This window comes from Vombatus ursinus, unplaced genomic scaffold (genome assembly GCF_900497805.2).
Source record: "Vombatus ursinus unplaced genomic scaffold, bare-nosed wombat genome assembly UNPS02014821.1, whole genome shotgun sequence".
Taxonomy (NCBI): Eukaryota; Metazoa; Chordata; class Mammalia; order Diprotodontia; family Vombatidae; genus Vombatus; species Vombatus ursinus.
Genome location: NW_020954599.1, coordinates 39,403,577 through 39,475,665, shown reverse-complemented (window position 1 = coordinate 39,475,665; position 72,089 = coordinate 39,403,577). Strand labels below are relative to the sequence as shown.

Genomic DNA, 72,089 nt, shown 5'->3' with positions numbered 1-72,089 from the left:
CCACCAAGCCTTTTTCAATCTAAAGAACTTCAGCACTTGAAACATCTCTTCTGTTAGTGTTGAAGCTGCTAATGAAAACCTGGCTCAAAAATCTGTAACACACTCAAAAGTCAGAAAGATGGGGAGAATCACTCGGTCCTCTTTCCTAGCATCCAAAGCCTTCTTCTGTGTGTGAAGTGTATTATAAGTAGAAAATGTACCAAATTTGGAGTCAGAAGATGAGGGTTTGATGCCTAACTCTGCTATTTCTAACTATATTATCTAGGACAAGACCTTCCTAAATGTCCTGGCTCTCATCAGAGATGTGGTGGAGGATTGGTAACTGACCAGGCATTTGCTTGTTGGACATAGATAATATGTTAATTTATTTTACTTAACTAAACTTCATTGTTGTAAGGGAGGATTCTTTTGGTGGTGGTGGTGGTGGTGGTGGTGGGAGAAGATAAGGATTCATTGAGAAATGATGCTGATATATTTTAAAGACCAATAAAACCTGTTTAAAAGGCAAATCTCTCTGTGCCTCCATTTCCTTGTCTGTAAAATAAGTGGGTTGAGCTATATGATTTCCAAATGCCATCTCAGACAGATAGTTTTTCTTCCAAAACTCATAGCAGTATAAAACTGGAAGGCATCTCATAAATCATCTATTCAACTCCCACATTTTCATAGATGAAGAAAGAGAGGCACAGATTGACACCCAATGCCTCACAGCTTTTTCATTTAAAGTTGTGCCCTAGAATGTAGATTTTGTGACTTCTAGTCAAGAGTTCTTCATAGGATTATAGATTTAGGGCAGGAAGGGACCTTAGGGAGCTTCTGGTTCTCCTCTTCCACTGAACCCACATTTTTTAAATAGATGAAGAAACTGAGGCCTAGAGATGAATTACATTTTTTTTTTTTTAAATCATGTAGGTAGAAAGTGGCAAAGTCTGGATATCATCTCAGGGCCTATACTCCCAAACTATTGCCACTATTCCCACTGTACAATTTGCCTCATCCCTGTTAAGATTATGAGAGAAGTATTAAATACATATGACTATAGGGGATTTTGTATGCAAACGTATATCTCTTTAAAATAAATGATAAGAAGACAGTGATTAACAGTATTCCAATGGATCTATGAGTCAATTGATGTAGGTATTTCATCCAATGAAGTATATCACAATTTTCTTTATGCTTTCTCTTCTCATGTAACTTTTGTCTAGCTTTCCACATTAATTTCCCTATCTAATATCCTGAGAAGGTTCTTCACATTTTCTGTTTTACCGATGATGTCGAGGACACCCACGTAGCACTCACTACTTTTTTTCCAAGACTTTCTCTATAATGTCTCTTTGTACGTTCATTCCTGTGCCCCCCAGTTTCCTTTTTATATATCATCCCCTGTTAGTATGTAGGCTTCTTGAGAACAGTGATTATCTTTCCTTTTTCTTGGATTTGTCTTCAAAGTACTTGAATAGTACCTGACCCACAGTAAGTGCTTAATAAAGGTTGTTGAGTTGAGTTGCCTCTTGGCATGGTGAGGATAACAGTGAAACCCATGGGACCTCTACTGGTCATCCCTCACTCTCACCATGTTGTTGGTACATTTTCCTCAGTAACATATTGCTCCCATGATATTATTTTCACCATTCCTTGCATATAATTCCAGGTTATGTTATAGCCTGTTCATATCCACCATGTGCTTCCATTGCCCTTTTTTGGAGAATTTAATTCACCAAAGACATCATTATAGTGAGAACAAATTATAACTATGGTGCATAACTGACATACTGCGTTGGCTCTCTTTTTCACTGTGACACTGAATGCCTGTACTCTAGATTCTATCCATGCCTCTTGACATGAGCATCAGAAGGATGATCTTTTGTGTTTCAAATTACCTACCTACATTTAGTTCTCAGCATGGTCTCTTGAACAGTAGTAATATACCTGCATAGAAGACTATTTACAACATTTTATACAGTTTTAGCCACTAGCTGCTTGATTGAAATATCTACCACTTTTAGGATATCCATTCCTTACTGGTCCCTCTTTGTGAGCCCTATTTCTAGACATGTGATATATTGGGCCTCCGGTATTATGCTGCTGAACACAGTTCCCTGAGGCCCCAGGAGGTTTCCTTAGAGCACATTTATCTCTCTTTTGGAATCAACTTTCAATATTATGATGACAGGTGACCCAAGAAACTTGAGCTTCTGCCAACATACTCTTAATTCCAACTTGTCGCATCATATAGGTATTTTACGCCTGATGCAGGATCTCTGCTGTGACCTTCTCTGTAATTTGCTGACTTTATTGCAAGTAGTATCTTCCTAGCAGTGGTGAAAGCTTCATACATTTTAATGATTCCTATGGAAAATAATAGGCCTTTGTCACCAGGTTCAACAAAGAGTTTACATCTGGAAGGAATGTTTCACTTTCCCAACAATGCGAACTCCTATTTAGGTCAGTGTTCCACCCCCCCCACCCCCAGCTTTTCATAGTAATATAGCAACAACCACATTTCATGCGTTAATGGTGCTTGTTTTGTGACCAGCCTATATATCTCCAGGTCATGATTCCTGTGAGTATTGATTTGCTCCCCCACTCTGATTATTTATTTATTTCCAGCTTCAACAATAGTTCTGAGTGTTCTACTTATGCCTACAGATATTTTTGCCAACAAAATTACTGAAGTGCTACAGTCCCGTTCTTTTGATTCAGTCACCTTGCCTAAGAGGCTTTTGGAGGCATTATACAAACGTCAGTTGGCTATTCCAGAGGAAACAGGCCTGGTTTAAAGGACATTAGTGTTGCAGGTGTTTACCACAGATGTCAGATACCTTCATAACTGTATTATAATACTGAGGCAGTTGATGTTCATAACTGTCATTTTCAGCAGTAGGGATCCAGATATTTAATTATATCTTCCACAAAGTTCTAAGATATAAGATACACAAAATCAATATGGGCTAGAGGATTTAAAAGTCATTTTCTTGGCATCAGGATGAATTTTAAACCATATATATATTACACCTCTGTGACCTTGGGTTGGTCACTTAGCCTTTGTAGGCCTAAGTTTCTTAAACTGTAAGACGATGGGATTGTGCTTCATGATCTTTGAGGTTGCGTCCTCAGGCTTAGACTCTATGCCTATTACAGAGATGACTGAGGATATAGAGAGGCTAAATGCTATATAGGGAAAACATGATTGTAGCATTTTAGGCTACAGGTATCTTGAGAAATTACCACATTCAATTCTCATTTTACAGATAAGAAAACTGAGATTCAGAGAACTTAAATGACTTGTCCAGCTTCAGTAGTAAAACAGAGCTGGGAATAAAATTCAGCTTTTCTGATTTTCTATTCAGCGTTCATTCCACCACTCTTTACTACTATATTCTGGTTTCACTTATTACTCAATATGCACTAATATTTGATATTTATAATCCTGGAAGTATACCAAGTAGATGTTACATGATTAAATCCCATAATATCTATTTGATTTGATTAAGTCATACTAAGTGCATACTATATACAAGATATTGTGCCCAGTGTTTGGGAGACAAAGACAAAAGAGCACTATTTCTGCCTTCAAAGAGCTTTCATTCTATTGGAAAGGGCAACACTGAATGTTGGCCCTGTTATGGTGCAAAATACCAAGAGAGAATATAGTTACTAAGTGGAGTTTAAAATGTGAGAGTTGAAAATTCTACTGAAAGAAGGTGAGGATAAAGGAATGGAGTTAGAAACACTGTGGATTAAAGTACATTCAATTTCACACTTATCTTTCATTGCTTAGGTATAGAAATATATTTTAATGCTTTTTACTAACATACTGATATTTTCCAAGTTTACTTAGTAACTTAGATCTATCTTCCCGAAATATTATGCTTTCTGGCATTTCTATCCAGATAACCAACCCACAACTTGAGATAAGTACAGGCACACTATTCTTATATACTTTTCTCTCTTGGATATACAATTATTTCTTAAGGTTTTGTAGCCGTGCACTCTGATAATTTTTGTCATGTCCTTTTCTCTCTAGGCTATTACTGATTCCTGAATTTTGTTTTTTTCCTCCGTAGCCTCTTTCCATCTTGACTGAGTCCTACTGACTGTCACAACTTGTGAACCTGGCACCAACTGAGTCTACATATTCGAGGAGTATGGGGGTTGCCTTCACCGGGAGAAAGGAGAGCCCATTCATCTCCCCTGCCAGATTTTCTCTTAGTAAATTAATCAATAATTTAATCAATAATTAAGGGTACTCCCCAACATGCTGGAAACTCCCCCTACACTGTGTTTTACTCACATTTTGAGGACATTCGGGGCATTATGGCTGTACAATTGTCATTCTTCATTCTCATTGCATGATCAGCTCATCCTCTCTTCTTACATAATGATACAGTGGTTGGGGTACTGGACTTGGATTCAAGAAGACACGTTCAAAATCTGCCTCATATATTTACTAGCTGTCTTATCCTAGGCAAGTCACTTAAACTCTCTTAGCCTCAGTTTTCCTCATTGATAAAATGATATTGCTAATATGATTGTCTCTAAGGTTTTTTTTTTCCTACTATGTAACTATGATCCTATGAACACACATTTACTAAGTGCATACTACATATAAGATATTGTGCCCAGTGTTTGGGAGACAAAGACAAAAGAGCACTATTTCTGCCTTCAAAGAGTTTTCATTCTATTGGAAAGGACAGCACTGAATGTCGGCCCTGTTACGGTGCAATGCAAGGAATGTGATTTGAGGTGTCCTTCATTAATGAGTCCTTATATTAAGTGCTCAATAAACATTTGTAGAATCACTGTTAGACTCATTTTTCTGTCCTGTTTCTATTTACAGAATAGTCAGGCATGTGCTCTATCCTCTTTTAACACAGATCTAGATATTTTGAATAACATAATGAGTTGAAAGGAAGCACTGCTAGGCTACCACCCCTGTCCTTCCCTGGTGTTGTTGAGAAGGTCAAGGACCAGGTGGTGATATGGCCATTGGCTGCCTAGAGCTAAACTTCAGCAAATGGCAATCCTAGCCATCTTTATACCCACCACCCTGCCCCCTGGCCCCACCACCAGACTTTCACAAGGAATATTCTAGAGATGGGTAAAAGAGTCATATGGCATCCTCTGTCTATCATTCCCAGGGCTAAAGGCTTTCTTTACTGCTCAAACCTTCTCAAACATCATTACTATCAGCCCTCCCTTTAAAAAAAATTACCCATCATCCCCCTGGAAAACTACTCTCTTTAACCCTTTAATGTTTTTTTAATTTACATCATTTCAAAAATATAAAATATAGTTTAAAATGACATCTTAATTTTAATAATTTATTGTAAATTTGTGGTGTTTTTTTCCTGCATTGAAATTTTGATGATATAATATTGCATCATGTAACTGTATATTATCATATTGTAAACAAATCATTACTCGCACATCTTCCTGCCCATGCATGCTGGATTTCCCGACAATGCACAAAATGCCTGCCTGCCAAACACTTACTTGTTAAGACCTGTTGGTTTTAACAGTGGACCTCACCACTGATCAGTTACAACTTCCATTTTGTGTGTTTATTTGGAAAATAATGTAGTCACTACGACTTTAACTCCGTTATACAACAGATGAAATATGTACTAAAAGTTTTTCAAAATTTTCTTCTCTTCTCTTCCTTCCTTATGCTTTCACTGCCCCCTTATTTTTATTCAATGCCCCCAATTGCACCTGAGGTTACTAGATTGGTTCAGTACCCCTTCAAGGGGTGTTATCACCGACTTTGGGAATCTCTAGGCAACTAAGAAACCCAATTAAATGAGTCCTCTGTTTTGAGGCTGCTCCTCTCATCCTTTTCTAATCCTTTGATTGTGAGAAACTATGTGGTTGGACAAAGGCCCTTTACCATTTCTCTAATACTGCTCCCCAGCTCCCAACTCCCATTCTAGCCATCCAAGATACCTACTTCTTTGTAGTCCCTATCCTCTGATGCTCTTTGGACTCTAACTTCTATCCTTAACAAATCTATGCTAGATCTCTTCCTCACACACTCCTTCCATATTCTAGTGCTCACAGAAACAAAACTTTTTGCAGGTACATCCCTCAGCCTCCTCTCAAGGGCTGATAACTTCTTCCCTGATGGCCAGAAGGAGGAATCAGTACACTTCTGTACTCCTCACTGCCACTTCTGAACTTTCCCTCTACAGCTATTTTTCATCAACCTATTTTCTTTTGAGTTTCACTCCATCTGGCCAGTTCACCCTGAAATATATCACCTTCCCTAACATTTTCTTTTTTGAATGAAATTTGTTACCTTCTTGTTCAAGGTACTATAATAGTTTCTAAAAGGAAGTTATTTTGGTGATTTCTACAGTTGAAATACAGCCAGATATTTAGTACTTGTTCCAGTTTTCTTCTTCCTCTCAACATGTCCCCACCCTAGGAGTTTTCAATATTCAGAATGATGCTATTTTAAACACTCTTTCCTTTCAATTCTTTAATTTCCTCAACTCTTGAGATCTCTATCTCCACTGTGTCTCAACTGCATACAAGCATTATCACACCTAACACCTCACCAGCATAAAAAAACTATTAGTCTTGTACTTTGAAATCCTCCTTTATAATTATACTCTCCTTCATTCTTCCCCTCACTCATTTTTCCTAAATCTATTTTCATGCCTACAGAGACTCCCATCTTTCCATCTCTTTTTGTTTTTCAAATTAATCACATCTTCCCTTTGCATTTTTGACATTTTTGCTAGACAGCCCAATAAAGAAATTTTACCTACCTTTGAATCCCTTGCAGACTAGTCCTTTCCCCAGTTATACCCTGCCAGCCTTTAATCCTGGGTAACCCCCACAACTGGCCTTTCCTTTTCCTACTCCAACCATCACATAAAATCAGGAAATTGTGTCAACTGTGTCAAAAATTGAGTCATAAAACTCATGTTATATAGACACCATTGGACCCTCAATGTTGCACAATAATATTTTCTGTGTTTTCTGTTTGACTTTCCAGCACTCCTAGTAGCAGCTATCTCAAATCTCTTGCCTCAAGCCCCAATATTCCTTCCCATCCTGTATTTTAACAGATAACTTTGCCTATTACTTTATTGAGAACATTTAGATAATCTATCAGGTGCTCCATTATCATCTATAATCCACAGCTCAAAACTTCTCTACACCTCGATGTATACTTTTCTCCTTTGCTGCATTATCAGAATATGAAGCGACCTTTCTTGTCCCCAGGTCAATCATTCTACTTGAGTCTTTAATTCCAATTCCACTTACACCATCAGCTATTCATTCTCTCAATTTCAACTTTAAGCAATCCATGTTTACTGTTTCATTACCCACTTCCTACGTTTATGCTCAGATCTCCTCTGTCCTAAAGCTAGCAAACAAACATGCAAGCAAAAAACAAACAAAACAAAACAAAAACCAAATCCAAACAAACTCTTCCCTTAATCCTGCAATATTATCAAGTTATTACTCCATAACTCTTATTCCTTTCATTACCAAACTCACAGTCATCAATACTAACTGATTCCTCTTTCAATCCAGGTCCCTACACCACTATGCTAAAATTGTTCACTCAAAAATTACTGTTTATCTGTTAACTACTAAATTTGATAATGTTTTCTTAGTCCCCATCTCCCTCAAATTTCTATAGCTTTTGTTGTACACACTCCCTTCATTGTCTCTATTTCCCTTGTCTTAAGGGACACTTGTTCTTTTCCTAGTTCTTAGTTTCCATTTTGGACCATCATTCACCTCCCATCCCTTAGATGTAGATGTCTCCCAATATTCTACCTCTTCTTTCCTTGTACTTTTCCCCTTGGCAATCTCATTTTACCCATGACTCCAATAATCTCTTTTGCACAAAGGACTTCCAAAATTTTATACCCGTAATTTTACAACCATATCTCCTAAGATGTAGTGTTTCATCACCAAAAGCCTATTAAATGTTTCTACCTTAAAAGTGCTGCTGACACTTTAAGCTCAACATGACAAAACCTGAAATGTTCTTTCTAAATAAAACTGCTCTTTCTCTAAGCTTCCCTATCTTTACTAAAGAAAAGTTCATACTCTCAATCACCTATGTTTATAGTCTGAGTCATCTTTCACTATCCCTCACCCCTATGTTCAACATGTTAGTTTTCTTTGGTCTCTTCAGTCACACAGCCAGCAGCCTATTTTAGACCCTCATCACCATTATCCTGGCCTATTTTAATCGTCTCCTAATTCTCTGTGACTTCATTTTCAACCTGTCCTTCACTCATTTGTTAAAAAAATCTTCCTACAGAATAGCACCAGTTTGAAAATGCTACTACTTTCCTCAAAAGCCTTTCACCAGACTCTTTATTGTCCCCAGGAAATAACAAAAAACTTCTTAGACTGGAATATAAGGGCCTCCATGATATGACTTCAGTCACTCTTTTCTGTTTTGTTTTGCATTCACCTTTACACATTCTATGCTCCAACAAACTAGAATACTAGCTGTTTTTTGAAATAATTATTCTATCCAATACCTCTCTGTACTTGCTTAAGCTGCATCTTCTCTCTCTCTTTCTCCTTTTCACTCCCTCCCATGTTTGGAATGACATTCTTCCTCAGCTTTTTGGAATCTTTCCCAAATGCCAAATATATGAAGATTTCCTCAGCTGTTAATATCATTTCTCTATTCAGATTTTTGGACACTGTCTAATTTTGCCCTCATTCCGTTTATACTATTGTATTTTTCCAGTATAATTTCATCTTCTGGAAGGTGAAGGTTGACTTATTTTTGTCTTTGTATCGCAATGTTTGACATTCACCTTGTGCATTCTGTGTATGAAATAAATATTTGTTGACTTTGTTAAATGGAATCTCTAAAACGATTTCTATCTGTCCCTTTGTTAGCTCATTCATTCATATGGTTAATTATGTATGGAAACTTTTGTATTTTCTTCACCAAAGTTCCATCTTCCTTCTTGCCATTATAAAATAAGTACCATCATCCATTACCAAATTATTCTGATGGGTTAAATGAAAAGTAATAACAACAGAAATCATATCTGTTGGTCTGTTCCTTATGATGATAGAAGCTTGATCCTAGTGTCATTGATTTAGATTCTAGAAAGGACTTAAGAGATCATCTATTCTAGGAAATTCTTATTATAGAGGAGAAGATGAAGCTTAGAGAGTTTAAGTGATATCTATGGACAAACAGGTTGTGAGTAATAGAATCAGAATTTGAACTCAGGTCCTCTGACTCCAAGTCCAATGCCCTTTCTAACATTCCATGCAGTCTGTAGACACAGCAAGGTCTTTTAACTTGGCCACAGACCTTCTAAAGAGCTTGAGAAAGACTACTACAACAGCAAATTTTTTTTCATTCTGTGGAGCTTTCTCTGAAAAGTGGCCTTTGTATGTTTAGGGAAGAATTTTCATCAGTTTTTAATACACCATCAGTGATTCCATTTTGCTTCTATAAAGTTTTAGTAGATTTTTTTTCTCCTTTGAAGTACTACTCCCCCCATCTCAAATTTGAAGGAATAATACAGAATTTAAAGAGTCCTCAGCAGGGAATGTGGTACTTTATGTTCCAAAACGAGGTAGAAAAAAGGAGACAGAGTGTGCAATACAAAAATCTGAAGGGTACTCAGCAGGGAATTCAACATTTTTATTCCATGGAGAGAAGAAATATAGAGGAGAATATTGCAGAATAAGTTAGTTTGGTGTTTGTCCCTGAATATTCCTGTCTGTGATGAAAGAATTAAGGAAGGAGAGAAAGATCTCATTAAAGACCAAGATTTTACTAAAATACTTGAGATAATATTAATCCAATTTGGTTTGGGAGGTAATCAGGGTACACTATTAACAATTGTGTGTCATGAAAGCATTTAACATATAGTCTAAATTGATGTTACCTATCATTGGGCAACAATAATGAATCATGTTATGATGCTCCCCTCTCAGTAGTATCTATCTAATATATATGTTGGCATGTGTGTATGTATGTATATATACATATAAATGTATATGATATATGGGAGTTAGATTATTCTGCATTTTGAAATTATGTGCATGATAGTTGCTACATAGAACTATTACCATCAATAGGTAAGGTGACTATGTCCCTAGTGAAATCTAGGTTGGTACAAATATTTCATTTTATTCTGCAGTTCCTTTCAGTCAGAATCTCCTCTCACTTTGTCACTTTGATAGTACCAGAGCTGGGACCTGTAGGGAAAATGAGATGAAAGGAAAACCTATTCTACGGGGCTTCTTTTGATTCTTTATTGTGTTATTAAAGCAAGTGCTTCAAAAAACTTTCTGTTTCCAAGCACTTGGTTCTGTTTTGGAGGTGGAAGAGGCAATGGTAGAGAATTTCATGGGATATCCATGGAGCGAACTGGGTTGGGGTGGGGTGTAACAGAGTGTCTGTTGAAATGAATGTCTATTGAAATCATATTCCCAGTTTCAATTTCATGTTTTTTTTTTTCCCCACAACTCATATTTGCATATTTCCTTTACTGCTGGAGTGTCATTGTACCATTAACTCAGATTTAGAGCTGAAAGATGACTTAGAGATCATTTCATTGAAACCCGCCCTCCTTTTTCTTCCAGATCATAATATGGAGTCACAGATAGTTTAAATGACACTAGTTCATATAGGGAATAAGTGAGGAAGTCAAGATTAAAACCTTGGTCCTCTGACTCTGAATACACCATTCTTTTCTCCCTGACACACTGCATTTGTAGTGGATGAAATCAGAGGTCTTGGAATATTGAAGCAGTTACATATTTAGTGGCATTTTCAAAATACTCTTTTGCTGACTTAAAATCTAGTGAAGTAATGCTCACCTTGGTATGCTGTAAGCTTTCTTCTTTTAAAATCGGAATGACCCTGCTTTTGATCTTCTTGCAAATATTTTGACCAAGGCTGACTGGATTAAAATCGACCACACTTTTTTCCCTTAAAAAGAAATTATGAGGGTCAAGAGGTGGCTGTGCTTGGCAAGATGCCTCTGTTGATGAACATGAATGAATGAGAAAGTATCAACCAAGCTATTCGATGTATCCAAGTAAAGAAAATGTCCTTCTTTTGTACCACTGTCAGTGTAATCCTGGTTAATTAAATCCACATGCAAAATTATCCCCCAAACAAACACATGGAACAACATTCAAAACCTGTAAGCTTCCCTCGATCCTATAAAGCTGTAAATAATGTGATTAAATAAACAAAAGGATTTTCTATTTTCTGTCAGTCCTGTAGTTTCTCTTTTGTTGCCAAAGTAGTTGAAACAATAGACATTGTTCAGTGCTGATATACAGATGGTCAGAAGAGTTTATGTGAACATATGCCACACATATAACCCTATACACCATCAAGTAACAATAAACCATTTGCTAAAGCAAGTAAAGCACTCAACTTTGAAAAGGGAAAAAAAGCAAATGAAGGAAAATAAGAGGGAAGAAAAAGGGAAGAAAGGAAAGGATAAAGGCAGAAGAGAAGAAACAGGAGAGAAGAAGAAAAAAATGAAGATGGAAAAGATGAGGAAGATCAGAATGAAGAAGCAAAAAGAGAGGAAGTAGCTTCAGAGGCCATATTTTTAAACCTTCAGTTAAAGTAAGTTTCTCCATTAATATTTCTCACAAGTCTTCACCTTGCCTGTGTTTGGCAGTTTTCTATAAATGAGAACTCAATTTAAGACAAGAAAGAAGAGAGAAAGGAGCAGAAACAGTAAGCTAGAAAGACAAAAAAAAAAAACAAGAAGGAACTTGATGAAAATTATTTGTTTAGTCTTTTTTTCAGTCACATTTGACTCTTTGTAATACCATTTGGGGTTTTCTTGGCAAAGATACTGGAGTGGTTTGATATTTCCTTCTCTAGTTCATTTTGAAAACTGAGACAAACAAGTTTAAGTGATTTGCCTGGGTCACACAACCAGTAAATTTCTGAGGTCTTATTTGAATGCAAGAAGATGAATCTTCCTGACTCCAGGCCCAACACTCTGTACCTGCTCCAAGTGTTCAATCATCTTTCTTTTTGCAGACCTGTGATTTCACTGGGGTAAAAGACTCCTAGGTACGGAAGCTCCTTCCACTAGTGCAGATGAGTGACTGATCTCTAATGTTAATCATCTGTGGGGTGATTGAGGTTTTAATTCTGAAAATAAAAATGTATATAAATTTATGCATCTAACTAACTCTCTGTCTAGCCATCTAACACATAACATTAGGGCTATGGATAGGACCTGCCCCTGTGATTTCATTGGTATAAAGAATTCTCAGCTTAGGAAATTTCTTCAATCAATGCACATTGACTCTGTCTCTGCATCTTCTAGTCTTAGGAATATGCTTAGGGCACTGAGAGGTTAAATGAATCAATAAAACTATTAATGGAAACTTATTTAGTAAATGTTCACTATGTGCCAGGTACTGTGCTCAGTGCTATGGTCATAAAGAAAGGCAAAATCAATCCCTGCCCTTAATGAATTCACATTCTAAGGGAAAAGACAATATGTAAATAATTAGGTACACCCAGTAAATGGAAGGTCATCTTAGAAGCGAAGACTAGCAGCTGGGAGAACAGTGAACATCTGAGCTATTGCTGTGTCCTGGGAAGCAGCAGGCATCCCAGCTTCCCATCTCCTAAGGAGTTTAAGTGGACTAGGGACTGGAGAAAGTGAATCTTCTGGGCAGAAACTGGCCCTGGCTGAGACACAGAGAAGTTTAAGGGACTCATACAGTCACTAATGTGTCAGGCAGGGCTTAAGTCCAGGTTTTTCTGATTTTAAGGCCAGTTTTCAATTTGCTACATCACAACACCTTAGTAGGTGGCTAGGACTCTATGACCTCATAGTAGCACTAATCCTAGTATTCCTGTTTTCTGCTTGACACCTGTAGATAATTTAGGAAACCAGTACACTCTTCTGGATTCTCATAGAGCTGGGTACTTCTCTCCGCTTAGGTAGGTACCCTTTTTAGTTAATAGCATTTAAATTACTAAACTGGGGTGTGGACTTGACCTTATCCAGTTAAACTCTTATGTCTCTAGCCCTGTACAATCTATGAAAACTTCTCTCTCTTCTCATCCTTATTGTGTTTGAACTGAAGCCACCTACCAATACAAAGATGCACAGCTGTGTAGTATTTTTAAAATAATGATATTAGACATTCCCATTAGACATTAGAATGTAAGTTCTTAGAGGGGAAATACTATTTTATTTTTCTTTTCTTTGAGTCTCTAGTTCCTAGTACATAGTAGGTAATTAGTAAATGAATACTGAATGATTGAATTGAATAAAAAAATTTTTTTAAATATAGCAAAGCATTTGGTTTGGACGTATCATTTCATCTCTAGAGTCTGTGTATATACATATGGGTAAATATAATATTCATTTGACAGAGAACAGTCTGTAACTATAAAGTCTTCTCCAAGTGATCAGAGATGAACAGATAGGCATCTACAGAAAGGAGATATTGCCCCAGTCTTCCATTCTCCTTTCCTCACATTCCTCACATTTTAATATTCTTTTATAATGCTTTCTCTTTGGCTTTTTCAATCATTCTGTGACTATGACCATAAGGCTTTTGTGGGAGGAGTCCATCATAGAATTCTTCCAGATTGCAAGTATTTTTCAAATAGAGTACATGATCTATATTTTATAGGCCACATGGAGCTTAGTATAGTGCCATAGGATTTAATAAATTCTTCTTTGACAATTCTGACACTATTTTTATAGCTCTTCTGCAATGATATCATATGCTTATTTTTTTTAAATTTGGATTTCTTCATGCTTCTAAGAAATACAAATAGATATAATACCATTTCTCTCTCTTGGGAATACATATTCTATCATAATAAATCCTTCTGGAATGTCCTTCCCGCCTTGGTTTGATAATCCAGGTTCATACCATCTTTTCAAGGCCCAACTCAAAGCAGATAGTATGCAACTTGAAAGGGACCTCAGATACATATAGTTCAGCACATACCACAATAAAAATCTACCTTTAATAATTCCCCAAAGTGATTCCACAATCTCTATTTGAAGTCCTTGAGTGCATGGAAATTGACTATAGCCTAAAACAGCATATTCCACTTAGATGAATAATAGCACTAATCATTAGAAAGTTGATTTCCCTTCATCAAGTCTAGTTTTCCTCTCTGCCAGTACCTATCACCCAATGCCTTTCATGCCATCCTCTGGGGTCAAATGAACAAGTATATTCTCTCTTCTACTTGCTCATTGAAATCATTGAAGACAATTACTATGTCCCAACAAGAGTATCTCTTTTTCAAGCTCAGCATCTCCAGTTCATTTTCCTGGTTGTCATTCAGAAATATCTCAATGCCCATAGATTTTCTGGCTGTTCTACTGTAAAGACTTTCCAACCTAGCAAGGTCTTTCCTAAACTTCGGTACCAGGAATTGAACACAACACTGTAGATATGGTCTGATAGTAGTGTCACCTCCTTGGTGCTAAACAGTGCCTCTTTTTGCCTCTCCTAGTATAACTATGATCACATTAACTTTTTCAGCCGCAATATCATCTTATTTAATTTGATGTCCGCTGAAATCATTAGATGAATTACAATATTGTCATGCTACCTTTTCATGTGCTTAAATTATTTTTAAGTTATAAGACTTTATATTTACTCAAATGATCAAATAGATATGTGATTTCATAGATTCAAGAGTTTCCCCCATTCATACAGATTGTAACTGATCCATGACTGATCGTCTTGTGCAATTCTCATTAATGTCCTCCAAAAAGGTGGCCACAGGGGTTTCCCCCAAAATGAGTTGGAAACCTTCCTCAATTTCTCCCATCATGGAGATGCCTGTCCACTTGTCATACTTCAATCTCACCATATGATTAGCCCATCTTCTCTTTCTGTTTACAAATTCTTGATGATATCTTTTACATTTGCACTTTAAAAATTTCATCTTATTAATTTCAGAGAGTAAGCATGGTGCAGTGGATAGAAAGTTGGGTTTGAAAGCTGAAAAATGAAGCAATTCTAGTCTTTAAAATACATTATAAGGGTCAAGAGGTGGCTATGCTCAGCAAGAGACATCTGTTAGTGAAAATAAATGAGTGAGACAGCATAAACCTATCTATTCAGTGTATCCAAGCAAAGAAAATGTCCTTCTTTTGTACCAGTGGCAGTGTAATCCTGCTTAATTAAAAATCCTGCAAAATTACCTTCCCAAACAACTACATAAAACGGCACCCAAAATTTGTAAGCTTTCCTTGATCATGGCCTTGCACATAGCTAACACTTAATGGATTCTTACTGGTTTCAACCAAAATCAGTTCCTCTAATTTAATCAGACTCTTTGGTATGTTAGGTACTGCGGTTCTATATTAGAGTATAGGATCCAAAGAATTAGAAGGGAATTTAGATTTTCATCCATTCCATTCTATAGATGAAGACATTGAAGCCTAGAGTAATTAAATAATTTGTCTAAGGAGCAGAAGTAGTTGATATTTAATGGTAGCTCTTCCTGCCCTAAACCTAGCGAGATTTTTCTTCCAATAAATGAAAAGAAACTTGTGCATGCATGCATGCATGCATGCACACATGCATGCACACACACATACACACACACACAACCTTTCACCTTATACAAATGTTAAGAGGCTTGAGATCATTAACATGATCAGTCTAATTTATACTCAAGGATAGAATCAAGTATCCTGAATAGATTCTCTCAATGCTTTTTCAATATAATTTAACATGAGATATGGTTTTAGTAAGAAAGAAGCATTGTAATTGTGTAATGTGAGCACTGTTTGTCTGACATCCTGCATTTCACATTACACAACAAAAATCAAACAGGGTGTTCTGCAATACAATATTCATGAATATTTGATATTGTAATGCTGAATTATAAGCAAAATAGAAAAAAAAATCCCTTTTAAAAAGTTTCATAAACATCCAAATAACTAAATCCACGAAAATGCAGGTGATAGAGCGTAATTATTTAGGTGGATTCTAATATTATCCTCCAATAATCATCATCATCATCATCATCATCATCATTTTGTTCTCTTTAATACAGCTATACATGCTACTGTATCACTGTTATTTTCCAGAAAATAAATTAAGACCAATGAGTTTATTTTATGTCATATTAATGAAACCTGAGTAGAAACATAAACCAGTAATAATTTTCAAAGGAAGATTTTTGCTGGACTTATTATAGTATGAAAATAGAAAAAAGAATTTTCAGTTAATGTGATAATTATTTATTATGACATTTCTCAGAAAGGTGTAGTTCAGTCAATCAATAAACAAAGTCAAGAAGTGTTAAATACTCAAGTGAAGGGGATTGAAAATCTACCCTAGAAGTGTTCTAATATCTGCTTACATTAGATTTGCAAAGTATAGAACCTGGAATATTCTTTTTAAAGAAATAATCATCTATTAAATTCTTATGTAAAGAAAGCTTTTTGGGAATGACCCTCTCATTCTTTCTGAAATAAAAAATAATCACTTTTACTTTACTTAGGCAAGACATTTGAACCCTGATCACAGCTGCTTGGACCCTGTTAATACTTTCATATAGACAGGTGCTTAGCTGGAATAGGGCTTTCTTTGTGTTCAAAATAGAGCTGATACACTCACTGTCCTCTGCCAGAAGGTAGACATTTTGTGCCCCAACGCAGGCATGACTGGGTGTCATTTTAAAGATGTAAGACTTTTCAAAAAATGTCTGCCAGGTGATTATCCCTCCATATATCAATGCTGAAGGAACAGACATGGCTTTTTCCCATTATGCATTTTAATATATTTGGGTATAGCCATTTTAAGCAAAAAAAAATATTGATATCAATGGGTGATGAATATGCCAATGACTGTAGTATGTAGGTCTAAAACATAAAGAGGAGTTCATGACCTTTATGGCAATGGGTGGATTCCTTTATTATTTCTTTCAAAACTATAATAGAAATATACTGCTCTCCTCTGGTAGAGTCTTTTTGACCCATTAGATAGGTTTCTTATGCTCTTGGTGAGTTATGGTCAAATTTCTGATCATTTATTTTATTTCCTTTATGTAGATCAGAAGCTAAATATGAGTTAGGAATGAAGTTGGAGAGAACCTCAGGGGCTATCTAACCTAAGCTCTTTGTTTTATAGAAAAGTCAAATAAAGCCTAGGAAGCTTCCAAGGTCATGCAGTTAACACACATAAGAGATACCTCTGATCACACAGTCAGTGTTCTTTTCCCTGTCCCATGGTGCTTCCTGGTTTGGATCCAGATGGTAGAAGGCATTGAATCAAAGCCCAATGTGACCATTCCAATATAAAACTCCTTCACAAGTGCCTCATCATGACATGGTGCTAATTCTGGATTCTTGAAAGCTGTCAAGGATGCATCCACTCTGGCCAATACTAACAAGTTGAACAGACACTGAGAAGGTGCCTATTGATGGATTGGTCATCTGTTGTCTACAGACCAACCTAATTAAGTTAGGAGAGGCTCATTGCCAGGAGGCTAGCCACCTCCATCAAAATATAGTGATTCATATTTTTTGGCCCCAGCAACTCATTGAAAGCACTTTCTAAAGCATGGACTAGATATAATATGTTTTAGTAGTGAGAAGACCACAACAATAAAACCATACATCTTTGGAAGTGTTAACATATTTGATATTAAAATAGTGATTTATACACAGAATAAACTGAAGATCCTTTTCCCCCCTCAGAATGAAATAACATCAAAAATGTAAAATTGCCTTATTATGCTTTTGCCTACCACTTAAGTCCATCTGTATATCCCCAGTATAGGAGTATAGAAGGATCATGTAATCATATTCATAAAGCTCTTGTATGAGTCCCCAAATTCTAACGTGAAGCATACTTCACCCATTCAAGCTACTTTGAAAAACTAGCCTTAGTGAGTTCATTGACTTGTGTCCAAAGGAACTTCTGTAAATAGTTAATATCAAGACAGTATAATGAATAACACCATTGAGAGAACTAGGATAATCAGCAAAGTCCTACAGTGGAATGCAATGTCAAAAGTGTTATAGTTGCAGTGATCTTTCTTTTAGCTCTCTCAAGTGTCAGGATCAATTGTGAAAAATCATGGTTTTGCAGGTGTTTCATCATTAAAGTTGACACTATGTCACTGTTTTGTTCATACATGAAACAGATATGCTGAATCTTTATTTGGGGCAATGGTTTTAAACTGACAGATCAAAGCCCTCTGCACTAAGTAAGACCATGATTTTTTGGGTCGAGGAGGGTTAGGAGGGGGTAAGGGGGATAGAATGATAAACATGAAGCAACTTTTAAATGATTGTTTATTTCTGCTGTTGGTATAAACTTTAAAATGTAAATTTAAAAAGTGCAAGGCAAGAAAAGGAGAATGTTCTTTCTAGTTAGGAGTCATATTGAGATATCGATAATAGAATTTTAATAAACATGCCTATAATAAAGTTCACAATACTGATTTTATGACCTTGAATACCATCAGCAGGGCTTAATCTAAAAAATAAACTCTGCCTCTCCGCCTGGAAAAAAAGAAATGAGAAGATCTACCTATACAAATACAACCACCGTTGTTTTGTTAAGAGTTTTAAATACAAAGAAACAATCTATCTATCTATCTATCTATCTACATATCCAAGATTGAAGAATATTTCAATATTTCAATAAATCAACAGGAATTTATTACACACTGACTCTGTGCCGCATCCTGTACTAGATGCTGAACAATGTTCTAGGCACTAGCAGAGATAGCATATATAACAAATAAAATGCTAGATTTGGAGTCAGAAAGACATGAATTCAAATTGTACCTTGTGGTCCATGAGATGTGTGACCCTAGTTAAGTCATTTAGTCATTATGTACTATAAGCAATTCCCTAGGCCTTATTTGTGAAATCATATATAGAAGAGTTGTAATTTGCTTGGGAAATTACAAAATGGGATTTCCCCACCCTGATGAAATCATAGCATAGTTGTATGACACCATGGCATTGTAAAATTCAGTATGATGAAAAAAAATGAAATTTGGGAAGACATGTCAAGTGATTGAAATTGAGATCAGATAAAACAAAATTGTGCATGTATTATTAGCTACAATAACACAAACAACACAATGAAACTTTTTATAATGGTAAGGAAATACAAAACAAACTTTTCTTGGTTAGTTTATTGAGCTCTACTTATAAAATTCCTTGGTATGACATTAGGTTCTAAGAACTGTTTTCTTCCTTGTATTTTCTTGTTTATTTGTTTTTGCTGGTAGTTCTAAGTTTATAAATTTACTTTTTTAAATTCAGTTTTATCTTATTTGCAGTTCCAAATTCTCTCCTTCACTCCACTACTCTACCACTCGCTGAGAAATAAGCAGAGCCAGAAGCACAATTTACAAGAGGAGTGGAGAACCTATGTCCTTGAGGCCACATATGGCCCTGTAGGTCCTACATGAGGCTCTTTGACTGAATCCAAACTTCGCAAAATAAATCCCTTTAATAAAAGGATTTGTTCTGTAGAACTTGGACTCATTCAAAAGTCCATACCCAATGACCTAGAAGGCCATCTGTGGCCTTGAGGTCACAGGTTCCCCACCCCTGATTTACACAGTATAATTTGAAAATAATAATAAATATGAGCATAAGTCAAACATATCAGGGCATATTTGTCTATGGATTTTTTTGTCTGCTTCTTTCATTGATCCCCAAATTAATATATTTGTGCTTTTTTTTTCTTAAAAGTGGAATGAATTAATAATGCATCTTGGACCATGTAGCATGACTTTTATAACTAGTAGAGTCTTACATACTAGATTTTTTTTTCAAATTCACAGACCCTTTTCTTTACTATCTATGGGTAGAACATCAAAATCACACATTAGCAGTTCATGTTTTATAACCATGGCTGTACATACAGTATTATTTGTATTATACTTGTAGTTTTATAGGTTGTTAAACAAATCTTCCTCCTTTTCCCTGAAACATATTTTACTAGCATTCTAGAATTTATTTCCCTTTCTTAGAACTATGTCCCTTTCAGTACTAGTTTTCATTTCACTATTGTTGACCTGATATTAAAACAACAATATTTGAGGTATGTGACATCTGTTTTATTTGTATAGTAATTCTCAAATTACTGATAACCCTTTAAAATATGCTTTGGTACAGAAAAACATGCAGTTTTTTTTTCAAACTCCAGAATGTTTGACAAGTAGGCATAAAATTGCATCTGTAAAACAAGAGGCATCTGGGCTTCACTGATAATGCAGTTGAAGGGGGCTAAATGGGGAAACATCAGATTGGCTAGGTTGAAGGTTGCACCAAAGAATAGCCTCCAAGACTATAGGGACCAGAATACACAAATCCTATGGGATGGCTTTGCCTTTGGTCCCTTGGTAACATCTTCTGCATCTCTCTGCTAAGGGAATGCTATACTTAGCTCTTTTGTTTTTCTTTCAACTTGAATGCCTATTTATGTCTAGGCCTACCTTAGCTTGAATTGTTGGCACTAACCAGATATGTCCGCTGAGTAATTCCTCCAAGGGCATTATAACTGGCTCAAAATTTTTAAGGTTATTTTTATCTCTAACACTCTAAAATTCTATCCTCAAATAATATAAAGTATCAATTGTCTATCTATCTATCTATCTATCTATCTATCCATCTATCTACCTATTGTCTACATACCTTGAGAAGCAGCATGGTGTATAGGCTAGAGAATTAACCTCAGAGTCAGGAAGACCTGTATTTAAGCACTGCCTCTAACAAACTGTGTGACCCTGGGAAAATCACTTAATCTCTCCATGCCTGAGGCAACTCTCTAAGACTATAAGATGCAGAGAAGGTACCTGCATTAATACAGTGAGTTTCCTCATGCAGGAGTTCCCAATACCAATGAAATCAGAGATATAAGATTAAATATAATTTTTCCTATATACTCCTTATAGGTAAGAAGTTGGTTTATTTCTTACCATAGCCCACAGGTATAAGATGGTTCCAGATTGTTGTTTGCCCTGAAAGGAGGCAAAAGAACAGTGATTGGTGTGAAAAGTCATCCCCCTTATATTAGCACTATTCACAACTGAGAGTAAAAGATGAAACTGCTTGCCAATTGATGTCACAATCTAGAGAAGAATGCAGACTCATGACACAACATCTCTAATCATTCTGTAAACTGGAAATTGGGAAGGACAAGAAGTCAAGTGTGGAACTAAGATCATTCTTTCTTTTTTTCTGTCCTGTTCACCTTTTTATGTCTCTCTTGAGTCTTGTATTTGAAGATCATATTTTCTGTTGAACTCTGCTCTTTTTATCAGGAAGGTTTGGAAGTCCCCTATTTCATTGAATGTCCTTCCCCTCCCCTGAAAGATTATGCTCATTTTCACGGGGTAGTTGATCCTTGATTGTAATCCAAGCTCCTTTGTCCTACGAAATATCATATTCCACGCCCTACGGTCTTTTAATGTAGAAGCTGCAAGGTCCTGTGTAATCCTGACTATGGTTCCATGATATTTAAATTGTTTCTTTCTGGCTGCTTGCAGTGTTTTCTCTTTGACCTGGTAATTTTGGAATTTGGCTACTATATTCCTTGGTGTTTTCAATTTGGGATCTCTTTCAGGAGGTGATCAGTGGATTTTTTCTATGGCTGTTTTACCCTTTGGTTCTAGAACCTCAGGCAGTTTTCCTTGATGATTTCCTGAAAGATGCTGTCCAGGCTCTTTTTTCATCATGATTTTCAGGTAGACTAATAATTTTTAAATTGTCTCTCCTGGATCTATTTTCCAGGTCAGTTGTTTCACCAATGAGGTATTTTATATTTTCATCTTTTTTTTTCATTCTTTTGTTTCTGTTTGACTGATTCTCACTCTCTCATAGAGTCAATAGCTTCTACCTCCCCAATTCTAATTTTTAACAAATTGTTTCCTTCTATTAGATTTTGTACCTCTTTTTTCATTTGGCCCATTTTTTTTTAAGTTTTTCTCCTCAGTGAGTTTTTGTGTCTCCTTTTCCATTTGGCCAATTTTGCTTTTTAAGGAGTTGTTCTCTTGAGTGTACATTTTTTTTTCATTTGGCCAATTGTATTTTTTAAGGACTTATTTTCTACAGTTAATTTTTGTCCTTCCTTTTCCAAGCTTTTGACTGTCTCTTGCATATCTCTCATCTCTTTTCCCAATTTTTCTTCTACCTCTCCTATTTGACTTTTAAAATCCTTCTTAAGTTCTTCCAAGAAGGCTTTTGGGCTTCAGATTAGTTCATATTCCCTTTTGAGGTTTCAGATGTGGGTTTGTTGACAATGTTGTCTTCTTCAGAACTTCTGCCTTGATCTTTCCTGTCCTCATAATAAGAATCTACTGTATGTTTCTTTTTGCTCATGGTGTTTGCTAATTTCCTGATCTTTAAAAAAAAATTGAGCTCTCCTGATGAGGAGCAGGGATCACTGACCCAAACTTCTTGCATTGGGAGTCTGGAGGCCCAGTCACTGGCTTTGTGTGCTGGGGCTTTCCACGCTGGCAGTTAGAGGCTGTAAGGTTCTGGCAGCTTACCTTGTTTTGGGCTGGAATCAGCAACACTAGAGCTCTAAGGGCAGGATTGGGTAGTCTGGCCCCTGAAGGTTCTGTGCTCACCAGGGCCTTTTGCTTTCTTTGGCTCCTTGCAGATGGATGTTTCACTCCTCCCTGGACTTTCCCCCTTGTAACTATGCTTCCCAGAGTTTTGCTGAAGCACGGGCAGACTGGACTGCTGGAGAACACCATGGCACATGATGGTTTTCTGAGCCAGTTTCCACTGGCTCACTGTACACACTGAGGCACTTGGGGATCCTGGCACTGGTGCTTGCCTCCTCCACTGTCCAGTGTTTAGGATCTTCCCCTGGTATGCTGAGGCAGGGCCTTTCACTAGCTTGCTGGGATATCTCCTACTCTGCACTTCTCCCCCTCCCCCAGGGCAGGAGGGGCTTTCCTGTTAATCCCTCAAGCTTCCTGGGCTACAGAACTGCTGCACCCCATCTTTCTGCTGGTTCAGCTGTTCCAGGGTTTTTCCTGGGGCAATATTTTCTGGACTTTCAGAGGACAGTGAAAGAGGGTGAAAGCAACTTACTTCTTATTCTACCATCTTGACTCCCAGAAGACTAAAGTCATTCTTAACCAGATTGTTTCCTCCTTTCTAGGGGAATGGAATTCTTTTATTTGCAAAACTACTTCTTCCCTCTACCTTTACTAGTATAACTTCCAACTCTGCTCAGAATATCATCCAATACTGATGATATACTTTTGTAAAATAATGAAATTTTACATGATTATTTTACTGTTTTTAGTTCCAGTGAAGGCCTATGCTGATGGCTCCTTATAGCATGAAGGGGATCCCACCTATAAAAAGGCTAAATACACAAACTCTGGCTAATTACACTAGGCTGAAAAGACCAAGCCTAGGCTCAGTAGCATATTAGCTTTTCCACCAAAGACTAGCATAAATAAATTTGAATAGCCTCATCACTAAAAAGCTGGATAACAGGAGGTGATTCTTTTTTTTTTTTTTTGGCCATGTGCCATCTTCTACCTAAAGCATATAGAAGTTATGATTTGTGGGGAAGTAAGTACATTAATAAAATAGTATTTCCCTGAAATATTATAATGCCTAATTGAACCATTTTTCTTTGGAATAGCTGACATTTTACTGGAATGTCATGTCCTGTGATACCCCATATTTGGACCAATATTGTAGTGTCTCATGAAATGCTGAGATTGATAGGACTGATTGGAAAAAAAAAATTCCTAAAGTATCTGCTGAGGTTATTCTGGAAAGAGTCTGAACCAAAGTTTGAGTTATTCAGTTAGCTGAACATGGAAAATGGAAGGGATATCTAATTTATTGACAAATCATCAAGAATACTTTGTTCATTTTGGGAAATATTTTCCATTCTGCTTTGTTTAGCATATTGCAATATGCAAACCACTTCCAGTAACCTACAAGAACTAGCAAATATCAGCAAACACCACTCTGCCTTTCCTACTAGGATTAAAAATGGCATATTATAAATTGTTCAAGTTAAACAGAATTGCCTCATCCTAGGACAACTTCAACATATTGTCTTATGTTTCTTCAATTGCAGGACTAATAAGCTGCCACATTGCTTAACAATCCTTTTCGGGGAGGGGTGAAGGGGCACACATATGTGCTTTCTCTCCTAAACAGATGCCTAGTAACATCTAAGTAGATATTATCTTCATTACTAGCTATAGAACTAAGCTATTAACCTCTAGTGCATTGGGAAAATTTGTATAACAATGAGAAGCCCCATATTGGAGTTACTGACTGTAACCCTGAAAACTCATCTCATCCTACCAACTTATTCTTTCTAGTCTCTCTCTTGGAAGGATCAGAATACATTTGGCATCTTCCTTTTAATGATGTTGATTTGAAAATTAAGAGGCCATGCTAGAATGCTTCTGCCAAACAACAAAATCAATTAACTATGATAGGAATGTATAAATCTCAGCACAGAGACCTACTGGAGTGATCCAAGTGAGTTGGTTAAGTTTCAAACAAATATTTATTACCTTGTTCATTTCTCAGAACTGTAGGGACCTGGAATCCCTGGAACAACACACATCTGTGGTTACTTAGTGAACTCTTTATGCATCTCATGACACAGTGTGGATTTAACCTGGAGACCTTCATATGACCTTGAGTTGTGCATCACAGTTTAAAAAAAATACAGCTTCCTGAAGTCAATGCGATATATATATGTATACACACACACACACACACACACACAAATACTTATACATACATACACACACACATAAATAAAGAGTTAAAGGGAGGAGAGATGTTAAGCAATTGTTGAACAAGAAAATTTAAACATTCTGTTGTACAACCATATTGGCTAGAAATATACCATTTCTACTACCTATCAGAGTTAAAATTTTAAAAATCTTCATTGATCAATCAGCAAGAGTCTGTTAAGTGCCTACTTTGTATCAGACACTGTGCTAGTCTCCAATCTGTAATTTTGTTCCCAGTGTGCAGTGGTCTCTGTGCCATATTCTCTCATACTTCAACCTCCTGATATAGATCATGATTCTACTTTTCAGATACTTTTTGCTCATACATTTTTTACTTGAATCCTTTCTCCTTCCATTTAAAAAAGAACACTTCATTTTTGCTGATAACCTGAGTAAAGAAATTTCCTTGAATTCTTTTACCCTGCCTTCTAGGAGGAAGAACAACCTGTATTTTCAGTGTAAATGGCATTTATTTGGTCATGTTAATTGGAGAAATATCACAGACTCACTGCAACTCATTTCAAAATTACCTTTTTCCAAAAATATACTGAAATTCCTCTGCTCTTCTTAATAGTAGTTACTTTTGAAACTCCCATGAGGAGTCATTCTTCTAGGTGAAGAATAAAGATGGGTTCAGTTTTTGAGGAAACTCAACTCTAATGCTGGCAATGCCACCATGCTGGTCAGGCAGTCTTATGGTATCCTCAACATAAAATAGGTTGTTGTGGTTTATGAATCATTTTTCTTATGACAAAGTAGTGTGGGGTAGTTGATGAGAAGAGGTATTCAATCCTCCTTTTGGGTTCTAACCCTAAGGTAAATTGGGTCACTGCTTTTCACTCAATCTAATGGGGTGTAGTTTTGTGTTTAGTTATTCCCTTGGGAGGAATTATTTTTTCTTTTAAACAATGAAGAAAATAATGGATAGGAAATTCCTAAGGAGATGCCATCTTCGACCAGTAATATTCTTCCCCCATTTCTGCTTCTGGGAGCCAAGATGGTGGAGTAAGAGGTGAGTCTCTCTTACTCTCCCTTATTAACCCCTGAAAGCCCAGAAAATATTACCCCAGGAAAAACCCTGGAACAGCTGAACCAGAAGAAAGATGGGGTGCAGCAGTCCAGTAGCCCAGGTAGTTTGAGGGATTAACTGGAAAGGCCCCTCTTTCCCTTAGGGAAGGGGAGCAGTACAGAACGGGAGGCATCCTGGCAAGTTAGTAGAAAGTCCCACCTCAGCATACCAGGAGGAGATCCTGAAGTCTAGGTGGTGGAGCAGGCAAATGCCAACACCTGGACCCTGAGTGCTTCATTGAGGGTAGGGAAACCAGTGGGAACCAGCTCAGAAAATACCAGGTGCCTTAGCACTCTACAGCAACTGGCTCCCCCAGTGCCTCAGCAAAATTAAGGGAAGCAGCCCTTCAAGTGGCCCCAGGTGGATAAGCACCTTATAACATCCATCTGAAAAGAGCTGAAGAAAGCAAAAGGAAGGAAAGGCCTGGGTGAGCAGGAAATCTCCAGGAGCCACATTACCCAATCCTATCCCTAGAGTTCCAGTATTGCTGTTTCCAGCCCAACACCAGGTAAGCTGCCAGAATCCTACAGCCTCCAACTGCCAACATTGGAGGCGCTAGCACACAAAGCCATTGACTAGGTCTTAGGCTCCCAACACAAGAAGCTTGGATCAGTGCCCTCTGCCACCCAGCAAGAGAGCCCAATCTCTTTAAAGGCCAGGAAATAAGCAAACTCCATGAGCAAAAAGAAATGTGCGATGGATTCCTATTATGGGAAGAGTGAAGATCAATGCAGAAATTCTGAAGAGAACAACATTGTCAACAAACCCACATCTGGAACCTCAAAAGGGAATATGAACTGGTCTGAAGCCAAAAAAGCCTTCTTAGAAGAGTTCAAGAAGGATTTTAAAATTCAAATAAGAGAGGTAGAAGAAAAATTGGGAAAAGAGATGAGAGATATACAAGAGAGAGTCAACAGCTTGGAAAAGGAAGGACAAAAATTAACGGTAGAAAACAAGTCCTTAAAAAATACAATTGGCCAACTGGGAAAAAAAGTAGACTGGAGAAAAGAAATCCTTAAAAAATACAATTGGCCAAATGGGGAAGGAGGTACAAAATCTAATAGAAGAAAACAATTTGTTACAAATTAGAATTGAGCAAATGGAAGCTAATGACTCTATGAGAGAGCAAGAATCAGTCAAGGGGCAGCTAGATGGCACAGTGGATAGAGTAGTGGCCCTGAAGTCAGGAGGACCTGAGTTCAAATCTGGCCTCAGACGAAACACTTGACACTTACTAGCTGTGTGACCCTGGGCAAGTCACTTAACCCCAATTGCCTAAAAAAAACCCATAAAAAAACAAACAAACAAACAAAAAGAATCAGTCAAACAAAAACAAAGGAATGAAAAAATAGACGAAAAAGTAAAATATCTCATTGGTAAAACAACTGACCTGGAAAATAGATCTAGTAGAGAAAATTTAAAAATTATTGGTCTACCTGAAAATCACAATGAAAAAAAAAAGAGCCTGAACAGTATCTTTCAGGAAATCATAAAGGAAAACTGTCCTGAGGTCCTAGAACCAGAGGGTAAAATAGCCGTAGAAAGAATCCGCTGATCATCTCCTAAAAGAGATCCCAAATTGAAAACACCAAGGAATATAGTAGCCAAATTCCAAAATTACCAGGTCAAAGAGAAAACACTGCAAGCAGCCAGAAAGAAACAATTTAAATATCAGGGAACCATAGGATTACACAGGACCTTGCAGCTTCTACATTAAAAGACTGTAGGGCATGGAATGTGATATTCCTTAAGGCAAAGGAGCTTGGATTACAACCAATGATCAACCACCCGGAATAAATGAGTATGATCTTTCAGGGGAGGAGGTGGATATTCAACAAAATAGGAGACTTCCATACCTTCCTGATTAAAAGACCAGAGCTCAACAGAAAATTTGATCTTCAAATACAAGACTCAAGAGAGACATAAAAAGGCAAATGGGACAGAAAGTAACATGTTATTAATAAGGACAAACTTTTTACATCCCTACAAAGGAAGATGACACTTGTAACTCTTGAGAACTGTGTTGTTATTACACCTTGTAAAAGGGGTATACATAAAGGGGTATACATAAATTGACTTTGATGTAATGATGAAAAAAATCTAATCAAGTGCATTAAATGGATCCAAGTAAGTGAATTAATCCGATCTAACTATGAAAATGTACTGAGAAAAAAGGAAAGGAGAAGTCAGACAAGGGTAAAATACATCACAGGAAAAGGCACAAAAACATAATACAGCAGGGGGAAAGAAGGGAGGGAGATGAGCATTGTTTGAACCTTACTCTCACCAGATTTGGTTTAAGAAGGGAATAACATCATCAGTTAGGTATAGAAATCTAACATGCCCTATAGGCAGTAGGAGAAAAAAGGGGAAAGAAAAGGGAGGGGGCTAATAGAAGGGAGGTGGGACCATGGGAGGCAGTGGTCAAAAGCAAACATTAGTGAGGAGGGAAAAGGAGAAAGGAGAAAGAAAAGCAAAAATGGGGGGGGGAGTATGACGAGAAAGAAACAGATAATTATCATAATTGTGAATGTGATGTATGAATGTAATGGAATATTATTGTGCTGTAAAAAATGATGAACAGGAAGACTTCAGATAAACCTGGAAAGACTTGTATGGTTTGATGCTGAGTGAAGGGAGTAGAACCAGGAGAACATTGTACACAGTAACAGCCACATTAAGTGATGACTGACTTTGATAGACTTAACCCCTCTCCGCAATACAAGGATCAAAGACATCTCCAAAAGCCTTATGATGGAAAATACTATTCACATCCAAAGAAAGAACTATGGAGTTTGAATGCAGATCAAAGCATACTATTTGATATATTTTTTTTTCTTCTGTTGTGTTTGGTTTTCTCTTTCTGGTGGTTCCTCCTATTAATTCTAATTCTTACTTACAACATCACTAACTTGAAAATATGTTTAATAAGAATATATATCTATAGCCTATTCCATATTGGGGAGGAAGGGAGGAAAGGGGAGAAAAATTTAAAACTCAAAAGCTTATGGAAATGATTGTTAATAAATAAATAATTAAAAAAAACATTCTTCCCCAATCAAAGTTTTAAACTCATTGACTTGATATAGCTGGGTCCCAGTTCTATACAGTTATGACATGAGTCAAGAATATAAGAATTAAGAATCTCTCTCTCTTCTCTCTCTCTCATCTATTGCTTCTAGAATGATTGACCTTTTGTCTCATAGTAGCCCAATGGTAGTAGCTGACCTTGACTATCTACAGGGCCACATTGTCACATTTACTCTTTCTCTCTTTCTTTTGAAACTATTGATTGTTCTATATTTTTAAAAATTTATTTATTTATTTTTAGTTTTCAACATTCACTTCCACAAGATTTTGAGTTCCAAATTTTTTCCCCATCTCAACCCTCCCACCACCTCAAGATGGCATGTATTCTGAATACCCCTTCTCCTAATCTGCCTTCCCTTCTATCTCTCCCCCTCTTCTCTTATCCACTTCCCCTTTAATTTTCCTGTAGGGTAGGATAAATTTGTATACCCCATTTCCTGTATATCTTATTTCCCAGTTACATATGAAAACATTTTTTTTAACTTTTGTTTTTAAAATTTTGGGTTTCAAATTTTCTCCCTTCCTCTCCCTCCCTCATTGAGAAGGCAAGCAACTTGGGATACAGGTTATACATGTGTAGTCATGCAAAACACTTCCATAGTAGTCATGTTGTGAATAACTAACTATATTTCCCTTCTTCCTATCCCTCACCCCCATTTATTCTATTCTCTCTTCTGATCCTAGCCCTACTTAGATGTGTTTGCTTCTGATTACTTCGTCCCCCAATCTGCCCTCCCCTCTATCATCCTCCTGCTCTCTTGTCCCCTTCCCCTCTATTTTCCTGTAGGGTAAAATAGATTTCTATACTCAATGAAGTGTGTATGTTATTCTCTCTGTAAGCCAAATTCAACGAGATTAAGATTCACTCATTCCTTCTCACCTTCCCTCATTTCCCCTCCACTGTAAAAGCTTTTTCTTGTCTGTTTTATGTGAGATAATTTACCCCATTCTACCTCTCCCTTTCTCCTTCTCCCAGTATAATCCTTTCTCACCCCTTAATTTTATTCTCCAGATATCATCCCTTCATCTTCAACTCACCCTGTGCCCTCTTTCTATCTATCTATTTATCTATCTCTATATATACATATATATAATTTTTTTCCCCTCCAACTACTCTAATACTGACAAAGGATTCATGAGTTACACATATCATCTTTCCATGCAGGATTGTAAAGAGTTCAACCTTAATAAATCTCTTATGATTTCTCTTTCCTGTTTACCTCTTCATGTTTCTCTTGAGTCTTGTATCTGAAAGTCAAATTTTCTATTCAGCTCTGGTCTTTTCATCAAGAATGCTTGAAAGTCCTATATTTCACTGAATGTCCATTTTCCCCCTGAAGGATTATGCTCAGTTTTGCTGGGTAGGTGACTCTTGGTTGTAATCCTATCTCCTTTGCCCTCCGGAATATTATATTCCAAGCCTTGCAGTTCCTTAATGTAGAAGCTGCTAAATCTTGTGTTATCCTGATTGTGTTTCCACAAAACTTTTCTTTATGGCTGCTTGTAATAGTTTCTCCTTGACCTGGTAACTCTGGAATTTGGCTATAATATTCTTAAGAGTTTTCCTCTGGGGATCTCTTTCAGGAGGTGATTAGTGGATTCTTTCAATTTCTATTTTGCCCTCTAGTTCTAAAATATCAGGGCAAATTTCCTTGATAATTTCTTGAAAGATGATGTCTAGGCTCTTTTTTTGATCATGGGTTTCAGATAATCCAATAATTTTTAAATTCGCTCTCCTAGATCTATTTTCCAGGTCAGTTGTTTTTCCAATGAGATATTTCACATTGTTTTCAATTTTTTCTTTCTTTTGGATTTGTTTTACAGTGTCTTGATTTCTCATAGCTTCCAATTGCTCCATTCTAATTTTTAAGAAAGTATTTTCTTCAGTGAGCTTTTGGACTTCCTTTTCCATTTGGCCAATTTTGCTTTTTAGGGAATTCTTCTCCTCATTGGCTTTTTGGACCGCTTTTGCCATTTGGGTTAGGCTATTTTTTAAGGTGTTATTTTCTTCAGTATTTTTTGGGTCTCCTTTAGCAAGCTTTTGACTTGTTTTTCATGATTTTCTTCTATCACTCTCAGTTTTTCCTCTACTTCTCTTACTTGCTTCTCAAAATCCTTTTTAAGCTCTTCAATGGCCTGGGACCAATTCATAATTTTCTTGGAGGCTTTGAATGTAGGAGCTTTGACTTTGTTCTCTTCTTTTGCTTGTATGTTTTGATCTTCTTTGTCACCAAAGTAAGATTCTATAGTCTGACTCTTTTTGCACTGCTTGCTCATGATCCCAGCCACTTACTTGAGTTATAAACTCTTTGTTAAGGTAGGAGTCTGTTTCCAGTGTGGATAATGTACTGTCTCAAGCTTTGGGGGTTTTGTGTAGCTGTTTTCAGAGATACTTCTAGGGACCTGTAAATTTTCAGTTCTTCCAAGGTGTTATGATCAAGGGCAAGGTGTTTACATCTTTCCTGGCTTGTACTCTGGTCTATGAGTGACTACAAGCAATCTTTTCTATCTTGGAACTGTGAGGAGGATTTCCTCTCCATCACCACTACAAGCTCCATCATGCTAGCGCTACTCCTCCTTGCCCAGGACCTCTACCCAGAACTGTGAGCCACATCCAAGCATGGGGAAAGCAAGAGAATCCTGCACCAGCAGAGAGATCCCTGCAATTCCCCTCTGATCAGCCATTTGATTCCCCCTCAGTCTGTGTGCTGGAAGCTCTGGAGGCAGCCACCACCCCAGGGCCACTAGTAGGAGTGGGGGTGAAATTGCACTTCTCTCTCACCACAAATAGAGACTTTTCCTACTGACCCTCTAAGTTGTCTTTGGTGTTCATGGATTGAGAAATCTGGAAATCACCACAGCTGCCTGTGATTCAGTCCTCTGAGGCCTGCTCCAGGTTCACTGAGGCCTGTGCACCCAAGCCAAACTGCGTTCTTCTCCCAGCCTGGTGCGATATACCTTCCTGATCAACCATCCAGGTTGTCTTGGGCTGGGAATTTTGTTTCACTCTGTCTTTTTGTGCATTCTGCTGCTTTAGAATTTGTTTAGTCATTTTTTACAGGTATTTGGATGGGTTTGGGGGAGAGCGCAAGCAAGTCACATCTTGGCTCTCCCCCATATTATTTGTTTTTTGTTTTGTTTTGTTTTGTTTTGCTGGGCAATGGTGTTAAGTGACTCACCCACGGTCACACAGCTAGTAAGTGTTATGTGTCTGAGGCTGGATTTGAACCCAGGCCCTCCTAACTCCAGGTCTGGTGATCTATCCACTGCGACTATAGATTGTTGAGGCAGTCTTCAGCAGTGCTTCTTTCAGTTACAACACTCTCTCTCTTCCACACTACTCCAGGGGTACACTCTAGCCAGCATTTTACTTTAACCCCTCCTGATGAGAAGGTGCAGGCTTGTTACTCAAGTCCTGTTACAGTAGTCCAGCAGCAGGATCAAATTCCTTAATGGTTAAGGAGGAAAACACTGGGCAATTTCCAATCTTATCATCAAATGCCTGTCTCCTGTAATCTTATATGATTGTCAACATTAAGGGACATTATTCTTCTAATAATCTCAATATGTGACAGGCAATGCAAGATTATCCCCATTTTTAAATGAGAAAATTCAGGTCCAGAAGGGTAAGGTACTGGAGCCAGGGTTCTAAAGTAGCACTTACCTAATTCCAGTCCAAGTTCATTGCACCACATTGCCTTCCTTGTAATACATTTAATTCCTTTTCTTGCAATTTCTTGTCTTATTCTTTAACCCAGTTGTGTTTTGTGCTTACACAAAGTACTTACCTGAGAAAAATGCCTTTGTGATGAAATGAGTTAGTACCCAGGCTGCAACTTATCTTTGGTTGTTTTTCAGAAATAGTGAAATCTGTAGTGGACAGAAGAAAAATGTGGACTCAATAATCTCTAGCCAATGAGTTTAAAACTTTGGTTGGGAAAGAATGTGATTGGTATAGTAAGACATCTCCTTGAGCACTCGTTTTCCATTGTCTTCCTGATGGCTTTGAAGTTGAGATGCCTACTTAAATTTTAACTGGGACAATCTCAAGATAATCCCAAGACTTTAGGAAGTAGACTCCCCCGCCCCCAATTGCACTTGATCTCCAGGGGAACAGACAATGCATTATACAAATGTTAAATACACATATGCTGGAAAAAAAAAAAACAAATTAAACACATGAAACCATCATTAAGTGGGGCATGCCTTGTGGAGGAGGAACTCACTGGTGTCAACCAACCTTAATGTCAATCACCAACTGATTTCCACTTGTGGGCAAACAGTCTCAAGGGTATCATTAATACTAATTAATTAATTAATTAATTTATAAAAATTTCAGATGAAGGTGTCTTGTGCTGGAAGCAGGATTCATATACAGGGTTATCCTGACTCCATGTCCAGTACTATTTCTTTCTTTAAAACAAAATCTTATAGTAGCATAGATATAAATCTAGGAAAAACTCAGAGATGATGTATTTCAACCCTGTCATTTTAAAGATAAACAAAACAAACCCTGAGGCCCAAGGATGTTAATTGACTTATCCAAGATCATATAAATAGTGTCAGAAGCAGGATTTACATTTAATTTCTTTGACCCAAATGGTATTATTCTTTCTATGGTACCATGCAGAAGAAAAAAGGAAGGAAATTAATGAGCCCAGAAGAATTATCAGAGTACATTATCATAGTCTAGAATGATTAATTGAACTTTTATTATATACAGATCAGTGTTTGCAAAATTATCATTTTCCTCATTTATTTTAATAACTATATTTTAAGAATTACAGTACTACTTACTAGAGTACTACATCCATGCCTTATAAACATGTTTTTTTTCAAATATAATACTCCTATTATTCTACATTGCCTAAAATTCTTTTATTGAGAGGTATTATGTACAAGCTCAAGTGAATTCCTTTTCAAAATGGTGGAGTGAATGGGAAGTAGAGTGCCCATTTCCCACATACCTACTCCAATAAAGTCATGAAGTTAACACCAACCTGAATAATTACCAAAATGTCTATTGCAAAACTGCAGTAAGTCACTCTTTTCACATTACAGCTGCACAAAAGTCAAACAGAAACCCATGGACAATAGAAAAGGTGGCTTATCCAGTAAAACAGGTGCCAGCATGACTAGGGACAAGTGGGGCCAGCAGGGCTGTGTGTCTGGAGAGAGCAAGTGGAGGACTTTTCTGAAGAAGCCCCAGTTTGGTCCTAGGGAAATTCTAGGGAAGGCAGAGACAGCAAATAGCAAGTACCAGTGGTCAGACTGAGTCAGTCCATGTTCAGTAGTTCTGAGATCCTTGATACTCAGTTCTGAGATGCCTGAGATGTCCCTGATGATCCTTCACTCTAAAGCTCAGAGATCCAGATGTGTTAACCCAGAGTAGTAAAGTCTACACAAGAACTCAAATGACTCATAGCAAGACCAAGGACAGCAGACTCTTCCTCCCAAAAATGCAGGAAAGGATAGACGTTACCACTGGAACCAAGTCTCAATTCTGAAACTAAAGCTGGACATGAATAAATCAAAGAAAATCCCTTCATTAAAGCTAATTGATATTAATTAGTTAAATGGAACTAGAGAACTGGCTAACAGTGGGAGATCAACCATAAAATAAGACTTGAACCAATGGCGTTAGAGAAAGACACAGATTCCTTAGGTGCCCCTGGAACTCCAAAATAAGACTTAGGGGCAGCGAGGTGGAGCAGTAGATAGAGCATCGACCTTGGAGTCAGGAGGACCTGAGTTTAAATTCGGTCTCAGCCCAAACACTTGACACTTACTAGCTGTGTGACCCTGGGCAAGTCACTTAACCCCAATAGCCTTGCCAAACCAAAAAAATAAAAGTAATACTTAGCAGACTAGCTTTGAGAAAGTGGGCTCAGAGTGTTATAGATATACAGGTCTAGTGTTTAATTTTCTATATACATGTTGCTTCCTTGACTTTAATTAAATTCCATATGAATTTAAATATCTCTATTAAGGACCTATTTAAAATACAAAGCACTGTGCTAGGCACTTTGGCTATTCTAACTAATCCAGATACTTTTTGATCTCTTTAGTGGCGGAACTCCTTCAAGCTCTATTATAAGGCATTCATATATGCCCATCCTCTGTGACTTTTGTCATTGCCTTCCCTTAAGAGTACCCCAGAAGAACCAGTTAATATTGTCACGGCCTTCCTCAGTTTCTCTTGACATAGAAAGCTTAGCAATGAAACATACAGAATGTTTGTTATCTCTTGCTCTCATTACTAATCCATCTTTTTCATTCATATATTTATTTGATGACATCCTATCTACCCACACCTACCATGTACCTTTACATTACCTTTTAGGTACTATTAATTTTCATTGCATTGGAGATTGGAGTATCCTATGTTTCCTAGCCATGCATTTAGGAAACAAAGAGTGAAAATGAAACAGAAACTGGGAATTTGATGGAGAATGAGCACTAGCATTTAGGGAGATCAGGGAAGGTGTCACAGTGCAATTGAAGGGGAGTAATGTCAATGACTGCTGGGAAAGTAAATTGGAGCCCTATTATGGAATGCCTTATATTCTAGTCTAAAGAGCCTATATTTTATCATAGAGTCAACAAAGAGCCATTAAAGAATTGGAGCTGAGCAAGGACATAATAGGGCTTGTGTCTTAGGGAGAAAATTTTAGATACTATGTGGAAGATAAACTATTTCAGATGAATGTATAGAGGATTACAAACTCATCAGACAAGCAATAGATATGAATGCATGTATATATGTATACATGTTTGTATGTATGCATGTATATTTGCCAGGGCAAAAGTAGGTACAGAAGGGGTCAAATCTAAATAGGAGCAAGATTTTATTTTTGCTCAAAAGCAGGCAAGTAGAATCATAAATTCTATGCCAGCAAATATGTCCATAGACAATATTTAAAGTTTGTGAAGAAAATCTGAATTCTGCCCAGATAGTATTTTATTTCCAACTGCTACCTCAATCCACCATTTTAAATGTTTTTAGCCTAAGGGTTTTTGTTTCATTTGCAGGGGTATCTGGTTTTTGTTGTTTTGTTTCTGTCTGGTCTCTGTTGTCACAGATTCACCTCACCCCCGAGGGTACTTACACTTCATGACAAGAAACTATATGGAACATTCTAACTTTTTTCTTTTAGCGTTGGAAAAGGCACTGCCTTTCAACTAAGACAATATTTGACATGTCTTTTGACCTGGTCAAAAAAGTTGAGAATTGAACTTGGTTTTCTTTTGTGGAATGAGAGAGCCTTAAGAAAGTAAAATTTAGTTTAGTGTTTAGTTTAGAGTTTAGTGTACCTTATAGCTAGGGAAAAAATTTCCAATTGAATTGGCATTTATGAAATGCCCACTATAATATGCAAAGCACAGAGATGGGGGTTGGGGTGGTGGTGGAAATTAATGGCTGGTTCATTTTGTGTTGTTCTATCAACTCTCTTTGGGATATTTATAGTTACGTAGTCTGTCAGCAGGATTATTTTTTATTTGTATTTTGGTTATTTTAGCTATGATCTAAGAACTCCCAATGAAAAAAGTCCCTCTTCTGTTGCTGCTCAGTAAGTGCTACCCAACTTAAAAATGTAGAGAATTGCCCAGGGCTCTCAGAGTTTAAGTGAATACTCAAGATTACACAACCAATATGCGTTAGAGATGGAATGTGAACCCAAGTATTATTGACACTAAAGTGATTATGACTCTATCCACTATGTCATGCTATCTTTCATTAGCACTGACAAATTTAATAAAGTACTTTAAACTAAGTATATAGTGATGTTCCATACTATTCTGAATGTCTTAATACTTCAAACATCTATGATTTTGTCAATGTGGGTATTTCTTCCACTGACCTATATTACAACTCCTTTGTATTTTTTTAAGCTGGTGGAGCACTTTAATTCTTGAGAGTTTCTTCCTAGGAAGGCAGTATACAGAAGTTAAGTCAACTCCTGTAAAGGGAAAATCAACAGTCAGACATCACTACTAGTAGGGTTTGATGCTAGTGACACATTTAAAAAATGTTGGACCACAAATGATTCTGAAACAGCATTAATCTGCTAATATGACATAGTAGTAGGAATAGGGGATAGGCAGTAGGAATTGACCCCATTCAGTTACTAGTTTTGCTCCAAAGAGCTAAAACCACTTTAAAAGGTCAGCACAACAAGCATCACACACATTCCTGTAAAGTGAGAAGCAAAGCAACATCTTCATTTTACAGGCAGGTAAGCAAAGGCAGGGGAAAAAATGTGACGACTAAAGGGACACGGTAGTCATTTTATAGAGAACAGAACCCAGGTGATGTAACTCACCATGTATATCAAGTGGAAGAGATATGAAAAACTTTACTTCCTCCTTTCCTACTTGTTTACCTGTATGGGAAGGGAGGAATTGTAGACCAAGGTAAGGCAGCTCACCAAGTAAAGCATTACAGTAGCAACCCTGTTCCCCTTATTCTGAACACCACTCCCTTCATCATGCTTTCCTCCAATCTATTCATAGAATGAGCCTTCTCAACTGAAGCCCAGAGTAATTTGCCCAAGATCACACAACTGCTTAGTAGCAAAGCTAGACTAAACTTAGGCCTCCTGACTCCTGGTCCTGGGGTCCTTCCTTTACACCGCCTATTCTAATTATTCCTTACCTAAGTTGAGACCATCTTCTATTGGCATGTGACGTGATTTGTAGGTTGGGAAAAGTTAGAGTGGGAGGGAAAAGTTAGGGGAAGTGGCTTATATAGAAAATGAGTCTGCCCATTTTCAAGTCAAGATATGGAGAGACTATGGGGAGAGGGGCAATAGAAGTGGAAAATTTAGTGGATACCAAATTAAATAAGAAACCACCTCCAACTTAACCATTTTAAAATGTTTGCCTTTAATTTTTAAAGGTTAGGTCCACAAGGTGGTCTCTAAGGAGGAATGAAAACTTTCCTTTGATTTTTCCCTCTAGATTTGTAATGTTTCTTAGGGTCCCTATTTCTTTCTTCCCTAGCTAAAGTCTTTGTGGCAATGGAATGACAGCTAAGTTTGCCTCCTGCACTCTTCTTTTCACCCTCCTGGTCACTCATATGCTGAATTGCTTTGCATGGTAATTTCTCAGAATGGGCAATCCATTTTTTCATTAAGTCCAGTAGTATAGGGATAAGACTCATAACTCCTCCATTGTGATTCCTTGCCTCATCATAGCTCGAGTGGTTTACCACATCATGAGGGTATCTTGCTCACAGGCTGGTCAGGTCATTGCTTTGGCTAACAAGGATTTTGCATTTCTCCAAGATATTGTTGGTGACTAGGGTGCCAGGATTCAGGGACTCATATTGTTGGCAGAGCTTGCTCAACTCAGTGCAGAGTTTCAGGAACATGTGAAGGATCCGACTGTCAGTGCTATCATTACAATAGTGGTCTATGTAGTTCTGCACCTGACTGATGCTTGAGATGGGTCTGATCTTGCCGTGAGCATGCTCTGTATTTTTAGTAAAGGTATTCTTAACCTGGAGTTCATGGACTCCAGGGAACTTGGATGGGGGAAAACACATCTACATTTTCACAAACCTCAAACTGAACTTTATCATTTTCTTCAATTATGAATGTAGGTAACAAACTTTTTTTTTTCCTACGTAGGGGTCTGATTGCTTTACCAAAATGCCAAAGGGTCCAGAATATACAAAAAAGGTTAAGAAATCTTGCTTTATTAGAATTTCTGAGTGTTATAAGACTTATCATTCACTGTCAATCTTATAATGAGTCTCTCTCCAAACCAGATATACAGAGTATGAACAGAACTATATTTGAAGTCTTTCTAGATTAGTAAAAGTGGCTAGAATTTCTCCTCTGTTAGAATAGCTTTTGAGACCCTAGGGTTACCTTTATGTCATAATGAAGCATTTGGATATAAATTTAGAGGACAGTTTTCCTTTATTATTTTTTTGCTAATATGAGAAAAAATAGAAGTTTTTTAAGGATATAAAATATAAAATTAATGACATATTAAAATATGAACTTGTGATTAAATATAAGAATGAAAAAAATTATTGAACACATACTCTGTGCCAAGAACTGTGTTAAGAAGTAAAGACATAAATCCCAAAGTGGAGAAGGTCCCTTCATTCAAGGAGTTTGCATTTTAATGGAGCATTCACATATAGGTGAGTGGTGGCTGGGGAGGGGCAGCATTTTGGTTCAGAAAGCCATAGAAATATAGAGTTAAACCATACATGAATAGATTGGCACTTCCTTTCTAGTATCAATGGAAATATTGATGCAGTATATTTTATAAAACATGTTCACAGCTATTTTCTTATCTACATCCTCATCTGATTGGAACATATTCATTTGCCCTTTTTCATAAGGGCCATCTCCTTTAGCAACTTAGAATCTAGCTGGAGAGGATAAAATAAAACCATGTGAATGGACAATTAAAGAATCATTAATTATTAAATGTTGTAACATCATCTATAAATGTAACAGCAGTTTAAAAAAAAGAAGAGATTAATGTAGGCTAGATGAGTTAGAGAAGCAATTTGGAACTTGACTATGATCTTTTTGGACAGCTAGTATTATAATTTGTTTTGCTTAATTACTCATATTTGTTACAAGAACTTTTCTTTCTTTTCTTTTTCTTTAATTCTCTCCTCTCCTCTCTTCTCCATTTCAATAAAAAAGAATCATTGAGACTTCTTTTATTTTAAATGTAGAGACAATAGGAAGAACGGGAAGGACTGCAGACATGCAGAGCAGCTTTGGACTTCATATATACTTAAAAGAAAAGTAAGTTGAAGAGACTAGAAATCTGCAGTTTCATGTACAATTTTCCTTTTTTTTTCTATTTTATCATGTATATGGAAATGTTCATTTTATTTGTTCAGTGTATAATATTTTTTTTTCAAATCAATAAGCATGATTTTATTTTACTCATCTATAAGGTTGAGAAAAGCAATGTGGATAGATACTGGTCCCAAATAAGGAAGACCTGGGTTGAGTTTTTGTCTCTGACAGTAGTTATTCACTATGGATAAGTCACTTAAAATCTCAATGCCCTAAGCAACCTCTAAGGGACTATAAAATGAAGTGCAGATGCTATTACACAGTGCTAGAGGTGTTGTCCAGGAATTCCCTACACTGTTGAAAATATAGGTACAATGGTGGTTGAGCTTGAATTATAATTCAATTTCAAATTTCTGATCTTCTGAATATTTAAATTTATAAATTTAAAGATATGAGTCATTAAGATATGGCTTTTAAGAGAATCCACGTAGAAACATGGATATTCTTTTTAAAAGAATATGAATATTTACTACTACTAGCAATTAACTTTCATTTTATTAGTTTTATTCAATTATAATAAGCAGTCATTGTATCCATATACATGGTAGTATATGGAATATTAAATATAAGAGAATAACACTGAATAATAGAATAATACCATAACTCTACCAAAAAAATCATAACAAGATTGATGATTTTAATGATGATTTCTAGTATTTATAAAACCTTTTGAAGTGTGTGAATTGCCTTGCATATTATCTCATTTAAACCTCATTACTACCCTGTGTGTAACAGGCATCATCATCCCCATTTTAAAAAATTTTTATTTTAATTTCATTTACAAATTCTCTGGCTTTCTCCTCCCCCTCCAACTTCAAAAAAGTAAAGCAAAATAAAATCCATTACAAATATATATAGTTAGGCAAAATAAATTCCTACATGAGCCATTAGCCATATCCCACTATAAAAAGAAAGAAAAAAATAAGAAAGATGAAAGAAGAAAAAGGCCCTATGCTTCATTCTTCATTCTGAGTTTCTCTCCTTTATACCTAGAGGTGGATAACATATTCCATCTAGAGTCTTTTGGAGGGACAGGTAGGTGATGCAGTGGATAGAGCACTGGCCCTGGAGTCAGGAGGACCTGAGTTCAAATCTGACCTCAGACATATAACACTTACTAGCTGCGTGACCCTGGGCAAGTCACTTAACCCCATTGCCTAACCCCGCCCCCCCCCCCCCAAAAAAAGTCTTTTGGAATTATGGTTGCTCATTGTGTTGATTAGAGTTCCTAAGTCTTACACACACACACACACATGCATTGCTCAGTATTGATCTTAATTCATTCACAATATAAGTTTTAGCAAAATGTAGTTTTTCAGTGTAGGTTATTCTTGATTATAAGTCTAGATCCATTGCATTCTAGAATATCCTATTTCTAGCTCTCTGTTTATTTCATGTGTGATCCTGAAGGTGGCTTCACAGTACTTAAGTTCTTTCTTTCTGACTGTTCGCAGTCACTTTTTTCCTCCTTGATCTTGGAGCTACAGGGTCTACAATATTCCTGGAACCTTTCATTTTGGTGTTTCTTTTGTAGGTGACAAGTGGAATGTTTCAATTTCTACTTTGTCCTTGTGCTCCAAGATATCTGGGAAGTTTTATGATTTCTTGAAATATGATTTTTAGACTCTTTGTTGTTGTTGTTTCTGATTGGGAGGTAGTCCAATGATTCTTACCTTATTTCTCCCTGAACTCTTTTCTAGTATAATTATTTTTCCTCTCAGATATTTTAATTTTCTTCTATTTTTTTCCATTTTTTGACCTTCTTTTCATTTTTTTTTGATGTCTTATAGAACTGTTTGCTTCTGTTTGGTCAATTCTAATTTTAAGGAATTACTTTGTACCTCAATAAGGTTTTATACCTCTTCACCAAGCAGTTAATTCTCTTTTCATTTTTCTTCCATAAGTCTCATTTGGTTTAATTTTTTTTCTTACCAAAAAAAGAGAAAGAAAACAATATTATTTTATTTTTAAATTCTTTTTAGGCTTCTGTCCAAAATGCAGTTTTTCTTTGAGGCTTTGAGGCTGAACTTTGTGCACCATGGGATGGGGGAGATGTCTGACTTAAGCTTCTGAATGTTCATATCCTTCTATTCTATTGTTTTTACAATTTGGTGTGGAGGCCAGCAAATTATTAATGCTTCCAAAATGGTGTAATCCAGGATAAGGTTTGTTCACTGCCTCCTAATATGAGTTCTTCAATTTCCAGACCTAGGTTTGAAGCTGTTGGCTTGTCTATGGTTGAGTTTCATTAGATTACTGCTGAACTTAGTCACATTTAGACCACTGAAAGGTAATACAGGCTCAGAGTGACTAAACTCCTTTTTGCCTGTTGCTCTGGGACTTACCCTCTTTATTCCATTGTAGGTTTATGTGATGAACTAAAGGCTAGTCACTACTCTGCTGCTAAGCTTAGTCACACAAATATGTTTCTGGAGCTTGCTGCTTGCTCTGTTCACAGTTAGGGCCTATGCTTGCTCATTAATTCCCTTCATGCTTATCTGTGACCTGGAACTGGGCAATGGATGATAGAACTGTGAGATGACACCTACTCCTACACACAACACAATTATTTCATTGAGATTTCTTTTTACTCTGATGTTTCCTGCCCTAGTACTCCAAGTCAATTCTCTTTCTACTCCTGGGCAATTAGAATGATCCCTTCCACTGTCAACACATAGAGATCCTGGCCACCCTCATCTATTGCCTATAGACCTCTACCCAGACTACCCTGCATGAGAGGGAAAAATGATTCACTAAGACTTTTTCAGTTCTTGAACAAAATTCATTCAGGTGAATTTTCTCATTGTGGAGGCTGTATGCTGGGCCAGCTACTACCTATGTCTGGATATTCTTTAATAACTAAAAGAAGAAGGACTAAGTGATTCAGATTGACATGGGATTTCACAGGAAAATGAGAATATATTTCTCAAGACAAGGCAGAAACTCAAACTCTAAACCATGACTGCATGAGATTTTATAGAAAAAACAACTCCTTCAAAATTCTACTGCCCCACAGCAACATTTATTCCCTTCTTAATGGAAATGTTCTGATCATTTAGCAATGGGGATGAATTGAGCCCTGAATAATTAATTACAATGAAAAATGGGGGTAAATGATTCTAGCCCTTTAATTAGAGACCTACCAGGTGTAGTGAAAAATATCTGCTTCTTATTTAATAAAGCCCTTCTTCCAGCTCAGGCAATGAGCTTTCCCTGGAGCTCACTTACAAGGCCAGCTTTTTGTAGACTACATGAGTTCTGTTTAACTCTCCTCTAGCATAAATGAATCTACATCTCAAGATGTATAAAACTGATGAAATAATTATTTAAAATTGTTCCAGAAGCTTCCTTCTATGAAGGAAAGAGGTGAATAGTAAAAATAACTTAGGCCAGAGTAGTCATATTTTCCTTTTATAGCATGACAGGTAAAATATTACTGTAGTCTACTGTTTCTTAAAAGATTTTTTAAATTCTTAAAAATTCTGTTCCAAATTCACCTTTCTGATCAATACAATGATCCACCACAACTCTAAAGTACTCATGGTATCAAATGCCATCTGCCTCCAGATTGAGGACTGATTGGCTCAGAGTAAAGAGATTTTCCCCTTTCTTTTTTTTTTTCTTAACGTGGCTAATGGGGAAATATGTTTTGAATAACTCTAAATGTATAATGGGTCTTGTATTTCTTGCCTTCTCAAGGGTAGGTGAGGGGGTGGAGGGATGGTGAGACTGTAGAACTGAAAATAAAGATAAATTTTAAATAAAATATGAAAAAAACCCTCTTCTTTATTCAAAAATATTTGAGACCTAGAATTAAAATGTAATTTTAGAAGGGAATGCACTGAGGAATCTCATTCAACCTTGATCATTCCCAAGGTTTTATTCTTTGAACTCCAAATCCTCCCTTCACCCCAGATTTTGGTTAATGGATAACTATTTATCTGTGTTTTGTTTTCATATGTCAGATTTTATTAGGAGTCTCCTGTATGAAGAAAAATATACTAGGCATTACAAGAGAGAGAAAGTTTTGAGGAAGCATAGTTCCTGCCCTCATGAAATGTAGAGCTGATAATTTTCACTGTTACAGAATTATTTCTTGGGATTACTATTGTTCCCTGTAAAAATACAAATACATTCCCAAAATTTAATCAACAAACAATGATACTTTAAAGTGAAGTACAATTATTAGACTTTTTTTAAATGGAATCCAGCTTAAGCAAAATTTGAGAGAAAAGGGAAAGGTCAATGGTGTGATAGCTAGAAAGATCAGAAAATTTCCTAGAACTCAATATTCAAAGCGGGAAGTGAGGGAGGTGGGAATCTTTTGGCTTTTAGGGAGCAAATGTAGATCCTATGTATTGAAACCTAATGGCAAGACAAAAATCAAGATCACTGGCAATGGGCTAGGATGTAGTGGAGGACCTTGACATCTTTAATGTCTTACCAAGTTCTAAGTGCTCCATAGCTCCTGCTTCAGCCATCTTCATGGACATTGGAATAAATTGTTCTCATCTGCATATTCCATTAGGGGAAATCTTCACATGCTTGGGGTAGACATCATCCTAACTCACCAATAGGTTAAAACCTGTCCATTACCCTCAACCTGGTTTAGCTTGTCCCACAGACAATTTTACTAATGTGTTGCAGCTGCACATGCTGCAGCTTCTTGGAGTCACAGATGAGGGTTGATTGACAGGTGGACACTAAAGGTGGATGGCCAGCCTTTTTCGGGATGAGAAGCCTTTTCAAGTCTTCAGTCTCAATTCTATTGTGAATTAAATCTCCACCCTTGTATTCTCTACTTTTGTAACCTTACTTACTATCCATTGATCCCAAATTCAAGTTCCTTTGTGACCTTACCCACCACCCACTTAACTCAAATTCAAGTTGATCCAATCCAAGGTGTTGCAAACTATACCTATGGTTGCATACTAATCTTATCATTTGAAGATTACTCTCATCTCCCAATGAAGCAATAATGGAGAAAAACAGTGACTCAATTCTCCTCCTCACTAGTAGGGATTGTCTTACCTTTGCTAGGGGAGGTCCAAATGTTGCCTGTCAGGACAATCAAAAGGAAGACACATCTAGGTTTAAAAGACCCTGTTAGCCCTCACTCTGGGTCTTTTGGTCATTGAGAGAGGCTATTGACCCAATTTATTGGTTACTGCTAGGCTAACTAATAAATGGATCATGCTTAGAACCTTGTCTCTCAGTTTACCTTAATTTACAAATGTAATACAGGGCTCTTCATGCCCCATTTGATGTTGTTCCTACATATAATGACCAAGTCAGTCCCCTCCCCCTGCCACAACACTATACCTGGAGGGTTTTTTTTTTTTCAGAACAGTCTTTGCCTCTGGAACAGCTGTTGCCCTTTCTGCTTTCTACAACTAGTTGAGAGCAATTTTATACTTGCTTCTGGGGAGGGTTTCTTAGTCTTTTTTTGTGCCATAGACCTCTTTGTGATCTGGTGAAGCTTATGGATTCCTGATCAAAATAATGTCATTAAATGTATAAAATTAAATGTATAAAGCTCCAAATGAAACTAATTACATTGAAATATAATTATCATTATATATATATAATATATATTTTAAAAGCTCATAAACATCAAGTTAAAAACTGAGCTACATAAAAAAATTTTAAAAAAGAAAAGGAAAGAGTCCTTGAAAATATCTTGTAAAAGTTCTATGTTGATACATTATATATTCTGTTGTCCATAGAGAGTCTATCAATCCTATGTAAGGCAATGAAATATGATCCATTTCAATAATCAATTTATAACATATTTATGTATAAAGAAATTGTAGTAATACAAAAAATTAATAAAGTCATTGTTATAAATATTAATAATAATTGATATTGAAAATTTAAGTTGAATTTTGTGTGTATTTTCTTTTTTGAATATTTCAAAAACCTTATGAGGTAGATACTGCAGGAATTATACCCATTCCAAAGAGGAATATGGGATATGCCTTGAATTTTTATTTTATATATAAATATTATATATAATAAAATATATAATAAAACATAAAATATGCATTTATATATTAAATATATATGATACATAAAATTATATATATAATAAAATATATATAAAATAAACATTCAAGGCATATCCAAGAAATCATATATATATATGGTAACCCAGGTCTTCCTGCCTGCAAGGCTGGTACTGTATTCATCTCATGATTTTGCCTCACTGAGTATTCTATAAGGCAGCTAAGCAAACTAAACAGATATGTATACTCATGATAATTTGAAGAGAGAGAAGTCACTAACAACAAAATAAAAGAAAACAGCACCTAGACTCAGTAATAACTGGTATTTGGAGAGATCTTTACAATTTGCATAGTGCTTTGTAAAACTGTCCTAGCAGAAAACCAGGTTGAGAGTAATCAATGGGCTTTAAACCCATTTGTGAGTAAGAGGGATTTCTACCCCAAGCATGTGAAAACCTACCCCAGAAGAATATAGCCAAAGGGCTATAAAAATGTGCATACCTTTTGACCCAGCAGTAGTACTTCTAAGGCTGTATCCCAAAGAGATCATACAAATGGGAAAAGATGAGAACAATTTGTTCCAAGGGCCAAGAAGTTGGCCAAAGCAGGCTCTGTGGAGCACTTAGAGCTTGGTCAGACATCTAAGATGCCAAGATCATCCACTGCATCCTGGGCAATTGCCAGTCATCTTAACTATTTTCCTGCCGCTGGATTTCAATGACTCTGAAAAAAGATTGAGGTTAACAACTTTGTACAACTTGGCATCACTTAAATCCAGTTCACTCAGAAGTCAAGACTTCAAGCTTGTGATGTCATTGTTCTTCTTTGAAAACAAAAGACAAGCAACAACAATAGTGCTTTGTATTTATTATCATATTGGAATCTCCAAACAGCCTTGTGAGAAGGATCAGGAAAGGCTGGCTGCAAGAAGTTGTACATGAGCTAGGCCCAAGGGTGGGGAACCTGAGGCCTCAAGGCCACATGTGGCCCTCTAGATCCTCAAGTGTGGCCCTTTGACTGAATCCAAACTTCACAAAAGAAATCCCCTTAATAAAAGGATTTGTCTTGTAAAACCTGGACTCAGTCCAAAGGCTGTACTCAAGGACCTAAAAGGCCATGTGTGGCCTTGAGGCCACAGGTTCCCTACCCCTGATAGGCCATGTACTAGTAGTACATTTACATCCACTAGTATTATTATATGTAACTAGATTTTAAGAGATGCCATGAGGATGATTCTCAAGCTGATACTGATACTGAGGATTGGTTCTATCAATTTATCTAGAACTTGGCATTATATATTAGCCTCATTTTCTTTCTTTGGAGGAGGGGTTCTTAATCTTTGTGTGTATGTGTGCATTTGTGTGTGTGTATGTATGTATGATGGACCACTTTGACAACTCAATAAAATCTATAGATCCCTTTTTAGTGTCATGTTGTTAATTGTATACAATAAGATGTATATCAGATTGTAAAGAAACCAGTTATATTGAAAGTTATTTTTTAAGTTCAGGGAGGGGGGATTTCAAAATCTTAATCTAGATTCCTTAGTTGAAAAACGCCCTGTTTCTTCCAACTCTCTGTATGGGATTTCTTCTACTTGACAATACCACAGAACACCAAGCTATTGTATCTCTTCAAATAATTTCACCATTGTACCAGGAATTCATTCCATTGAGGCACCAAATATTCTTTGAATGAATGTGCTGCAACAGCTATACAAGTGGCTTTTGAAATTTCTCAGAACAAAATCACATATAATTAAACCTCTTCAACGTTTGTGTTCTACATAAAAGTCCAATTCCAGACTTCCATGGTTTTTCAATTTCTTTTAAAAACTCTTGGTTTGAAAGTCTCTGACCAGTATTCCTTCCTCTTATTTCCCTCCAGCCTATTTAATACTAGGTCAATATTTCAGCTGCCACAGCTTCTGAACATTGGGAAAGGCAATCATATTTGCATGATAGAACATAGTCCCCTGTCTGGTGAACATACAGTTTAATGACATTTCAAATTTTAATCAGATAACGCCTTTTTATTTTTCATTTTTCTGAATACAGAAATTTGCCTGAATGCCACTGGACTAGGTTATAGGAGTGACTTTGAAATGTAATTCTCTGCATTTAGTAATGCATATAAAAAAGGGAATGAAATTGTTTGGAGGGATGCTAGGGTTATATTTTACTCACTCATTTATTTATTTATTTACTTTAATTGAGCAAGCATACAATGTGAATGAATCTGAAAAGTCAAGCTTTAGCATCAAAACTGATGACATACTTAAAGTTATTCGCAGATCTTTTTTTTAATACTTTAATTTTTGTCCCAATTTACCAACAGAACAAAATGTTTCTACAAAATCTTATTTTCATAGAACTATTATAAGCTATTTAACAAAGGTGAAAATGTCTCTCTTAAGTAATAGTTCTCTTTGTTATTAATGTAATTGCAACCCTGTTCAGTAAAATTGAATCTCATAGTGTCTTTCATTAAGTAAAAACATAGTTTTTCTTTCTTTACATTTAGTAGTAACTCATATTGTGAACTTCATTTGAATAAATTATCTTCTTGCAAAAATCACATTAAACTTTATTGAACATTTTTTTTAGTAAAAACTGCCATTACATTGCTTTAATAATAACTCTCATGTCCAATGGCCAATTTAAATTTCTTCTTTTTGCTTCTGAGTCTATGTTAAATCCAGTATGATGATAATAATAGTACAGGGTGCAACATTAACTAAAAATAAGAACATTGACTGTTAAGACTAGCTTAAAAAATATTCTGTAAAGACAAAAAAAAATTCCTTGCATTTATCTTACATTTGCACATGATTTTAAAGAGATATTCTTTATAATGATCATCTTCAGTTAATAGATAGCTTGCATTTATATAGAGATTAGCAAAGTGCTTTACAGATATGGCCTCAATTTACTCTCACAGCAATCCCTGTTGTACAGAAGAAGAAATTAAGGCAAAAAGGGACTTACCCAAGATCACAGAGCTAGTAAGTGTCTGACTTGAAATCAGATCTTCCTGATCCTTACTCCAGCACACAATCCTTGCATCACCTCGCCGCTTCTAATTCTAATTCTATAGCTTAACATACTCAATCTACAGCATTAAAAAGTAGAAGAGACTCAGATGTATAATTAGTTGAAATCTGAAGCAATACGTAGGTGATCCCTAACTCAACAGCTGATTCATGAATGTCTTGAACATACAAGAGTCTATCTCAGACCCATGCCAGAAGCAGATACAGAAAAAAACTCTCTCCTTTAGCTCCATAAAGAAACCACCTGGACTGGCTTGAGTGGCACAAGTGTGTTGAGGTGGGGAATGATTAGTATTAAGGGAAGATGGGAAAAGACAATAGAGCTAGGAGAATAGAAAAAAATGGAGATATTAACGTGACCAATTTCAAATAGGAAATGACCGGAAGTTCCTTAGATCTAGATATTGAGAACATAAACTACATCTGGGCATTTGAGTTCCATTATCTAGTAATCCTCCAATGGGATTGAGACCCATGTGATGGGTGGATCCCCTATAGGGATAGGAAAAGAGAGTCTAGGTCATAGTAGACTCTAGGATCAAGAGTGGAGGCTGAGTAAGAAATAAAAGTAGTCATTGATGTTTCTTTGTCAACTCTCTTGATGTCAAGAGCTCTAATGGTATGCCTCATGAACTGTGTTTAATGTGATCTTCAGTGACTTTGATAAAAGACTTCACAGTATTCTTATCACATTTGTAGATGGCAGCTATTTAAAAGAGATAGCTACTTCATGGAGTCATAGGATTGGATTGTTTAACTTTTGTTCACTCAGTCATTTCCTCCAAATAGCCTTCACTAATTCACCTAGCTGATAAGAACTTGCCTCACTTTACTCTGTGAAGTGAGAGACACTCTGTGTCTCTCCAATGCCATTATCATGTATTGCTATTTATTAGAGTTATCTGTGTTATTTCCCTCTATATATTCCAAGAAAGAAACATATCAATTATTTGTGTTTCTACTAATGCTTACCATAGTATTTTATACATGATCAATATCTAATAAAGATTTTCTCAGAAGCAACATGATATATTGTGTAGAGGGTATTTAGAGTCAGGAAAATTTAGGCTTAAATTGTGCCTCATACTTAATAGATAGATAGATCTGCAACACAGGAAGTCTATCACCTCCTGCTGCTACATCATAGCTAGTCTCCTGTGATGAGAAGACCTCAGACTTTGTATGCAGCACTAGCATCCTGAACCTTCTGTCTCCTACTGGGCACAATGTGTCTGTCCTCTGAGGAAAGGCTGCTAGAGTCCAGGCTGGCCATCTTCCATCTACTCCAAAGCAATGACTTCCATCTGTACCAACAATAAGCAACTTCCACCTCTGACTGCCAACCCAATTTTCCAAATGAGTTGTAAAGAACCTCCAGTGCAAAGAAGAGCAACCCTTCCTTTGATTTTAGGCCCCCTTATCTCTTGCTGCACCTGTTCTTTGAGGGTAGAGGAATGGTTCTTACCATTCAATAATAAACATTCTCACACCTGGTTATACCCTTCACATCCTAATGACTCTTCCCTCCTGTAGATCACTATCCAAACCCTATTCCCTACCCCCTACCTCCTGATTCCTCATGCCCTTCCCCCTCAACTATCCAACCCCAAAGTTTCATCCTAACTCCACCCAGTCTTTCCACCATGCCCTTTGGAACGTCTGTTCCATACCCAACAAACTTCCCTCCATCTTAAACCTTTTCCCCTCTCATTCCTTTTGTCTTCTAGCTCTTACTGACCTGACTTCCACTTGATGACACAGCCTCCCTGGTCACTCTTTTCTTTATTGGAGGTACATTTACTAGCTTTCCTTGCCGCACTGAGAAATTTCTTGCTTCTCATTGTCACTTCCAGGCTCTCCTCTTATTCCCATCATTCAGTAACCTCTCTTCCTTTGAAGTTTATGTAATTTGTATCTACCAGTCAATCCAAGTCTTGGTAGCTGTTATCTATAGATATCCAAGTTGTTCCCTTTCTTTTTTCAATGAGTTCAATACCTGACTTGCATTTTTTTTCTTGGAATGATAAGATTAGATGCTGGATTGTAAGGGGTTAAGATGAGAGTAAGAGGAGAGAGAAAGTAGAGGCATTTATTGCAGATTATATTTTTAGGAGTTTATTTACATAGGGCAAAAAAGATATAGGATGATATTTATAGGGGAAACAAAGGATCAATTTAAGGTTTGTTTTTGTTTTTCAGGGTAGGAGAGATATGGGCATTTTTGTAGGTAGTAGGAAACAAGCCAGGAAAGAGAAAGATCATTCTACCAAAACTGCTCTTTCCAAAGTTACTAATGACTGCATGATTGAAAAATCCAGTGGCCTTTCATTCTCTTTGAACTTTCTTATAACCTTTGACACTATTTATTACTCACTCCTCCTTGAAGCTCTCTTCTCTTTAGGTTTCTGGAACACTTCCCACTCCTGGTTCTCCTGCTACCTATCTGATCATGAAGAATGGTCTCTTTTGTTGGATCCTCTTCCAGATTACACCCTTTACCCCTAGGTGTCCATCAGAATTCTGTCCTGGGTCCTCTTCTCTTCTCCCTCAATCTATGCTACTTCAGTAGTCGATCTCATTCACTCCCATAGATTTAGTTATCAACTCTATGCTGATGATTCTTACATCTATCTATCCTGCTCCAAACTCTCTGCTGATTTCCCATCTCACATCTCTAACTACCTTTCAGAATCTCAAACTGGATATCCAGGAGACATTTTAAAATCAATATTTCCAAAAATGAAACTCATTATCTTCTCCCGTAAGGCACCTCCAAGTGCCTTCTACCTTTCCTATTACTGCGGAGGGTAACACAATCCTTCTAATCTCTCTAACTCACAACTTAAGGGTCATCTTGTGTTCCTTACTCTCTCTCACCCCCGTATGTAATATTACCACCACTTCCACAACTCTATTGCAGGCCCAAATTACCTCATACCTGAATTATTGCAATAGCCTGTTGTTAAGTCTGCCTGTCTCATATCTCTTCACTTCAATCCATGCTCCATTCAACCACTGAAGTGATTTTCCTAAAGCACAGATTCAGCCATGTCCCTACTCAATAAATTCCAGTGGCTTCCAATAGCCTCCATGATCAAATACAAAATTATCTGTTTGGCATTAAAAGCCCTTCATTACCTAACCTCCTCCTATCTTTCCAGTTTTCTTACACCCTACTCCCTGCCATGTACTATTCAATCCAGTGACACTGTCCTCCTGGCTATTCCATGAACAAGACACTCCATCTAGCTCTGTTCATTTTGTCTGGTGGTCTCTCGTGCCTGGAACATTCTCCCTTCTCTTCTCTGACTAATGACTTCTCTGGGTTTCTTTAAGTCCCAATTAAAATTTCACAATCCATCAGAAGATTTCCCCAACTCTTCTTAATTCCGGTGGTTTCCCTCTGTTAATTATTTCCTTTTTATCCTATTTATAGTTTGCTTTGTTTGTATTTATTTCTACATTATATCACCTGTTTGATTGTAAGTTCCTTGAAGACAGGGACTGTCTTTGCCTCTTTTTGTATCCCCAGCAGTAAACCCATTGCATGGAAGACAGCAGGTGCTTAATAAATTTTTATTGTTCAATTTAAAATGCCTCAAACAAATCCCCAGGAGAGGAGTTATTAACTTGGGACCTGTGAATTTCTTTTTTCAAAACATTTTGTTAACCATATTTCAATATAAGTTTCATTTGTTGTTGTGTATAAACATCATTATTCTGAGAAGTGGATCCTTAGGCTTCATCATACAGTCAAAGAGTCCAAGATACAAAAAAAGATTGAGACCTGCCCTGAGCCTTATCTACTAAGGCATAGTTGGCTTGTGATCTGTATTGGTAGACCAAGATCCCCCACTGGGAGCTTGCCAAGCTGATGAAATCATAGATCCTATATATTTCTCAGTTGATTATACAATTACTGTTAAATAATAATCCACAAAATATTTTGATATGAAAAAAGACGTCTTCATACACTAACTTGTTGGGAATCACTGATTTATTTAACTCTCAAAGTATTAAAGACTAAATTTTCAAGTCTAAAATGTATTTATTCTTTATGTATATTGGGAGAATAAGCCAGAATATACTCCTTTGACCAGTATGCATATTAGAATCTGTGGACAAATGTATCTGTACTTTGTGGCAGAGAAACGTTTAAATTTCATAGTAATAATGGAGATATTCCATTGCTGTTTGTCCAGGAATTATATCCAATTATACTCCCATTGGGAGCATTTAATTCTGTACATAGAATATAGAAATCCTATATTCCCTAGTGTGTAGATACATATAGAATCATTCTGAATAGAGCTAATACCACAAATTGGAAAATCTTTTTAAATGGACATCTTATGCTCCTTATAGAAAGCTCTGCCACCAAAATCTATTTGCACTTCAGGTACAATAGGCAGGTACCTACCTAGCATGATTTCAAAGGGCTTGAAAAGATTGTTCCCCAAAAATATCTCCCCTACTGGTCTGTGATTCATTCCTTAGGGTTCAATTCAATTAAACAACCATTTATTAAACCCCTGCTAAAGAAGTGAGAAGACAAAGACAAAAGAAAATAGTCACTCTACTGAGAGGCTACAGAATGGATTGTATATGGATAAATAAATACAAAGTTGTTTGAGAAGTGAAAGAATACTAAAAAACAAGGAAATGAAGCAGGTTTCACTGAGGAGGAATAAACAAGATAAATATTCTCAGAGGCTCCTTAAGGACAGGTGTAGAATCCCCAACACCTATCACAGTGTCTGGCCTGTATTTAGAACTTAATGCTTCTAGAATTAATGAATAAATGAACAAATGAATGAATGGCAAAGACAAGGAAGGAGTATAGTTCAGACCTGTAGCAACTTTATGCAAAAACATCGAGACTGGAGGTGAAATACTAAATTTACTGAACAGTTTATTGATTGGGTCATAGAATGCATGAAAGTTATGAAATTGCAATGATAAAGTCGGGTGATCAATATTTATGGGGGCCTTTACTGCCTGCCTGATGACTCCTATTTGATCCTGGAGACAATAGGGGACCACTGAAGATTTTTTATTTGGGAAAACAAATGTTAAATATGTACTTCTTCAAAATTGCTGTCTTGACATCCATGACATAATTATAGTTCTTTCTTGTTTGTTAATCATTATTCCAGAGATCTGATCTGGGTAACCTGGTATTACTGGCCTATTTTAGGGGGCTCAGTCTACTATTGTAGTTCTTTGACAGATACCTCTGAGTTGGGATTGAATCCACTATTTGCTCTAGGTGACCCCAAACCATGAACTGATTGGGTTCGGGCCTTCTCTGGGACCATCTACCCTTCTGGCCTGGGCCCATGAACTGAAACTGTGGTCAACTCTGGGTGCTGAAGTCATCAGGCAGGCATAAAGGCCCCCACAAATATGTATCACCCTGCTTTATCATCTGAATTTCTTAACTTTCATGCATTCTATGTCCCAATCAAGGAAGTGTAGTAGTTCACCTCCAGTCTCAATGTTTTTTACATAAAGTTGCTACAGGCCTGGACTATACTCCTTTCTTGTCTATGCCATTCATCCATTCAGTCATTCATTCATTCATTCTAGAAGCATTTAGTAAGTTCTAAATTATGTAATTTGCCCATGCATTAGCTGCCAGATAATTCAGCAATGAGGCTGAGGTACTAGAAACCGAGGACATACATTGTAATAAAACTGCAGGTCTCAGTAGGAACTCTTGAAAATGAATCCATGAAGCCAGTCATCTCCTGTTCCACATTTCTTGGGCTGGCCACTTTTCTGTAGGTCAATTTTTTATCTTGAGCTGGAATGATAAACCACTATGGTTTCACCTTCAATTCTTAATCCTTCCTCATTTTGTAGTTCTTAAATTGTTGTTGGAGTAGTTGGGGGAATGAAAATGGGTTTTATTTCTTCCTTCTACTTCACTATTTTGGTTCAGTTACCCACCATGATTACTTTAGATAAATGCACATATTTTTAATGCCAGAAAATTCTACTTTCCATAGTATGTAGGTATTTATTTTGTGAAAAAACAAAAAAAACAAAAACAAAAAAAAACCCAACAAGTTATACATAGTATAGTGAAGTCTCAAAACATCAGAAAATCAGCAGTGCATAATTTGGGGGAGCAATTTGGAAACCTTAGGGTGCACAAAATATGTTGTTCTTGGCTTAGGGCCCAAGCACTAATGGGTAGAAAATCAGGATTAAAGACCTGTATCGCTCTAGTTCCTGGTACCTATTATGTAGTTTGCCCAGGCATTAGCTGCCAGGTAATTCAGGAATGAGGGCTAAGGTACTAGAAACTGATGACATGCATTGTAACAAGAGACTGAAAAATGTCATTGCAAGAAGAATAACCAGGAATCTATGTCAGGGAGAGGAGGTAAAGCTGGGAATTGATGTTCAGAATGTAGAAGCTAGATCAGAGTTTAATGGGCTAACTCAGTGATGCAGATGAAACAATGAATCAAAATATATTTAACTAATGTACAAGGAGAGTGAATTATATGTGCTGGTTACTTCAAGGAGTGGACGTAAGCCAAGGCAGGTCTTTTCATCTCCCTGAACCTCAGTTACTGGATATGTGAAAAAAGATGATATTATTCATTCTATGTAGCTTAGTTACTGGTCAAATATGATCTATTTGCATGCATCTTAAATGAGAAACATCTTTAAGAAAGAAATCTAGCCAGTAAACCCCAAGATAACTAGATAGGTTTCAGCCATCAAAATTTACCTTAAACCCAATTCATTCTAACTCTCATTGATTGACCAACAATAGGTCCCTGCCCCAGCACCACTTAATGGTTATGTTTTGGACTGAAAGTGAATGTGAATAGTAATTGTTTCTCTTTCTGCCAGCAACCCTGAGATTCTTCCACTCCCAGTTTGATTTTTTTTTAATTAAAGGGGTCATATCTTGGCTCACTTTTTCTTTTTTTTCTTATTTTTGCAAGGCAATTGGAGTTAAGTGACTTGCCCAGAGTCACACAGCTAGGAAGCGTTATGTGTCTGAGGCGAGATTTGAACTCAGATCCTCCTGACTCTAGGGTCATTGTTCCATCCATTGCACCACCTAGCTGTTACCTTGACTCACTTCTTAAATAGGCCCAATCATAGAATGGATGTTGCCTTACACAAAATGAGAACTTGGAAAGAGCTTAGCTTAAAAAGGCCAAGTTCTAATACTATCTCCTGGGCCATCTCCAGTTTCCTGATCTATATCTGACCATTGGATCCAGATGGCTCTGAAGGAGAAAGTGAGGCTGGTGACTTTGTACATAGCTTCCTCACTTAAATCCAATGCAATTGCAAGTCATGTTATCATCTTCCTGATGTCATGGTCCTCTTCAAGAACTAGGGACAAAATGCACAATAAAATGAGAAACAGGTACAGTGGAAAAGAGTACTAGATTAGGAGGCATGGCATTTGGGTTCAAAGGCTGCCCTTTATACTTACTATCTGTGTGACTATGTGCAAGTAACTTAATCTCTCAGAGTCTCAATTTCTTCATCTATAAAATGGAGATGATCTCATGTCATATTTAGGACATCTTTCATGCATGGATTGAACTAATTGGCCTCTGAGATCCCTCCCAAATTTCAAATTCAATGATTCTAAAAGAGAAGAAGTCCTGAGTTCTCTGCCTCAGAAATTTATTAACTGGGTAACCCTGGCAAATCATTTAACTTTACTGTGCCTTAGTTTCCTTTTATGTAGAATGAAGATTATAATATCACCTCCCATGGTTGTTGTATCAAATAAATGTGAAAAGCACTTCAGAAACCTTAAAGCACCATATAAATGGCAGTTAATATTATTTCTATGTTATTTATACAATTATCTGTAATACACACATCTTTATGTACATACATGTTTATTAAAATAGTAAATTATTAATAAGAATAACAATTACTAATTGCTTTCATAATTGAAGACGTTAAAATGTTTTATAAGTGAAACCTCTGCAGCTGCTGGTTCTTGGTAATACTTGCTGCTACTTCAGTACTACTTGCAGTAGAAGTAATAATTAATAATAATATTGTTACTATCTTTCACATAGCTACCAAAGTGATTTTTCTTAAATATAGATCTGATAATTTTATTTCCCTAATCAATAAACTCTAGTGGTTCCCTATTATCTCTAGGATCAAATATAAACTTTGGTTATAATAGTCTTCACGACATAATGCATAGTTTTGCATTCCTCTCCTTCTAATACTCTAAAATCCAGTCAAATGGACCTTCTCCTTATTCTTCATATTTCACACTCCATCACCTGTCTTCATGCCTCTCCAGAGCCTCTCCAGAGATTTTCTCCTAGTGTACTAGGATGCAATCCTGCTTCACCTCTATGTGAAAGAATTTCAATTTATTTCTTTCAAAGCTCAGCTCCAACACCACAGAAAAGTACCCAAATGAAATGTCAACTACTTGAAGGCAGTGCCTCTTTCATCTTTGTCTTCATATCTCCAATCATCCCATACTCACTGACATACAGTAGGCACTCAGTAAATGCATATTGATTCTTGGCTGATAGTTGCAGAAGTAGTAATCTCATTACTCCCTACTTCTGAAAGAAACTGACTTTCTAGGATTCAGGAACCAGCATATGATCCTAATACCATAAAATAAAAGAAATTGAAATGTTGGTAAATATACATTTATTCTTTAGAAACAATTGAGGAAAAAGAAAAGTAAAGATGGCAGAATAAAGGAAGGGATTCATCTGAGCTCTCCCAAATTCTCCTCCAAACAACTTTAAAATACCACATCAAAATGAATTCTGGAGCATTGGCACCAACAACAAAAATGAGGTAAAACAGTTTTCCAGCCCAAGACAACTTAGAAGGTTGGCAGAAAAGGTCTATCTCACTGGCATGAGAGTGGAGCCCAGTACAGGCTATGTCTGGGCAAGCCAGCAGCAAGTCTTGGGGGGTGATTGAAGCAGCAGGCATAGTTTCTATAGGTCCACAGACTGTAAGGCAGTCAGAAAGAGATTCATGGGTCCTTTTTCTGACACTGGGTGCAGGGCCCTGTGGCTCTATCCCCTCATTTTTGTTTCTGTGATATGATGCCAAAAGAGAGAACAGACAAAGAAAGGGTGAAAAGAAATACCCTATGGACAAATTGAAGCTGTTTCACATCTGTATTTAAGCCATTACCTGTGTATTGGATAAGAAACAGAGAGAAAGAAGCAAGATGACTATGAATGAACTTGATTTGTTATTGAGTTCTTGATTAACTATTGATTGTCTTAACCAGTGTCAGTTAATAAGCATTTATTAAATACTTACTATATGCCAGGCATGCTGCTAAGCACTGGAGATACAAAAAAAGGCAAAGGACAGTTTCTGTCTTCAAAGAGCTCATAATTTAATGGAGACAACATGCAAAATATACATACATATATATACACACACACACATATATATACATATATAATGCACATATTACATATACATAACATATACTACATATACATACATATTCACATATACATATGTGTGTATGTATATTATATATGTATGTGTGTATATATATGTGTACATATATATATGTATATATACAGGATAAATAGGAAATAATCTAAGTAAAGAAGGTACTAGCATTAAGAAGAATTAAGAATTGTTTCTTGCAAATGGTTAGATTTTAGATAATACTTGAAGGAAACCAAGGAAGTCAGGAGGCAGAGATGAGGAGGGAGAACATTCCATGTATAGGGGATAGCCAGTTGATATGCCTAGAGCCAAGAGATGCAATATCTTGTTCATGCATCAGCAAAGAAATTATTATCACTGGATCAAAGGGTACCTGGGGGAGGTGTAATGTGTAAGAAGACTGGAAAGGTAGGGAGGGACTAGGTTATAAAGGGCTTTGAATGCCAGATTTTGTATTTGATCTTGCAGGTAATAGGTATCCACTGTAATTTATTGAGTAGAGAAGGTATTCATATCTCTGCTCAAAGAAAATCACTTTGATTAATGGAGATTAATGGAGGATGGACCAGAGAGAGGAGAGGCTTGACAGATACAGTAGAAAATCATTATAATAATTAAGGCATGAAAATATAAGGGACAACACCAGACTGGTGCCAGTTTCATAAAAGAGAAAGGGGTATATTTGAGAGATGTTTTAAAGGTGAAATCAATAGTTCTTGGCAAAATAAAAAAATGGATATGAGAGTTGAGAGATAATGAGGATTTGAGGATCACATGTGGTTTGCAAGCCTAGGGGACTTGGAAGATAGTTGTGTGCTCTCTATTATTTGGAAAGTTTAGAAGGGGAGATGATTTGGAGACAAAGACAGTAAATTCAGTTTTGGGCATGTTGAGTTTAAGATATCTATTGTACATCTAGTTTGATATATCTAATAGGTAGCTGAAGATATAAACCTGGAGGTCAGCAGAGAAGTTATGGATGGATAAGTGACTTTAAAATCATCACCATAGAGTTGATAATTAAATCCAGTTAATGACATCACCAAGAAAAGTAGTATAGGAAGAAAAGAGAAGACAGACAAAGATAGAAAACTGTGGGGAAACACAAGACTGGGAGAATGACCTAGATGAAGATGCAGCAAAGGAGACTGAAGAGTGGTCAAACAAGAAAGATTACAACCTGGAGAAAATAAATTTCCCTTAACATAAAGACAAATAATTCCTAAAGCATCCTTTTCTTTTCTCTAACTTTTCTTTTCAGCATTGGTCTATAATTATTTTCATAGTCCAATAGATATAACCAATGAATAATCTTGTTTTTAATTTGGGATGATTGAACAGTTGAGGAAATTGTAATTCAGGAATATTAAATGACACCCACAGTCACACACCTAGAAAGTAGCAGTAAGAAACTGAGCCTGGGTGTTCTGTTAAAAAACAAAACAAAACAAAACAAAACAAAAACCAAAAACAAAACAAAATATAACACAATGTTCTTCCCATTTTACTATTTAAAAAATCCTATTTTACCAGTTTCTCTAATCCTGAAAGCTAGTCAGTGATTCTTCTTTGTTTCAAAGTCATCTTCAAGATTGCTACATTTTCCCCCTTTTATACATCCCAGAATTCCATTTGTTCACTCTTTAGCATTCTTTATTTCTATCAGTAACTTTACACAGTGCCTTGGTGTCCTCTTCTAATATTGTTCCCTATTTTACAGATAATAAGACAGATTCTCAGAGAGATTAAATAATTTTTCCAAGTCATATAGCTATCAAATATTGGCTTTAGGACTCAAACCCTCACCTCATCTATTCAACTCAGGTCTGCTGACCCCCAGACATTGCTTACTCCTTTAATTCTTTTGTAGATGAAAAGTACATATTTTTATTGTGTAACATTTATAAAAATCTTCATATTTTACTATTATTTTGCTTTTCTTAACATTTGGCACTAATTCCATAAAATGTGATAAATGGCAAATAGTGAAAAAGCAGAGAAAAAATCTTACTTAGGAAAATAAAAGAGATACTTACATAGGTTAATAAATATTAGCCACTCATGAAGAATTATTCTCCTTTTATAAAAATGGATTCACATTTTGTTGGAAAGTAAGATGAAACCAAAATAACAAGTTAATGGTGAGCAGACAACATGACTAAACCCACTGTGTGTTTGAGCACCTACAATAGCTCAACATGAATTGTAGCATTACACAGTGGACTACACCCCTACCTTGGGAATGATGAAGAAATAATATAATAATAAAGAAAGAAGCCTTATGTAGTGAAATAAACTACATGAGCCAGTTTTAAAAAAAACTCTTCTAAATCAAAGAATTCTAAGATTCTGTGGAAAACTATCCATCAAAAACATGGGCTCAGGTGGTTTCTGCACATTTCTTTTCTGGAAAATGAAAGTAATGTAGAAGACTATACAGTAAATGACAAAGACTGAGAGGAAGTTCCTAGAGAGGTATTCTGGCCAAACAATAATTTTGAGTTAAAAAAAAATGAGTAATTTTATGAAACATAAAAATAGCAAATTGTAGCTACCAATAAAGAAAAACTCACATTTTGATCATTCCATATAAGTCTTAAAATAATCCTATCAGTTTCTGTAAGATGCACTGAGAATTTTCTACTCATAACATTTTTCTTTTCTTTTCTTATTGTTTATAATAAACTATGTTAAATTTATTATACTTTTAGCCATAGGGGGATAAACATTTTTCACTTGTGACTTCTTTTATAAATATTCTTAGTTTTTGTAATATAAAATTCTATCATATACCTTTTGTCTCAATTTAAAAATAAGTATGAAAGAAATATTTACAAGAGTTATATAAGCTACCTTCCCTATACATTTGGGGAAAATCTCTCACTTTTTATCTGGATTCCATGTGCTTGATATTTTTTATGCTGTAATATGATGTAGCCAATGACAGGAGTCATAGAGACAGCCAAAACATTCCTATGTTTGTTTTAATTTTCATTAAGTAACTTCTCTGTGTTGATTTTTTTTTTTTGGCCTCCAAAGAAGGAGTAAGGGTGGAAAGTGTGATTCTATTATGTCATTTTTCTCCACAGAAGAAAGTTAGTAGTGAAGCAAAAGGTCAAAGGAAGTCCTTTGTGGCTTTCTTGTGGAGAAGGGAAAGGAGAAAATAGTATACTATCCCTCCACCCCACACCTTTCCAGTACAGAGCGGAGTGATAACTTAGATGGACCTGGGTTTTTAAGGATTCTACAGCTACTCAAGCCTACATAAAAAATAAAGGGAGCCAGTAGAAAGCAGACGTTACTTCCTTGGGGAGCAGGTAGCTCAAAAGCCTATTCTTCTTGTATACAATGAACTTACCTAGTCTGATCTCAGCAACTTGCAAGGTAGCTGCATAGCTTGTAACTTTAGAAACAATTTGATCTCCTAAGTAGTTTAACTTAACTTTAAATCTTTCCTGAAAAATTCTTAAATGGCTTTCAACTTATTTCAATAAATATTTATTTAAGTCTGTGTGCCACATTCTGGTGATACAAATATGAAAAAGAAACATATAACATTTGACCTTAAAGAGAATACAATCTAGTAATCATGCAAACACACAGTGCCAAAAGTTGAAAGTTTTGTACCTGAGGTAGGGGCTTGGCAAGGAGGGTGCAAATGTAAGAATAGATTTACCTGAAATGTGTATTGGGATGGAAGCTTGTCCAAGAATGCTGGGAAGTTTGGATAGTGCTGGAGAGAGTATTATTTGACTTGGTGTCCCAGAGATGATTCCTTCATTCAGTGGCCACAAGTACAAGAAGATTCAGAGAGACTGAAAAATTGATCACAGTCCAGTTATCTGGAATATAGAATGCACAAAACAGAATATAATGAAATAAACCTGGGAAGATAGATTGGGAACAGATTTTGAACTTTATTTGGCAAACATTATGAAGTAACTAAAGTTTTCTCATGGGCTTGTATCTGTCAAATTCTTTCCCTTTGATTCTGAATGGATGGGATTTATGCTCCCCAACTTTTCTCCTCTCAAATCATATCTATCCTTCAATAGCCTTCTCAAAAGAAGCTTCTTGTTGGGCACCATCTTGAACATTTCTCTCACTGAAATATATTTCCTAAGGGTCTAGTTAAGAGGAACTTCCTGTTGAAAGTTTGGCAAAGTGGATGGGAAAGTACTAGAAATATCTCTTGGACGAAAAATTCTACCTACCTCCAGAGAATGAACTGATATAGTATGAATGCAGATTGAAGCATACTTCTTAAAACTTACTTTATCGTTCTCTTTTTTGTCTGTGTTTTCTTTTCCAACATGACTTATATGGAAATATGTTTTTCATGGCTTCACATATATAACATATCAAATTGCATGAAACTCAAAATTACAAAATTCTTTTCAACATGTATTTGGGAAAAATAAAATATCAAAGAGAAAAAAAAAACTATCAGAACTCATCTTTGGTTGAACTGTATGACTGCTACACCATGCCTCAGAGCTAAAGTTTAATAATTATCAATTTATTTGCCTTTCCTAGAAACCTGAAAGAATTCATATTTTTAAATTTTGATATCAATTAAGTGGTTTGCTCTCATTGGAAAGCAATAGGAAGAGGGTAGAGTGCTTATCCAAATGGTTAAATTACTCCTTCCTTGAGAAACATTTACCTAGGCATGCTTGAAATCTTTGCTACTTAGGAGCCTGAGGCTGGTGGATCACTTGAACTCAAGAATTCTGAGCTTCACTAGGGCTAAGCCAATTAGGTATCAAACACCAATATGCTGAGCTCCTGAGAGTGGGGGTTCATCATGTTTCCTATGTACATGGGGAACCAATCCAGCTTGGAAATGGAGCAGGTCAAAATTCCCAACCCAATTGGTGGAGTATGGCCCACGGTCACTATACTTTACCCTGGGTAAGACAGAAGAGACACTATCAAAAGAAAAACAAAAACAAAGAAAAAGAATTGAACATAATATTTGCAACTTCTCATTCAACTAACTTTCTCTTCATCTGTCTTGTATTTGTTTCTCCACATTGTCAATACAAATTTTGTTTAAAAAATGCAGAGCAGGAAATGTAAAATGTAAAATGTGACCTTTCTTTAGCAAAGAGAAGCAAGGTTGCTGACAACCAAAATGCTAGAATCTTGAAAAGTAAGCTTTTTGAATGCTTTTTAACATGCTAGAGACACATCCAATTTTATCGGTGAGAATTCAGTTAATAATTACAAAGATTTCTTATCACAGACACATGTGCCAAAACTTTTTTTTTAACTTGATAGAGATGTCTTTCAATTTCTATAGGACCCAAAAGAGTAGATTATATTTTGAGTCATTATGCATAAGCCTGAGATAAAAACAGAACTATAATGTCTCTTAGAAACATTTTGGTTTGAATTATTGGACAAACTTGTAAATTCTTATTAGTCTTTCTGGCTCCACTCATCCTCTCTCATGCCTTCCCTCCTCCCCAAAACACACACACTCAATAATCAATTGACTTGCTACCATCTACAGGTTCAAATACAAAATCCTCTGGCATTCAAAGACCATCATAATCTGCTCCCCTACTGGTAACCTTTCTAATCTTATATTTTGTAATTCTCCGCCCAAATGCGAGAACTAGTCAGAAACTCAGTGACACTGGTCTTCTTGCTGTTCTTCAATAAAGATACTACATTTGAAACTTTAGTAATTTTCACTGTCTGATCCCCAGGGAATGTTCTTTTTCCTTATCTCTACCTTCTGGCTTCTTTTTTTCCTTCAAGTCCTAGGTAAAATACCACTTTCTACAGGAAATCTTTCCCAATTTCCCTTCATTTTGGTGTTTTCCTTTTGTAGATTTCCGTTTTATCCTACACATAGTTTGTTTGTACATAGTCACTTGCATGTTGTTTCACTCATCATAATGTGAGTTTCTTAGTGGCAGAGAGTGTCTTTTACCTTTCTTTGACATCTCTAAAGAATATTTTATGTTGTTGTATTTTAAACATTCTGGTGCTTTGCACTCTTCTTGGTGAAGATCACTGTGCTTTAGGTGATGAGTTTTTATGATACTTGTCTTTTATCAACTACATGGCAATGATGTGAACATCCCCATAAGTATGTAGAGTAGCCACATGGGAAAAAAAATAAAAAGTTAGATGGAGAATTAAATGAAACTTTTCAGTTTGCCCCATTCATGAAAATGCTATTGGAAGAGCAAAATATGGAATTCCATTTCTCACTTTGCTTCATGGTTTGGTCATGAAGCAAAGCTATTCCATAGTAATACACAACAGCACAGAGAGCATGAGCTGTGAAGTCAAAGGAACTGGGTCCGAATTCTACCTCCGAAGGTTACTATCTTTGTGACCTTGGGCAATATACTTCATCTCCCTGGGCCTTAGTTTACTTATCTATAAAATGATGGTCTTGGACTAGATGACCCCTGGTATCCCTTCCATTTCTCATTCTAATATAATTATAATCATAATAGCACTTTATGATCTGGACTTGTAATATTCAAGAAGCTTATGAAATTAATTGTCTCTGAGGCAGGTTAGAACAGTGGTTCTAACTTTCTGGCTGCAAGAGCCTTTTACACTCTTAAAGGACTTTTGTTTATGTGTGATATGTCTATCAACATTTGTCATACTAGAAATGAAAGCTGACAAAATTTTACAATATTTATTAATTCATTTAAAATAATAAACCCTCTACATGTCAACATAAATAACATTTTAATGAAAAATCATTACACCAAGACAAAAAATAATGAGAAGTCTGACATTGTTTTATATATTTTAATGTCTTTTTAATTTCTTGCTGAATAGGAGACAGTAAGATTCTTTTACCTGCTTATTCATTCTTCATTCAGTTGAAGTTAGTTGTTTTGGTTGAAGTATATGAAGAAAATCTGGCCTCATGCAAGTATGTAGTTGGAAAGGTGTGGCAGTAATATATAAATAACATGTTATCATAATTACAGAAAATTTTTTGATCTTACCCTTGCTCTCTGAAAAGAGTCTCAGGCACTTCCAGGTATTTGTAGACCACAGTTTGAGAACTGTTGTTTTAGACAATGCTAGAGTCCAATGCTAAAGTCCTGCAAGTAATCCAGGCTACATGGCATTCTTGCAGGCTATACAAATGAAAGATATACTGAGGCACATTCAAGACAGAGCAGGAAAAGCCTCAAAATATAAGAAATATAGTTCTTCTCAATGGAACAGCTGAGCTAAATATGAATTTGTTTATCAACAAAAGATTAGCCACTAAATGATTAACTTATTTTTGGCCGGGAAAGTTCATGGAACTTTCTACTAATATGTGGAAGGTCTATAATTTGTATTAATGGAAATAGAGCATAGCAATGAAGTCAAAGATTTTGGGGGAAATTGGAGAAGTGTAATGCTTTGCTTTGGAAGAAAATGATGTTTGAGAGATTGAGCTAGTGAATGTTTTATGTCTCAAACTTTTAAAGCTCTTCTAGACAAACATTTGAACTCAATTTGGAGGATGGTCTAGTGTTCTTATATACATTATGGACAAGGTTCTCTAGTCCAGTACAGCTTTTCTGTTTACAGAGAAACAGACACTCTTTTGAATGTAGACTACTGATCTCATCACCTTTGGTTTCAAACAATGGGAAATTTTACTTGTAATATTACTATTTTGGTTTGCTTGACGTTCTTCAGTCTATAAAACTGGGAACATTTTAAGTTAACTCAATCCTGGGGATAAGGTTGTTCATCATACAAAGAGACTTGGGAATTAAAATAGTAACACAATTAATTTGGGAAATTAACAATGAGAAAGATGATGGACAAGAGGTACAAATTAGACAGGTTTTCGGATGTAGAAAATTTAGTGATTAGTTTTACTTGACTCTGTCTTTCTCTGTCTCTTAGTCTATGTCTGTCTCTGTCTCTTTGTCTTTCTGTCTCTCTCTCTTTCTGTCTGTCTGTCTCTCCATATCTACTATGAAAATGTGAGAGACCTATAATACTAATACCTATTATGAATGTGAAGAGAATATAAAAGTGGAGAAGGGAACTAGGCATCCTATAGCTAGAGCACTTGCTCTGTATCTGAATGTGTAAGATCAGATGTTCACTCTTTATCTCCCTCTGTCTAACTAGTAAATACAATGCATAGCACTAAACACAGTTCAATAGGGCTTTGGAAACATATTTTTCCTTCTCTGCTTTATCTTAGAAGTTTCATATTCCCTTCAAAAATTGCAGTCTCTACTTCTTATCTTACTTTTATATCTGAATTTTTGTGTAGATCTGTGCTTTACCCCAGCCTCCTCTATTTCTTTTCTGCATGCATGCTTCCTCTATGAGACTGTGCCATGTGAGTTCTTATTAGGATGTATAGAAGCAGGTCCCCACGAAAAGTAATTGAGTGGTTGAGGTAATTTCCCATTTTCAGTGCCTGATGATTTGCATATTTGTGTTTCAGTTATAATTTCCCCAAAGTCATCAGAATATCCTTCATTCAAGTCCTTTCTCTGTACCTTATTGTAGTATGGAGGTGACTCTGGGACCTCAAAGACTATGACAGAGGATAAGTCCGAGAGTTCAGTTGCCACTTACCTGAAAAGGCTATAAGTTCAGGAAAGGCTGCCCTTCTGTCATCTAAGTAGTAGCCTAATTAATGTGGGAAAGAATCATAGGATCATAGACTTAGTAATCTGGAAGAAGCCTAAGAGGTCATTAAGTCTAATCTGCTCAGTTTACCAATGAGGACAAAAAAAAGCCCAGAGACATTTTAATTTACTTTCCCAAATATCTGAGGGAGGATTTGAAGTCTTTCTGATTTCAAATCCAGTTCTCTAACAGCTATCCCAGACTGGCTACTATGATATGGAAGGACTGTGCTCTGTATCAGGGTTCCTACACTGACAAAATCAAAGAGGCAAAAAATAAGGAAAGTAATTGATATATAATTGAATCCTGCATCCTTAAACAATGCACGCTCTCATTGAAAAAAAAAATTGGAGTGTGATTTTTTTGGTTTCAATCTGCCTGTATATACTATTTCTGCTGTTAAAAGAATATATATTTAAAAGGTTCTTAGCATACATGTAAGTATTACATATGTACCTAAATGGTGGCTTAATAATACCATTTGTTTCTCACCTGTGATATCTATTTAAAAAAGTGAGTCCTGGTGGTGCATAAAAATATGCTTTCGTGAAATAATGTTTATAATATTAACAGTATAACAACAATAATAATAGTTGCAATTATAAGTGAGAAGTCTCAAAGTTTTATGACTTGGGACCCCAACAGAAGAGGTCATGAAGTTATTGTATTTACATGTTAATTACTAAGTAAGAATATATTTAGCTGGATAGTTAGTATCATCACTAGTTTTTATGCTTTCCAGTCTATAGTAATTACTTCATTGTCAAATTACGTGTCAAAGTGATATACCTCACACTGCCTTCATTATTCACTTTTCCATAAATTGGTTAATCAATACTTTAAAAGAACTCTGATTTTCCTTGATGAGAGTATCCTCTTTAACTCAGATCAACAATCCTCCATGCCTCATTAGACGTACTCCCTGAGTTTCTGTGTGGAAATTAATAATAATGGTAAAAACATTACTACTGCTACTAATAATAGCTAACAATTATATGCTACCCACTAAGTGCTAGGCACTATGCTAAAACACTTTAAAAAAAACTTTCTAATGTGTTCATCCTCTGGTGATGAGCCCCTATAAACTTGCCTGGGGCAGTACCAAGGTGACAGAGCTGAAGACTAACTCTTTCTAGCTCTAACAGTCCTGCCAGAACTTAGGCTTCTTTGACATAAGAGTCATCTGTGCATTAAAATGGTGAATTAGAGAAGGACTTCAATAAAGGATTGCTTATTTGGAGGCCTGAAATAGTATATGATAATTGTAAACACAATATATATGTTATAGATGTAGAAGTTGGGTAAGATCAACAAATATAAATTAATTTCATTTCACATTTCCCATCAGTTAATTTACTTGGTTTTGACTCCATCATTATCATCACTCACCCACCCCTCTCTGACCCAGGACAAGCTCATCACCAGGAAACTCACCTTCATCATCATCATCATCATCATCATGGAGATTGCTTCAGCTATGATAAACCCCATCAGTACCCTCATTGTCCTCTGCCCCGCTGATTGAAGAGCTGGAGGGTGGAACAAAAACTCTCTTTATAGAGGACTCAGTATCCCAGGTGAGTTTTAATTTCTCACCAGCTGCTTTGCTTGGTTTTGACTCCACCACCCATGCCCCACTTTGGCCACCTCTTCTGCCTCCCCCAACCCCACCATCCTTTTCAGCTTCCTTTTGCATATTGTATTTCCACATTAGAATGTAAGCTCCATAAAGGCAAGTACTGTCTTTCTTTTTCTTATTTGTATCCCCAGCACTTAGCACAGTACCTGGCACATAGTAGGTACTTAATAAGTATTTGTTGTATTAACTGCCTACTATGCCATTGTGTTACTTACAAAGAAAGGCTATTTTTTTCCTCTCAAAAAGCTTGCAGGCTAATGAGGGAGACAACACGAAAATAGCTCAATACAAACAAGAAAAATAAAGGATAAATTAGACTAATCTCACAGGGAAAGCAATAATATTAAGGAGGGCTGAGAAAGACTTCTTATAGAAGAAGAGACTTGACTTGAGCCTTGAGATAAGGGAGGGAAGGAAAAAAAATAAGCCCAAGTTATTTTACTAAACAACATTAGACTGAATATGAGAATTCAAATACAAACTGCCTGTACCCACAGCTGGAGGGGGCAAGAAAGCTTATTGCCACAGACTAGGTACTGTGACTCTCTGTGAAATCAGATGTTATCAGAAGTCCACCAAACTTCTGATTCATAAATTTCCCTTCCAGCCTCTGGTGTGTGAAATTGCTCAGGACTTCAAAACAGATTTGTACTTCCAGAGTTTGTCAATTTGGTGATTTGCAGGAGGCAAGTGAAGCCTCCTGGTTGGCCTGTTTGAGGACACCAACCTATGTGCTACCCATGCCAAATGTGTCATAATCATGCCAAAAGATAGCTAACTAACATGCCACATATGTGGAAAAAATGCTTAAACTCTATGATGATGGGAAACATTCATCCTGTTATTGGTAGTTCTGAACATTAGATATTTGCTTGTAAATTATATACACAGGTGAAACTATTAGCATTTTGTTAATCTAAGGTGGTGACGTTAAAAGAATTTGATGAAGGAAAATGCCTTGTTTTAGGAAAGATGACAATATTCGGAACACGGAGAACAACTTGAAGATGTGCTATAGAGTTTTATTTAGCAACTTGAAAAGACAGGGAGTAAAGGATAGAAAAAAGGTTACTGTTTTACCTAAGGGAGAATATCAGAATTTTGGACTTGGATAGCATTCTAGCTATTATATAGTCTACTCTCACATATACATGCATGTATGTGTGTATATATGTATATGTTTGATGATTTTTTTTAATTTTTACATTCTTTTCATTTCCTAATATACTTCTTCCCCTTCTTTTGTAAAAACCTTTATAGCAAAGATTTCTTAAAGAATCAATAAAATATTTACATTTTTTGCATCTATATTCATTAGGGAAATTGGTCTATAATTTTCTTTCTCTGTTTTGACTCTTCCCAGTTTAGGTATCATCATCATATTTTTATCATAAAAAGAATTTGGTAGGACTCCTTCTTCACCTAGTTTCCCAAATAATCAATATAGTATTGGAATTAATTGTTCTTTAAATGTTAGAATTTGCTTGTAAATCCATCTGGCTGTGGAGATTTTTTTTTTCTAGAGAGTTCATCAATGGATTGTTAAATTTCTTTTTCTGATATAGGGTTATTTAAGTATTTTACTTCCTCTTTTTTAATTTAGGTAATTTATATTTTTGTAAATATTTATTCATTTCACTAAGATTGCCAAATTTATTGGCATACTGTTGGGCAAAATAGTTCCTAATTATTGTTTTAATTTCTTCTTCTTAATAATAGATTATAGCAACTTATCACAAGAATAATACACTATGACCAGGTAGGATTTATACCAGGAATGCAAGACTGGTTCAATATTAGGAAAACTATGAACATAATTGATCATATCAACAACAAAACTAACAGAAACTGCATGATCATCACAATAGATGCAGAAAAAGCTTTTAACAAAATACAACACCCATTCCTATTAAAAACACTAGAGAGCATATGAATAAATGGAGTCTTCCTTAAAATAATAAATAGCATCTACCTAAAACCTTCAGCAAACATCATATGCAATGGGAACAAGCTAGAAGCATTTCCAGTAAGACAGAGGGTGAAACAAGGATATTGTTTCAATTCAACACTGTTGTTCAATATAGTACTGGAAAACTTAGTTTTAGCAATAAGAGAAGAAAAAGAAATTGAAGGTATTAGAATAGGCAAAGAAGAAACAAAGAAACAAAGCTATCACTCTTTACAGATGATATGATGATATACTTAGAGAATCCCATAGAATCAAGTAAAAAACTGCTTGAAATAATAAACAACTTTAGCAAAGTTGCAAGCTATAAAATAAACCCACATACATTGTCGGCATTTCTATATATTACCAACAAAGCCCAACAGCAAGAGATAGAAAGAGAAATTCCATTTAAAGTTACTATAGACATTATAAAATGTTTAGGAGTCTGCCTATTGAAATAAACCCAGGAACTATATGAGCACAATTACAAAACACTTTTCACACAAATAAAGTCAGATCTAAATAATTGGAAAAACATCAGTTGCTCATGGGTAGGCCAAGCTAATATAATTAAAATGACAATTCTACCTAAGCTGATTTACTTATTCAGTGCCATACTAATCAAACTACCAAAAATTATTTTACAGAATTAGAAAAAATAGTAAGAAGATTCATTTGGAATAACAAAAGGTCCAGAATATCAAGGGAACTAATGAAAAGAAATGCAGGGGAAGGTGACCTAGCCATTCCAGATCTTAAATTGTATTATAAAGCAGCAATCATCAAACTGCTTGATACTGGCTAAGAAATAGAGTGGTGGATCGGTAAATAGGTTAAGTATGCAAGACACAGTAGTCAATAACTATAGTAATCTATTATTTGATAAACCCAAAGACCCCAGCTTCTGGGATAAGAACTCTCTCTTTGACAAAAACTGCAGGGAAAACTGCAAAAGGATATGACAGAAACTAGGCATGGACCCAAATCTCACACCATATACCAAAATAAAGTCAAAATGGGTGCATGATTTAGATATAAAGGCTGATACTGTAAGCAAACTTGGAGAGCAAGGAATAGTTTACCTATCAGATTTATGGAGAACAGAAGAATTCATGATGAAACAGGAGATAGAGAACATTATGAAATGCAAAATAGATAACTTTGATTACATTAAATTGAAAAGTTTTTGCACAAACAAAGCCAATAAAACAAAGATTAGAAGGAAAGTAGAAAACTGGGAAAGAATTTTTATAACCAGTGTCTCTGATAAGGGCCACGTTTCTAAAATATATAGAGAATTAAGTCAAATTTATAAGAATACAAGTCATTACCTAATTGATAAATAGTCAAAGGATATGAATAGGCAGTTCTCAGATGAAGAAATTGAAGCCATTTATAGTCAGATGCAAAAATGCTCTAAATCACTATTGATTAGAGAAATGCAAATCAAAACAACTCTGAGGTACCACATCACACCTATCAGATTGGTCAACATGACAAAACAGGAAAATGATAAATGCTGGAGAAGGTGTGGGAAAATTGTAACACTAATGTAATGTTGGTGGAATTGTGAAATGATCCAACCATTTTGGAGAGCAATTTGGAACTATGCC

General features: G+C 36.2%; 1 pseudogene; it reads right to left on the bottom strand.

The window, feature by feature from the left end:
- Window positions 1-37,803: 37,803 nt before the first annotated feature.
- LOC114024450 lies at window positions 37,804-68,380 on the bottom strand (annotated as a pseudogene).
- Between the last annotated feature and the right edge of the window lie 3,709 nt (window positions 68,381-72,089).